The sequence below is a fragment of the Nuphar pumila genome, chromosome 6 (genome assembly GCF_984573655.1).
Source record: "Nuphar pumila chromosome 6, dmNupPumi1.hap1.1, whole genome shotgun sequence".
Taxonomy (NCBI): domain Eukaryota; kingdom Viridiplantae; phylum Streptophyta; class Magnoliopsida; order Nymphaeales; family Nymphaeaceae; genus Nuphar; species Nuphar pumila.
Window position 1 is genome coordinate 10125844 of NC_143254.1, and position 65481 is coordinate 10191324.

A 65481-nucleotide genomic window follows, 5' to 3' on the forward strand; every position below is an offset into this window, starting at 1 on the left:
TATTCCCAGACATAGATCAACCTGGTTCTCTGTCCTCATGTTTCAGTGATACAGATCCAAGCTGCAGATGGGTTAAATGTCTAAAGTGTAGCCAATTAGAAGCTTTTGGCACCAAGAGATCAGTCAGCAGGGATATTCCTTCTAAAGATAAAAGGATTAAGCTATTTAACAAGGTGCTCAACTGCAGTAGATCCCCTTCAAGCTCCCAGCTCATTTCGAGTGCATGCATGCAGAAGCAGGAGCAGCAGTTGGTTGACGCAGTGACCTTGCCAGGACAGAGTAAATCAGCTGTCGACCTTCACGAGGAAAATAGGGGCCTCTTATCTAATCCTTGGATCCAGAGGTTGCGTCCTCTAGAAGGTGAAGTCATGCAAATGAGCTCTGCAGAAGTTACCTGTGAGCCAGAATGCTCGAAGATGTTCTTAGAAATGCAGGGTAAAGATTTCCCCAGCCCCAGGGCAATGGCCTTGAAGGGAAAGGTGTTATGCAATTTCAGGCCATGTGGGTTCAGGAAGACAAGATCTTTAGTTGTTTGGAAAACTGTGGGGTAGTGAGAAGAATGTTTTGCGGAGTCAGGTTAATGTTTTAATTAAAATTGTGTCAAATTCAGGATAACTGTTGAAAATGATTATTACCTGGAGTTTTGTAAAGTTTTCTTTTTTAGGTTTGAGGTGTTGGAGCTAAATATTACAAGATAACTGTAAGGGAGAATTGTTTAGAGACCGATTTAAAGAAAAGAAGTGAGAAAATGAAAATTTGAAGGGCTTCATATGGAGTTATGCACTTGAGTTTAGAACTAGTTTGCGCTAACAGTTCCAGATTTCGTCTTTCTCATTTCTTATTCATGATGGGTATCATGAACCATGTTTGAGTTTTTTAAACTTTTGTCATATCTTCTTTTATTTCAGGAGTTTCTAACATTTTAATTGTGTGGTGTTTGTCAGCCTTTTTTTCCTTTTTCCTTTATAACTTTGGTTCTTCTCAGGAAACTTAACTTATAGATCAATCTTTACCGCTTGCTGCCTTGTTCTTTTTGCTTCTTCAGTTACTCTTACCTAATTATCTTCAATATTGACCATAAAGTGACGTTTCTTTGAGTTTATCCATATCTCTTCCTTCAATAGAATATAACACCTATCTCGTTAGCATTCTGTTGATGTAACTACACATCATGGTGAATCACATAAAAATTTGTGCTATTTCTCTATTTGTTTCTTTTCATTTTCTAGGTTCAAACACAAGAATAGAGGGCCCAACTTGGTCTTTACAATTATAAAATACAAAGAGAACTTCAATTTCTGGATTTTGAACAGAGATTTTTTTTGGTGATGCAAAGTTTTAGACGAGAGAATTCACTAGATAGGAAACATGGGTTTTTCTTTTTAGATAAACAATGATAATTTTGCTAATAATCATGATAAGTTGCAATATGAGCTGAGTGTGTGTAATTTACCATTGGATTTTTAGGTTAATGCTGTATTGTACATGTAGAGATCATTGGTTCATTTTTATTGCTTATTAAACAAACATCTGCTAGTCCTTTAGAAACATCTAGCTAGTAACCTGGAATTGGAGATGTCACCGAAAAAGATGGCCAGAGCTTCAAATTGTTGCATTGTCTAGAAGCAAGTTGCATGGTTTGAGAAGACAAATTTTCTCAAGTCCCAAGCTGGCCAACTTATCATGCCAGAAAGAAGCAGAACCATTAATTAGTCACATTGATTTGTACTATGAAACAGGCTTAATGCAGCGGCTATTAATATAAAGAAATATGTACATGGTACAAAATATCATAGTACCTCAGACAATTTATTCCCTAGGCATTCCTATAACACACTAGAATTTCCTACTATTCAACGAGAAACTACAAATTTACATGTAAAAAGCCATCCTCTCCACCGGTTATTCTGAAAAAGCAATCTAGAGATACAGCTTGCAGCAGTGAAACATGCCAGACTTGTTTGATACAGGGATTAGGCTTTTATCTCAGGATCCTTGAAGCAAGAAGAGCACTGGCTTCTTTTTATACTTTGATACTGTGCAGGAAATTCTCGTCCAACTTCATCATGTTTCACTTTTTCCATTATCTAGAGCAATCTGTATCAACTGAAGGATCATGCTTTCCATTACCTTCAAATTACAGTCCCATCCAGGATTGTCGAATTCTTCAGTATTACCGTGATTCCAGAACGAATATAAAATCCTTCAGAAGGTCTGTCTGCTTCTTGAACGTTCTAAGTGACAAGAAATCCAAATCAACAATGTCAGAATCATAAAATCATGAATTAAACTTAAATTAGGCTCCCTAATTTGCTAGGGAGACTGAAGCCACAACCATTTCAGCTGGGTGACCTTTAGTCTTTATAAAGATTGGCTGAATTCTGCTGCCACAGAGCATCTCACTCTTGAAAGAACTCAAGACAAGTATAGGCTTCATTGACAGCTGAAACCAGCTTTTTGACCAAATTTAGCTTGCTTCAATACTATGAGCAACTAAAAAGTAGTTACAAGTATCAGTCAGTAACTGTTGACATTCAGTAAGCATTGCCAAAGCCTACAAAGTGCTCTTGCTACCATTAACAAGCAATTACAAAGGCAATTCGGTCAGTAATTGCTTACATCTTTGTTCACAATGACAGCATTCTTCCCAATCTTAGCATTCTTGTCAATGATGCAGTTCCTACAAGAAAATACAGAAGATGATAATGCTAACAGAAACATGGCATGATTAAATAATTTAATGCAATATGAAACATTGACAATTTAATTTCACCTGATCTTGGTGTTTTTTCCTACACCGATGGGAACCTTTCCCTCTGCGAGGAGAGATGCAATCTCAGCCTCAGTTTGGTAATAATCAGCACCCATCATCATGGTATCCTAAATGTTGAAAAATTGAAGGCATTACTGATGAATATAATATAACATGCCTCATTGACAAATTTACATTATATGGATGAACAAGAAGCTTGAAAGCATTTCACGCCATGTAACATAGACACAGGTGTGATGTTGGGATTGGACGCAGATGCATATCAAGGCTGAGGAAGCTAGATAGGGGATACGACTCTCTCTCTCTCTCTCTGAGAGAGATGAACTGATGACAAACAGAGAGTGTCCAGGTCTCGAGCAGTAATGTATGTACAAGAGACTAAAGTCAGCAAAACACTACTTGTTCATTAAAAAATATTTGCTCGAGTATTCAAATAAAAAAAAATCATGAATACATAATCTCAGACTAATTTAATAAGACATCAAAATAAATTCATAAAGTTAAAAATACAAAGAAGTGTTTGTAGATGTATGTAAATGTCCACAAGTATTAGTCACTCCATGAGCTAAACACTGATGGAAGTATCTTTGGAGTGTCAATGTCAGAGTTGGTGTTGCCAGGTGTGTGACAAATATGGTTGGGTACAAGTGCTAAGGTAACATAGATCTCATGTAGTCAAGAAATGCAGTTATAGAAATGAAGATTAGAGTCTCACCTGCAGCTCCACACCATATTCTAGACGTGAACGTACACCTACAATGGAGTTCTGAACACTGCATTCTCGTAGGAAACACCCATGTGAAATTATTGCATCCACAACCTGTATATGATTTGTTAACACAAGACTTGCTGCATGAGATGCAAAATCGGTTGTTTCGTCAGAATCTTGAATCATACTGTGGTCATACCCGGATTTTTTCGATTTTTGTTGGAGGTAGATACCGTGGTGAGGTGAAGAATGGTGTATTTGGATCGTAGAAACTAAATTTGGGAGACTGCAGCAGATTAACATGAAAAAATTTACTGACTGTTCCAGAGTGAACTAGTTGAGCTAATAAGGGTATTAAAGTAGGTTGCAGTTAGCAACATGACATACCTGTTCAGTGAGAGCCAAGTTGGCATGAAAAAAAGACTTGATTGTTCCAATATCTTCCCAGTAGTCATTAAATAAATATGCCTGCATAAAAGGGGCACATCAAATATCAGTTACAATTTAACCCAAGACAAGATAAGATCTAGTGTGATGTGATCTGTGAGCTTATTAAAACACTGAGTGCAAGAAACATGAGAAACCATAATAAAAAAAAAGAAACATGATAAACCTACCTGCACATTGTGCTCCTTGACAGCTGCAGGAATGATTTCTGATCCAAAGTCATTGGCTGTTGGATACCTCCATCTATTGAAAGGTGAAAGAAAAATAAGTACAACGGTTTTCATGGAGGCTTAGAACAGAGCAGGAAACTGATATTTTGGCATTATTCACAACCCCATTAGCAATCATCATTTTCCTTAAAATCTCAATTACCTCAGCAAACTTAGCAGAACAGATGTTCTAAATACATAAACCCCCATGGATGCAATGTATGGATATTTCTTAGCCTTCTGAGGAGTCAATCCTAAAAGCGTATTGTCCACTTGCTGCACATTCAAAGGTGATAGATACTTTTGCAATAAATAAACTGAATAGAATGAATGCAACCAAGATAGAAAAGAGGTTCTCCTCTTGCTAACACTGGGAAATTAAGAATGTAGAAAAAATGGGGTCTTTACCATTGCTTTTAAATCATCACCCTTGGGCTTCTCAGAGAAATGTATAACGCGACTTCTGTCATCTATCTTCATCAATCCATAATCAGATGCACGACTGCCATATAGCATAAACCAAAGCAGAAGTTGGTTGCAAAATATATAAGATCCTGTTTACTTTTCATATGCTGATACATTAACTAGTGTGCGTGTGTGTTTGCACACATGTGCATGCATCACATCTTCAGTACAGCTTATCCCATTACTAGTGTTAAGTCCAAATAAATGAAAATCTGATTTCCTGCATGGATTGGAAGAAATTGAAAAAGTTCCATTTATCATTGATTCAAGTAAATCACTTAAAACAATAAAAACCACTTCTGACCTATCATCCATCGGAACACATGAAACAGTTATGTCAGCACCTGTATCAACATGTCTCTGCATGCAAAATCAATAATTAATTCATAAATTTCCAAAATTTTCTCAGCAACGCTCCAGTATGATGTAACAACTAAATCTCAAAACTACCTGCACAAAGTCCATGTAATTCATTCTGTACAGATGATCACCAGACAGTATTAGAATATGTTCAACATTCTTATTCTTGACATCCTGCACAGATTAGAGAAATCATGTATTATAATAGTAAATCAAAGGGAATGATAATGATAGTCCTCTAATAGTTATCGAGAGAAATGTGGTACAATTTGGACAGGGTGCTAACCTCAAAAACCCATATAAATTGCCTTACAGCATCTGCAGTGCCTTGAAACCAATTCATCCCAGATTCACCTGAAGTCTGAGTGGCTGCCAACACCTACGGTCAAATAAAGCCAAATGATGTGAGGATAGAGGCTTTTGTGCCACAAAAAAATACAAGGTAAATTTTCTTAGGATCTCCTTTTATGTTCCTCTATGATCTTCAGCCTACACCTTGGAAGTGTAACATTTAACTTCACGTGATCATTTCAAGATTTTTAAATATTAACAATGTCAAGTAGAAGCATGATACATTGGCAAACTTAATTATCTTACCTCAACAAATCCATCACCAAAGTTGACTCCATTCCCAACATTGTACGTACGAGCAAGATGGCGATTAAGAGATTGAGAATTAAACTGAGTCATGATGAATATCTTGTTTATTCCACTGTTAATGCAATTGCTCATTGGAACATCAATGAGCCTGTAGCATCCTCCAATGGGTACCTGATCATAAGTCCAAGCATAATTAGCTCCTCTGAAGCTTTTCAACTGTAAAATGTGAAATCAATTGCTCAAGCATGCATGCCATCACAAGTTTAGAACTATATATATATATATGTATATATATATATGTATATATATATATGTATATATATATATATATGTATATATATATATGTATATATATATATACAGAATAAACTCAGAATATTTGACTGAAGTTTCCCCTCATCAAGTTTTAGTATAGGTTATATACTTGGAATAACCATAGTTACAAATCTCACTTACGCTATTTTATCAGCAAGGAAAATTCTTGTGATAAATTTAGAAAATATTTCTTAGGGAAATATCAATAAAATCCCAAAACAAAAGAGTTAAATACATATAATAAAAGAAGAATATCAAAAACACAAAAAAATGAAAGCCATTAAAATCACAATAAAATCATGCTATGCTGAAAATATGGCATTTGAATTTATCTGGATCTGTTTGGGATTCTATCCTTTTCAAATTTATTGTGATAAAATCATGATAAATTCAAAATATTAGTGATATTTGTGGCATAGGTAAGCGCCAAAATAAAGATATATTATGATGTCTAACACATATATCAATATTAAAACTTAAATTGAAACTTCATTAATATGTCAAGGAAATGAAGTACAATTTTAGCCTACAGAGAGCATGATAGGTTGAAAGGGATACATGGCGCCTAGTAAGAAAGAGAAAAACCACATAACTCATATATCAGTATTAGTAAAACTTAGAATGAAACTTCATTAATATGTCAAGGAAATGAAGTACAATTTTAGCCTACAGAGAGCATGATAGGTTAAAAGGGGTGCATGACGTTTTTTTCTTTCTTTTTCCAACAGGTCAAACCATATCTCTTGTTGGTAATTATTCTCATGAATAATCATTAGGAAAAAAATAGAGAAAAGAAGGCCTTCTTAGGAACTAGTAGGATAGGCATGAAATTAATAGAAACAGAGCCAAAATTCTGTCTTGACCCAAGCTTGGCCCAACTCAGACCAAATCAACCAAGTCTGTCTCCCTGTATCCATTCAAACGGTTAATCTATTGAATATCCTTGATTCCTTTTCCCAATAGGCCATAGAATGTCTAAATGTCTTACAGTCTCTTTTCACAAACTTTCTGCTAACAAAGGATTACATTGAAGGGATGGAGATGAGGTGGTATTAATTTCCTGATACATCAGGAGGCCCAAAGGACAGGGATGAGCACATAAACAGAACAATGAATCTAAATTTGAAAAGCAAAAAATCACCAAATAAGTAGCACCTTATAAACAATACCGAGCATTAAAGTTTCTAGTATAATTGCAAGGAGAAACAGGGATGCAAGCATGCATACCGCTGGCTTAGCTCTTTGGCCGGTAAGTGGAAAAAGCAGAGTTCCAGCGCATCCACCTAATATTATTGCAGCGACACTTTTTGGATCTGCTTGTTGGGTTATAAAAACTGGTTCCCGGAAGGTCTGCATGCACAAGTTGAAGCTCAAGTGGGAGCAAGGAATAACATATTATACGGTATCACATATCACAAAAGCAAACAAGATCATGAATATATTCACTCATCTAAACTGGTGAATCCATAAGAACAAGCCCACTTTTCCATTGAAAGACATGACTGGACAAAAACCCATTTACAACTCATAGGCTTGTAAGATGGTGACAATAGTATATCGAAAGGAGGTCAATTTCATCATCAAAACGAAGCTGAAATCTTCATCAACTTGAAAAACCGTATTCAGTGAAAACATAGCTTACGGAAGAAGAGGCTCAATAGAGTGAACCTGGCAAAACTCTGTAGGTCATACTTGAATAACATTGAGATGAATCACAACTATTCTAGCTCTGTATCATAGAGAAAGGGTACCAACGCGTTATTTGCAAACTAAAGATGTTTACTCGAATAATTTACCATGACCAACTGCAAAGATGAAATTTTGGGTTGTAACACTTGTATTAAACTTGTGGATGAATGATCAGCCAACAAACCAACTCGAACGACGTCAAACTAAAATCATAAAACGTTGGAAGTTCACCATAACAAACTAGAAATATCAATGCTCACAGGACTAGTTCTTAAAGCTAACTTAAACCTTGTTTGATCAGTAACCCACAATAAACATCACCAATTGCCGAAGGAAAGGAAAATGTAAAACCACAAATATCACCACGACAAGAGAGGTAAGCAGTAGTGGAGCACTGAGTTGCCCAAGCAACTCAAATTGATAAACTTACAAAGTTCACAAACAAGTACTTTCTCTCCTTTGCATAACAATCATTCAGATGGAAAAACAGAACACTACTACCTACCGTAAAAATATAGTCACGAAGTTCATCAAAACCAAGTATAGAATACGAGAAGTAAAGAAATATACCAGTCAGCCATAAGAAATAGAATCACATAGTAATTACAGTACACTATCATCAACTGCCAAATATTGGGTCATAGGGGTTCTCAAAGAATCTGCTTACCGAGATATCCTTGTCGATATCAGAAAGTACAGAGCGTATGACACCAACACTCTTCCTTCCACCCGAACTTCTAGATTTCACCTTTCTCTCCAATTGGGTACCTAAAACTACCCTGCTCTTCAAGCACCCATCACCCCAAAACTTGGAATTCTCAACACAACCACTCCTTCTAATCATTGGACTTCGAGCACTCAAAACAACGTTAGCAGCATCCATGACTTGTTTTTTTCTAGTTTCCTCCGATACCAACTTTCTAAAACTAGTTAAAAATGCTTAAACAGGGAGGAACCCAATATGCAGAGACCTCCAAGGAGAGGTGTCGAGAGAGTATAATCTGAAATAGGGAAGAGAAGGAAAGCAGAAAGAAAAATAACTCGAATAGGGCGGTATTCTTGTGAATGAGGGAACTTGATTGAAATCATGTGCTTTTAAACTGCGGAAAGTGGGCTCCACAGCTCAAGGCCATGTGGGATGTGAGCCAGGAGGTTTCCTTATTTATATCAACTACAGCTATGCGGGAGATCTTTTTCTACGCTCTCCTTCACTGAGGACCGTTGAGACCTCTGATGAAAAACTACAATGTTTTTAATTGAGAAGGCATAGTTATGGGAAATTGTGTCAACAGAGAGAGAGATCACATGGGAAAGGAAGGCCTATAATGTAGCCACAGTTGTGAAAGAAAACAAATGCTTCCTCCTTTGGCTCCATCTTTGTTGGGGTGGCTGCGGGCTGCCTAACGTAGAGGCGTTTCGGAGATTTTTTTATCCCCACTACCTGCTTTTCACCGTAGTCACAAATCTGGCAAAGGAAACCTCTCAATAAATAAAAAATGTTTTTTAATATATAAAATATTGTTATGTTCAAAATTTAAATATATATAAATATTTAAAAAATATTAGATTTTGCAAAGGTACCATAGAACACTTCATTAGCGATTACTTTCAATCACTGTGGAAAGAGGGTATTACAAACAGTGCGATTTTTCCTTCAAATTTTGGAAAATGAATACTTTATCATAGATGCAGTTAATTTCGTAATGGACGTTTCATATCATTCTGTAATAAGTACTTTGTTGGTTTGTGTAAAAAAAATCCTTGATCTTAGAGGGATGTGTCAACAATCTTGCTTTTAGAGGCAAAGTTGTCATATGCAGCAATTGCGAGTCAAAATTGAGCTTACGTGTCGGCAATATTGAGCCAAAGAAATTTGGCAAATATCACCACAAATATTTGGAATTAAATTGATGGTTTTGCTACATGTTTTAGCCAAGAGAGCCTAATACTAGCCTACAAGGGTTTCACTCATATGGCAGGGCCGACTTGCGAATGTTATCAAGTTTACCGGATGTCATGAGGTTGAAACTCATGGGTGGCATCTCTTACCACAAGGTTGAAGTTACTTGTACTCCATGGACCTCAAGGGTTTTACTTTTACCAACCATAGACTAGCTAATGTTATCAAGTTGATGGGATGTCTTGAGGTTGAAAATCATGAGTGGCATCTTTTACCATAAGGTTAAAGCTACTTGTACTCTCTGGTGAGCAAGGGAAACCTCAAGGGTTTTACTTTTACCAACCAGATACTAGCCAATGTTATCAAGTTGATGGGATGTCGCGAGGTTGAAACTAGTGGGTGGCATCTTTTACCACAAGGTTGAAGCTACTTGTACTCTCTGGTGATCAAGGGGAACCTCAAGGGTTTTACTTTTACCAACCAGAGACTAGCCAATGTTATCAAGTTGATGGGATGTTGCGAGGTTGAAACTCATGGGTGGCATCTCTTACCACAAGTTTGATGCTACTTGTACTCCATGGTGACCAAGGGGGACCTCAAGGGTTTTACTTTTAACAACCAAAGACTAGTCAATGTTATCAAGTTGATTGGATGTCACGAGGTTGAAACTCATGGGTGGCATGTCCTACCACAAGTTTGATGCTACTTGTACTCCATGGTGACCAAGGGGGACCTCAAGGGTTTTACTTTTACCAACCAGAGACTAGCCAATGTTATCAAGTTGATTGGATGTCACAAGGTTGAAACTCATGGGTGGCATCTCTTACCACAAGTTTGATGCTACTTGTACTCCATGGTGACCAAGGAGGACCTCAAGGGTTTTACTTTTACCAAACAGAGACTAGCCGATGTGTGGTTGGTGATGGTTCTTTTTTCTTCTTGGACTATAAAAAAACCAAGAGTCCAAAATTAATAATACTTAAGAAAATTAAAATGTTAGAAAGACAGAAGCTCGTAGAATTATAAAGACAACCAGTATTAATTGATAAGGCTACAAAAAGAAGACTGATTAAACTGATGGTTGATGGTATCACACTTAATTATAGAAAAAATTCCATTTATAGGCCAATATTTTGAACTTAATTTAAAAAATGGGCTTCACTTTTCTGAAGTACCTGACAGAGCTTCTGTTTTCTTAGAAACTGCCAAAGAAAGGCCTACTTTTAACATTATTATTATATGTTAACTCAGGTTAAATCATAAGTCCATTTGCAATAATACCCTTCATTCTCAAATGATTAAAACATTTACTCCCTTTTCTTTCTTGTGTGGGTGGATGAGTATTTTTCAATTTCAAAGGAGAATACAGAAAACCCAAAAAAAACATTTTTTTTCAACATGATATATGTCAACTTGACGACCCTATTTGACAATTTTCAGAAAATCTATACACACTATCAGGAATTTTAGAAAAGTGAGTCCTATTTTTTGGCATTAGGGGCAAATTTCATTAATTATATGATTGAGTAATGTGTGCCCACCTAGCCCATTTTAAAAACTAAGACTTTAGAAAAACATGATCCAAGGTCAGTTTCTATTAAACTTAATATCTAGATCACATCTCAAGGGTTAGATGTGCAAACAAAAATAAAAATTTTACATGTTTTCACTAGGGGTTCCTTACCCACGAGAGCAGCAAACCTCTCTCTCTCTCTCTCTCTCTCTCTCTCTCTCTCTCTCTCTCTCTCTCTCTATCTATATATATATATATATATATATATATATATATATATATATATATATATATATATATAACCTGCCCTTGAGACCACATTCCACTGAATTCATGTGGCTTTCATACGCAATGCAGATGTGTAGCTGGTTTGAATATCGATTTCCAAATTCCCAAGGCCCACCAACTTGCATCGTACAAGGGAGTGATAGCTGTCCAGACAAGTCCTTTTAGAGCCACTCATCAGCAGGATTAACAACAAATAAAGATGAAAACTGCTACACTGCAAGGAAAAATCCATTTTCAAGCCATTTGAATTGTAAGAAATCACAAGTTTGTGTTCAACATAAAAAAAAAACAAAAAACAAAATTTGCAACTTAGACTATCATAGCTTTTTCATTGCAATTTGCTTCTCTAAATTACTTACTGGACTTTCCGTGCCTTGAAACACAAATTCACAAAGCAATATTTTATTTCAAACACAAATTCACAAAAAACTTAAATGGTGCCAAACAATAAAAAAATGTGCCACAATATTTTATTTCAATTGGCCTTGATCAAAGATCACAACTCATGGTTTCACTACAGCAGTAAGTAGGAGCCAAACTTATTTACTAGGCTCAAATCCCATGGGCGTCATCACCCCCTGCATAAGAAGCTTGGCGACTCCCTGGAGTCAATGGGTAAGCCCTCAGAGTTTTACGCCGACACGGACAGAGACTGTTAGTACGGCAGACCGAGTCAGTGCAGCTAGATCTCTGCACCTGGGGCGATTTCTCAGAGTAAAAAATAGCCTTGTTTACTAGGCCAAATCCAAATGGTATAGTGCTCCTTACAATTTCACATTTGTCATGCCATTAATTAGCCAAGAAAATCATGTTGAATTTGGTTCCATTCCCCCCCCCCCCCCCCCCCCCTCCAATTCAATGTTGAATTGGTTACCTTCTAATTAATTAATATGACTCCACAACACAAGAAATAAAAAGGATAAATAAAAGAGCAAAAATAATGAAAAAAAAACACACGGTGGCGTTCGATTAGCTTTGCAAGCTAGGAGAAAGCAGCCAAACCCGGACCCGAAGCCAACGAGTTCATTGCTGGTCTGAGTTCCGTCTGCTAGATGAAAACGGACGGCCGAGATTCCACGGGAGTCGTTGGAAGGTTGCGATTGGTCCATCCCAAAACGAACTCATGGCCGATCACGTGATGTCACGTGTTCATCACGTCCCTACCGTTCTAATCGCTTTCGGCGAGGATCTTCCTTTGCGGGGTCCATGGGTCGGGACCCACTTACGTTAGCCAATCGAATGACGTCATGGAGCCACGTCATACGAACTGAGGATCAAGAGCGAACACGGACAGGCTTGCTCGAGCAGTCCGCGTCGGAACACGTGGCAGGTTTTTATTGGACTAGCGCAGCTAACGGCTGTAATTCAAAAATGAAAACGGCCAAGGGGGGTTTGATTAGGAGACAATAATACAGAAACGAGTCTCTGTCCTTGCGCTTAAACAGACCCTAGTCTTTGTCTTGTTTTGTTCTGCACAGAAGCAGGTTTTGGATCATGCTTTTACATGTAAATTCCAAATCAACGGCTCATGATGATCCAAAATTCATGACTCAAAATTCAAAAATTATATTTTTTCCTAAAAAATAAATTCAAAATGCCATCATAGCAATCGAACCATGCTGAAAATGCTATGAGGTGAGACCAAGTGGATTCAGCTTATGATTTTTTAACTAGATTGTACATTCAATAGTCAGTAGCAAATATATATCCTTCTTTAAATTTATTCTTTGGAAAGTAAAAAAAAAAAGTATTTTATGTAGACCTACATTTGAAACAAGACCTTGACATGTCCAAGTAGTGCATATCTTTTACTAATTTTTATTTTAGCTTATATCTTCAAATATCAATTTATTTATGTTTAACTGAGATTTAAAGATCTAGCAAGTACAGCGGACAGAGCCAGTGCGGCTAGGTCTCTAACCCTGGGGGCAGTTTCTCTGTGTATCAACAAAAAAATTGTCACTGTGGTTGGTGCAAGATCGGGTGATAAATGCGAAGTCACCTATCCTTCATCTTTTGCCACCATCTGCATTTATTCTGTTTATAGGTGCCATTCATTGTACATATTGGGGAGCCCAAAACCTGTTTTCTACTAAAGAAACAATGCAGATCATGTCTATAAAGTTAGGTCTAAAAAAAAGGAGAAACATTAATGGTGATCAGAAAGATAGTTTTTTATACTAAATTAAATGTACAAACGTCTACACCAAATTTATAACCTTTAAAAAATCAATGTATATATTTCATATTCTTAATGAATGAGAGAGAACTTTTATTAGTAACCAATGTAGAGAGAGAGAGATTATATATAATTATACATGTTTAAGAATTATAAAGAAACAAACAATAAGAAGGCAAATATTTAACGCTATACAGCTTTATAGGAAGCAGCTTTATCTTTTTACAGTCTTCTCCAAGGGTTATATATGGATTTATATTCTGCTCAAATTTACTTGCAATCTACTTTCAATCTCACGATGCAAGTTGAGCCCAGTACATATTGTTCATATTCATACAATATGAATCAATCAATTCAGATCGATACTGGCAACATTGGTTTTCAGTGTAAACTGGGAGCAGCAGAATTCACTGTGATGTAACTGGATCCTCATTGGGAGGCAGCCTCATAGGAAGAGCACCACAATGATCAAAATAATACTCAAGGATGTGTTCTGTACTGCACAGAGAAGGTGCCACCTTTTGTAGGGGGAAAGCTTCCATATGCATGCTATTCAGAAACTCGTGCCTCAATGACATCAGGCAAATATATGAAAGCAGATGGATCCATTTCTTTGGTCCAAATCCAACTGGAAGTTATACCGAGTTTTTTACTGTTCCATAAAAAGGTAAAATAGGCCTGCCAGTAGCAACTAGCAGCTGAGCCTAGTCTACAGCAATGTTGTCATTATCATTGTGAATCAGCCTGAATCGACCAATTCGTATGGTATTGGTCAGAAATCAATATGAAACCAAGCTGATTTGCTTAACTTTAAATATTTTTAAAAAGTAAGTTAAAATATTTTTGTAATATTTTTTTGATATATATTTTTTTTTGAAAGGCAAGCTGGGGTTAGGCAGACCCCCACCAGCTCCTACCAAACAAGTTGGCAAATGTCATCTTCTGGTAAAAAATTGGTCATTTCAGTTGAGAATCAGAATCGTCTGATTCCCTGAATCGTTTTGAAAATCGATTCAGTGCCGATGCTGATTCTGACAACATTGGTCTAAAGCCTTTGCCGCGCTTACTATAACACAACCTGCCCCACGAACTGGACTGCCGCAAGGACTTCCTTTCCAATACAAAGTCTTCTTGGTTTTACAAAACTGGGTTAAAACTCTAGGTTTGCAAAAACTCAATTTTATCTAAACCCAGTTCGTGCGACACCCAAACGGGTAATGAATCCCAGTTTTGAAAATTAAATCAAGTTAACATTCAAAACCTGGTTTTTAATCAGGTTTTGTGTCTTCTCAAATGCACCCTTAGAGTTTTCTACAGAGTTTAGGTTAAGATGTGAAATGATATTTACTTAAACCCTAAACTGTTGTAGCTGAGTCCATGATGTGACAGTCATCCACTATAAGGTTCAAAAGGATGGGGTGCAACAAACAACTTGTGTTTCTCGTTTAAAAATCTACTCTGAAACGAGCTGAATGAGCCCAGCTTGAGGTTTTCAAGCTTGGCTTATCCTTGCAGCAAGTTGCCCCGAGTTCAAGCTCACAACTGGCTCGAGCCAAAAACTCCCAAATTGTACAAGAAAAGTTGTGTTGTTTCAGAGTTGCGAGTAATAGGATTTGAACTGTAAACCTTTTGAGCCAACTTCGAACAGGCTTGTTTACAAAAAATACATTTTTTCAAAGCTAGAAACAATACAATCAACCTGAGCCATGAGTGGCTTGTCTTGTTTCCCAGCCCTAAGTGAGACCACAGCCATCCCAAACTAAAGAAAACAACAATCGACATTGATCATTAAAACAGATATCCATAGTGTCCACACCAATTTCTAAAACCCATGGTTGATGATCAAATGTACGGTTCACGGAACCCCGTAGAGCAAATTGAAATGGCAATGTGACTTGCAACTGAACCAGTACCACACAAATCACAGCCATCGTCAACAACGAGACTAAGGCCATGAGATTGTTGGGATGGAATCGGATAAGCCACTCAAAGTACATGGAGGCTTTTAAGGTGAAGATCATATGGCATCTTGGGAAAACATACAAAACTTTGAAGGGACATGCCTCCAGCACAATCCAGTATTCATTCAAGAACGAACTAATTCAAGTACAGAAACAATTGGTGGTCTTTTGCAGTCGAAAGTGCCACATTGGGGCATAGATGGACCCTACTCGCAGAGAGAGTAAAGTCTGCTATGCAGCAGTCTTATACATAATGTGGATGGGAAAAGGGTCAGGCAGCAAGAGGTGTGTGCAGGATCACCATAAGAAAATCAACATCTTTATCCTCAAAACTGGCATAAGCTGGGATATTGCCTTGTGCCATAACAAGCATCACAGATTCTCCCAAATTTTAAAGAAAGGCGGGTGCAACCAAACAGCTCACAAATGTGCCACCATGAGAACTTATACGCTAAGTTTGTAAAAAATACTGATATGGTGACTGCAGATAGAATTAAATAATTAGAACAGCATCCTGTGTTGCCACATGTACAACATGGGATCTTTTGAGAATAAAGAAAAAAGATGGGAGATTTGGAGGGAAAAATCATTGCAGCACAACAAGACGTGACCTGGTAACTAACCAGAGAGGATAAATAATTTTCCTATTTGAAACAAACGCAGAATGAAAAGCAGGGATAGTGTGGCGACACTGCAATATACCAAACAACGGAATTGCAGAAAAAAATAAGCTAGTTGGCAGGAAACACATAAAGCAAAAAGCTACACTTATCATCGGCCAACATGTTCATTGCCTATGAAGCATCTCTTCAAACAAGAGAGGCGAATCCGTCCACCAAAAGCATGCCAGGAAAGGAATAGTTTTTAGATGATTTCAGAATAGGACAAAAACTGCATTTCAGAACATGTCATTAGAAAAAACAATCTACGATAGCAACACTTGCAGAAAGACTAGGCATTTGTTGCTCTGGTGTAAATTTGCTGGCTTGAATGAGAAGAAACCATTCTGATCGAACCTCTGGCCATGAGATCCTTGATTGCCCTTCGAGCAAGAGAACCATTGATCTGCAGATACACAGTAGAACGGGTCAATCTCTCTTAAATCTTATCGGACACCAAAAGAAAACAGGGAGTTCTGTATAAAAATTTTCTTATACTCCCCTCCTGGAGAACCAGCTAGAATTGCCTCTACCTTCAATACCAAACCATAAAAGATTTACAAAATATTAAAATGTGGTTTCAAAGATGCTCTCCGTGTTGAAGATGAATGACAATTCAAAGTAATGTAGATGGCGGAAGCCAAAACATCTTAAAGTTTAGAATCCAAATGCATGCTCCCTCAATGTTTTCTGAAGCATTTAGTCTAATCCCTAGCCTTCTTTCAGTTCAGAACAATCATCTCAAAGTTTTAATTCCAATTTTCATTAGTTTTGTGTTTCTACCTACCACAATGACAGACCTATTTGTTACTCATTGCCATTACATTCCTCAAAATATAGTTACTATGGCCTCGAATGATCATAACTCAGAATTATGACACACATGGTACCTGCACATAATCGTAGTTCAAAACTTCAAATGATCCAAGAACACTCGGGTTTCCTCTGGCACCTAGCAACATGCAACATCACAGCCCTGGGCACAAAGCTTTGCCTGTTTCTTTACCTTTTTCCTATCCATAGACCACATTCTCTCTTGTTTCTCCTACCCATGGAACATGCCTTGGTTGTGCATACATCCAAAACCTTTAATGTTTATCAGTACCAAAATTGAACAGAAAGCTTCCCCCTTGCTAAACTCAGTATCTTGGAGCTACGAACAGCAGCACAAATGATGATGGTTGAAATAGCCCTGGGCAGATTCATCTCCAACATATTAATCCCTTTGTTGGGGTTAAGGGAGTAGTTCATTATTTCTTTTGAGAATGTTTTAAGAAAATATCTACATCACCTTGCCATAAAGAAATTTAGCAACCCAATTTCACATTACTGACAATATTTCTTATTATCCATGTGTTCTATGCTTTTAAAAAAAATGAAAACAAAAACTTTAGAAGGTTCAGTAGTCACTTGATAATGTTGATGAACTCGCCATCTAAATTATACCCAAAAGCAAGTCAAGAACCATTCTGGAGACTATATTTTCTTGCTAGTTACCAGTCATTGAAAAGGAAAGTCAGGTCAAGCCACCAGAAAAGTATAAAGCTTGGATCAGGGATCTTAATTGCAGGCAATACCAATGTTGTTCGTATTGTAGTGTATTGTACGATATTGTTATTTTTTAGAAAAACGATACGATACACATTCGTATCGCGATACAAGTGTATCTGTATCCGTATCGTATGATACAAGCATGTATCGTACAATATCATACGATACAAAGTGTTTCGTACGATACAACTTTCGACGCACTTTAAAAAGGCCTGAATCATAATTTTTTTGGGGAGGGTTTTAAAAACCTCTTCAGGGCCGATTCCCACATTTGTGTAGAGGACATTAGAGAGGTATCAACACACCCTAAGAGCCGTGAGAGCAATTTGAGGGCTGATCCATGCGTAAAGAAGAGGATTTTTGTGATTTCATCAAGAGCACATTTTCACCCTTTTTTCACTTAAGTGGGTTAAGGTAAAAAAAAACCATAATATTTGCTTCTTATTGAGTTTTCTTAGAGGAAGATGGCATCAAATGATCCAGCATGACAATGGGGCACTCGAGTAGAAAACTGATTTTATGGTTGCATTGTGTGCATTTCATCATTGTTTCGTCGTGTGTTATGATTTTTTAGAATTTTTGCTATTTTTTATTTTTTTAAATTTTTTTATTTTTTTTTTCAAAATTTATGACTTTTTATGATATCATAAGATACGATACATATCTTATTTTGGGCCCGACCGATATGGGTTGCGATACGATACTTACAACCTTGGACAATACCACATTTTGGAAGTTCAACTGTTTGGTGAATTTGATGGGCAACAAACAAAAGTGTATACCAATGTTTTTCTTAACAAATAAGAATTTTGGCGAATGAAACATATGCAGCTTCAATTACTTTTAATAATTTATTCTCAACCATGCCCTTCATGATGCAGGGAAACAGATCCGAGAACATGAAGCAATGTAAAAAGACAACATTGATCTGGAAAGAAAGAGCACTGAGGGGCAACATAGCCTTCATGAGCCAATGAATGCAATATGATGCTACAATGTTTTATACTTTTTGAATTTTAAAATATAAAAATAAAATCAATGAATTTATTTGGTTTTTTAGGCAGCACCTAGTGCTTTTGACTACATAACATTGCAACAATACCAAAGAGATGGCAATGATGATGGTGATGACAGATCTGACAAGGGCCCATTTTTTCCTTATCATGTCATAAATGCAACATTATCAAAGAACATACATTTCAAGATAATAGAGATTTTCAACAGGAAAATACTCTAGCTTGTTTCTTGATAGCAAACATGCTAAGAATCACCTCTCTATTTATAGTCAATAAATTGGAATCAAGTCATTGTCATTTGTATAGGTTCCAGAAGGCTTCTTTGGTCTGTTTAATATATGTTTCAAACGTAATCCAGCTAGCTCATGGGGGATGCCATTGCTTTCTCACGGTTGGGGCAAGTAAGGCTGGGTGGTCATGTCCTCAACCTGCAATTTTACCTTGCAGAGAGGCGACCCATTAAACGACCCAGTTCTCGGTGAAGGTTCCTTCGCCATCAACAGAACAACAACAACGCCTTCATCCCAAACAATTGGGGTCGGCGATATTAACCAAAAAGAAAATCATTCTGGGTCCTCCACATGAATCCTTCTCCTCCAATCATTTTTATCCAATGTCATGTCCTCGGTGAGGTTCAAAGCATTCATATCCTTTCTTATCATCTCCATCCAAGTCTTCTTAGGCCTACCCCGATCTCTTTTAGCTAATGTATTCTTTCATTTCTCCATCCTTCTAACCGGAGCATCATTAGGCCTTCGCCGAATATGCCCAAACCATCGTAAACGATTCTCACTCATCTTATTTTCAATGGATGCAACGCCTACCTTTTTACGTATTTCCTCATTCCGAATCTTATCTATCTCTCTCTCTCTCTCTCTCTCTCTATATATATATATATATACACACGGTGGTTTTGTACCATGATACCATATGGTGGTACACATTCTTGTTTGCATAGATCTAGCCACCAAATGGCAGATCTAACTGTATAAATGTGTTAAGCATGGTTTATTTACTATGTTAGAAGGTTTCATCATGTTTAATACCCCACAAGATTCATTTTTGAAATGGTGAAAATCAATGGCTCATAATTGATGAAAATAAGGGTGGTTTAGAAATGGTATAAAACATCATATTTGAGTAAACTTTAACTGATGAAAATAGTAAATAGAACATGTTAAACACCATCCAAAGGTTAGATTTTGCCTTTGAAGTTTAGATCTATGTAAATCAAGTGTGTACCACCATAAGTTATGGAGGTACAGTACCACCATAAGAGCAGCCATATATATATATATATATATATATATATATATATATATATATATATATATATATATATATGTTTCAAATGGAAACAAATAATGTAAGACCTGGTTTACATGAGACTTGAGAGTTTTGAAAATTTTGTTTTCCTAAACATGGTTTTGAAAAGTAACTTCCCAAAAGGAATAGTAGATAGATGATTGAATTGGTGTTTAGATGACATCTGCATTAAAACCGTGTATCGGAATTTTCCTGGTCTCATAAAACCTGGTCTTGGGTGTCAGTCAAACAAGCCCAAAACCTGGTTTCATGTGGGAAACTGGTTTTGCAACCCAGTTTGGGCAGTTTCCCAAATGGAAAGTAAAAGGTTGACACTCCTCAATAAGGCCTTATTGTTACAAACTTTTTTTTTTGTTGCATTTGAACTAATCAACACATGTTGACTAGTCAACACATGTTGACTAGTCAACATAGGGAACCGTTGGGGTCCCAAGGACCCCCTATGGCCTCCTTCATTTGTGTATAAATATAGGGCAAAGCCCCACTACATATGTATGCTTCTTGCATGTGTTGAGATCAATAAAAATATTTATTTTCTTATCTTTTGTTATTGTCTCCCTCAATCCCTTTATGGGTGTTTGTGTGTGAACCTATTTGTGGTTCTTTGTGTGTTCATTTTGATATTCTGGTGAAACTCTTTTGAGTGTCCACTTTTGGTGATTTAGTGAACATCTTCGGAGGAACTCATTTCCTTATATGGTATCAGAGCTTGGTGATCAAGCTGAAATTGTTTTTGGTACATTAGAAAGTGTGCCACTCCAAATTTGATAGTGTTGAAGCTCTCTTGCAATTTCTATTCAAAGTACTCGTAATTGGTGTCATTTGCTTGGTGGTAGAGTGTTCGTGACTTTCACCTTTACTCTCGTTCTTTTCTCTCCGCTTTCTCTATTCTTTTCTTTTGTCTTATCCTTGTAAAAATGGATGACAATGAAAATATCACCATAAAACTCAATAAGCTCAATGGGAAAAAGGTTGTGGGGATTAGTGGAAGGGACCGATCTAAAACCCAAACTAATCCTTACGAAGTGTTGACCACTTATAGAGGTTGAGAAAAAGGTGAGAAAGAAGTACCTCTTACGGAGGTTGAAAAAAATAAGGCAATGACCACTTATGAGAAAAAGTGAAAGGAATAAAGAATAGGAAATGACAAGATTATATCTTGGCTCATTAGTAGCGTCGACATTAAGAAGTGTTCAAGTCTTGTTAAATTCGAACATGCAAATAACACATAAGATTAGAATCTATTCTCTTAAAGATATTGCACATGTGTGCAACTTGCAAGATAAGATACAAAATATGGTTAAAGGATACAAAAGCATTAGAGAATACTATAATGGTTTGTCCGAACTATGAGAAGAGTTGGCTCTTCTTGAACCAAAGTGACATTGTCCAGAAGACATATAACCCCGTCAAAATCAAATAGATGTAGAACATTTTTACCAATTTATTAATGGATTGAGATCGAAGTTTGAATCCACCAAATCCGCTCTTTTTCATCGAGAAAAAGTTCCTTCGATAGAAGACACGATAGAAGAATAACGTATGGAAGAAAATAGGCTTAAAAAGCGAATCTGTAAGAGTGACGATGACTCGGTTCTAGCTGTATCTAGACTGAGAAACTATATTCGTACCTACAAACCCCCCCACACTATGGAAGGCCAAATGATAAGCAAAACAATGATTATGAAAGAAAGAAAATTATTTGCTAATTATTTGCTACTATTGTCGTGAACCGGGATATGTAAAAACATATTGTCCTAAATTAAAGAAACCTTATGAGAAGAAGGTCACCTCTGTTGGACCTCCACAAGAATCAAGTGAACCATCTATTGGAAACATGACATTAACACAATTAGTGGAGACTCTTCAACCTCTATTCAAAAGAGAATCCTCACCTACTAAAGTCACGGTCTCTTCCTTCGGCCTCTTCGATCCCGGTAAATCTCTTTGGCTTCTTGACTCAAGTGCCTCTTTTCATATGATACCAAATAGTGATATGTTATCCGAATGTCATAACTCAAGTGGGTCAAATGTTTTCATTGCTGATGGAACATCTCTTGAGATAAAAGGAAAAGAAAATTTTGAAAATATTTTTCAAAACTCAAAAAGATTTTGTATTCCAAAAATTAGATATATTCATAAACTAAACTTAAATCTTTTATCTGTTTCTCAATTATCTGAGATCGCCAATCGAGTGCAAGATCATCAGTTATGAAAGCTGATGGGGAAAGACCATAGAGATCATTTTTCTCTCGTAGTTGTCGAGTGCAGGATCACTAGTCAAGGAAGTTGATTGGGAAAGGGTATAGAGAGAAGGAGGCTTATACTACATGGATTTTTTATAAATACCTAATAATACATTTTGTTGCAATGTTCATAAATTGGATTTAGATCTATGGCATAATAGACTTGGCTATCCTAGTATATCCTAGATTCAGTTTTTTCCAAAGATGATTTTTTTTTTTGTAATTTTAAAAATTTTACATATGAAAATTGTATTCTTGATAAAATAAAGAGATCACCATTTCAAGAAAGAACCTTTGTTTCATATCTACTACTTGAGTTAATACATTTGGATGTGTGAGGGCTTGCACCTATTATATCAAAGGGTGATTTTATGTATTATGTAATTTTTGTAGATGATTTTACGAGATACACTTGGATTTATTTCCTTAAACACAAGTCTTGAAGTTTTTTCACATTTTTAAATATTTCACAATTTAGTCAAAAATCAATTCAAGAATTATATTTTCATCTTTAACAATGATTCAAGGAGAGAGGTTTTATCAAAAGAATTTAAAGATTACCTAGACCTATACAGTATCACACATCAAAAATCTTGTCCTTACACCCTTATAAAATGGTTTAGCTGGAAGGAAGTATAGGGATATTATAGAAACAAGGACTTTACTGATTTTTGGGTTGAAACCATATTAATTATGGTTTATTTTATTACCAAAATGTCATATTCTTCTTTAAAAAACATATCTTCTATTGAAAAACTTTTCAAACAAATCCCAGATTACTCTAGATTGAGAGTTTTTTTATGTAAGTATTTTGTTTTTACTGACAAAAAATGACAAACTCTCTCCTCATGCTATTCCTTGTTAGTGATTGTGATATTGATGAAGATCAAGAAGTTAAAAGTGATGTGATAAGTGAATAACAATCTTATAAAGATCAAGATTGTATCCAATATTCCAGGCGTGGTAATTTAGAACATCTATGTGCTCTTGAAAAGTATACCAATAATGAAAAACAGGCAGAGATACAAACCATAAGATCATCTAGAGTATAAAAAATCCCTGAAAATTTTGTATCCTAAGAATCATTTTCACCTAAGTATCAAGCCTACATTGCATTAATACATGCTTATATAGAACCTTCCAACTATGTTGAAGTAAATGAACATCCTGAGTAGATAAAAGTATGAGAGTGAAATTAGATGTTTTAGAAAAGGCGAATACTTGGACTGCTTAAGACATTCCCCTATAAAAGAAACCTATAAGTTGTCGATGTGTATATAAGGTTAAAACCAAAAGTGATGAAACTCTTAAAAGGTACAAAACCAGATTGCCGAGGGATATCCTCAAGAGTATAAAATAGATTATGACAAAACCTTTGCTCCAGTTGCTAGAATGACCACAGTTATGAGCTTAATAGCTCCTGTCTCTGTGAAAAGAGGCCTATATATCAAATGGATGTTAAAAGTGATTTTCTCAATGAAAGTTTTGCTGAAGAAGTTTATATGGAAACACCGCCCGACATAGTTATCTCTAAAAAAAAAGCTCTTCGCTTATGCAAGGCTTTGTATAGTTTTAAACAAGCACCAAAGACTTGGTATGACAGGTTTAGTCAAGTTATGCTTAATATTGAATTTCAATATTGTCCGACTGATACAACTTTGTTTGTTAAGATTTCTTATGCAGGTATTATTATCCTTCTCTTCTACGTGGACGATATGATTATCACTGTAAGTGATAAATAGAGAGTTGAACACATTAAGAGACTTCTTAAAACACATTTTGAAATGACTGATTTGGGTTTTTTTAAAAAAAATCTTAGTATAGAAGTTGCGTATTCTTCTAGAGGTTATCTGCTAACTCAATTTAAATTTGCTTTAGATATTGTTGACAGGTCTAGTATCTCAGATGATAAGAAGGTTGACACTCTTGAAGTTGTCAATATCAAAATGAATATTGATGATAAAGAACCACTTGAAAATTCAACACCATTCAGACAACTTGTCGGAGCATTGTCATATCTTTCAATTACGAGACCTGACATTGCGCATGTAATTCACACAAGTCAGTTTCAGCATGCTCCTACCACTGTTCATATGGGAGCAGTTTTGCGTATTATTAGATATATTAAAACTTCTATTTTTTAAAGAATTTTCTTGTATGCTTCTTCATCTTTAGATTTAATTGCTTATACTGATGCTGGCTGAGAAAGTGATCCAAATAACTGACACTCAACCACTGGTTGACTAAAAAAATTGTTGGTTGTCATGGGTGTTTAGAGTAAATGAGCATGACGACCATGCTGTGACAACAAAAGTTTCATCTACATTGCCAACAATCGAACATTCCACGAACGAATCAAACACATTGAGATGGATTATCACTATGTACAAGAGGAATTTCTATGTTACTTCAACGGATTTCTTCACCAAACCTCTCACTGCTCCTAGATTTTACTTTCTCTTGGACAAACTTTTGGTTATCCAACCGTAAGTTTGAGAGGGAGTGTTAAAAAATGTAAATGTATATATATATGTATATATATATAAAACTAGGAATAGTCTCTTTAGGTTTTTTCTTTTTTTTTTGTTGCATTTGAACTAGTCAACACATGTTGACTAGTCAACATAGGGAACCATTGGGGTCCCAACGACTCCCTATGGCCTCCTTCACTTGTATATAAATATGGGGCAAAGCCCCACTACATATGTATACTTCTTGCATGTGTTGAGATCAATAAAAATATTTATTTTTTATCTTTTGTTCTTGTCCCCCTTTGTGGGTGTTTGTGAGTGAACCTATTTGTGGTTCTTCGTGTGTTCATTTTGGTATTTTGGTGGAACTCTTTTGAGTATCCACTTTTGGTGATTTAGTAAACATCTTCGGAGGAACTCATTTCCTTACACTTATCAACAAAATGGTGGCATCTTAACCTTTGAGGATAGGCCATGGGTAGGGATGGCAGTGGACCGGGGGAATGCGGGGCCCCGCCCCGCCTCGCCCCGTTTGGACTGGGGATGAAGGGTATGAAAAGGGGATGGAGGCGGGGACGAAGGTTAAAATCCATCCCCGTCCGGGGGTGGAGGCGGGGATGGACGTGCACTTTTCTCAGCCCCGCCCCGTTCCCGCCACGATCCCTGCCTCATCCCCGCCCCAACCCCGCCCCAACCACTTTTCCCCGCAATATCCCCGCCCCGCCCCGCCTCATCCCCGTTTGAACCGGGGATGGAGGACATGAAACGGGGATGAAGGCGGGGGTGGAGGATAAAATCCATCCCCGCCGGGGATGGAGGCGGGGGTGGAGGATAAAATCTTGAGGTGGGGCGGGGTGGAGACCTTGTCCCCCGCCCCGCCCCACTGCCATCCCTAGCCATGGGCAGGCTATTGAAGAAAAAATATGAAAACAGCAACAAGTCATGGAACTGGAGTATAACCAATGAATGGAAAAGGGGATAGAATCTTTAGAAGGATAGGTTGTTGGTTTTCCAAGATTTTAAGATGAAAATTGACATAAAGTTAGGAAAAGGAAATAAAATGGAATTTAGGGGTGATTACAAATATGTATGCAATCCAATGATGTGTTCTTTCTCAATCTGCATAATATCACAAAGATAAACATGTTCTAGTCCAAGACTATTGAAGTTGAGTCAGTTGACTGAGGAATGGAGTGTGCAATTTTGAAGATGCTTCAAGGATAACAAAGAAAACGAATGGCAGAGCATGCTAGCAGCTTGGAGACAAAAATGAGGAAGATAATCTCATATGGCCAATGAGATAGGCCAAGTAAGTTTTCTACTGCATCCTTCTATCAATCTCTCATAGAACCAGGAGTTAAAGCTTTCCACGAAATGACAATATGGAGCTTCAGTCTGTGGCCAAGGGACAAAGTCACAGGTTGACTGGTCGCACTAGATAAAATTAGCATGCAAGGCTACCTCAAGAAGAAAGGAATCCAGTTCACGAGCTATAGCTATTTCTGCAAATTAGATGAAGAAACAATGAAACATAAACTATGGTTCTGCCCTTATTTCTAAATCTGCTTGGCATGACATAAAGTTACTCTTTCCATGGGTGAGCTGCATCCAGGATATATTATTGACGCCTGCATCAATCTGAAGGAGCTTGAATTGGTAATTAGTGTGGAAGTGGTGGTTGTTTTTAGCGTGGTGGCTCACGTGGCTAGAAACAAATGGAAATTTTGTTTAATGTGCCATATTATCAAAAGCAATGTCCATGTATGTGCCACTAAAAAATGGCGCTACAAGTATTTATCTTGGATTGGTTCTCCTGGGATTGGGCCTGTTTACATGTATAATAGTCTTGTAACAAGTTAATGGGATAATGACACCTTGTCACAGACCTTCATCCCTTTCAAAAAAAAAAGTCGAAAAATATGAAAATACAGAAGAAAAAAATAGTAAAAAGAATATGAAAAGAATGCATCAAAATGAGAACAAATTTTAAGATTATACGACATTACTTCCCTTTTCAGAAAGTAGGACAGAAATGAACGAGGATGAGGGATTCGTCGAAGCAGAGCTTTTTGTGTCTATAGTGGACTTATTAAACACTATGATGTTGCTCAGTATCCTCGATAAATTTTACACAGCATATCTACAGAACTTGTTTGAACATCTACCTCAAATTCAAATGACCATTAAAACACAATGCAATGATTGATGGTGTACGATGTAGCCTATGAAGGTGACATAAAAAACGCTTCATATGCAAGCCAAACTCATGATATGAGCCAAGTTCTATCCCCAATACTAACTCGGCTGACATCAAAACTTTTATACACTATCTTGATAACCATAAAACTTTCTGCATGATGCAACCACCCAATGGAATTAAAAACAATAATTGAAGAAGACATGGGTTGATGGATTTTTTACCCTCAGCCTGTCCGACAAGATGGAAGGAGTGATCAATTTATACTTGGGCACTTCAGTAAGCAGCTTATCATAGCTAGCCTGGTCAAATAACACCATGTTGTTGACCTTCTCCTTTTGTTTCCCCTTGCTCCATTTCTGCATTCACAACCCAAAACCATGAAAAGCTCATACAACCACAACCAACAATCCTACCAACAACAACAATAACAATAATTCAAATAAAGTAGCAGATAACCGGAATCCAATTGTCCTCCATAATAAATGGCTAAAAAAAATTTAACACAAGATATAATTCAAACACCTTAACACTGCACCCAAAAAAACTGGCGAAATCATCATCACCCAAAATCAGAAAACATTCAAATACCCAAATTGGAAAAAAGTGGGTACCTTCTTTTTCTGCTTGCCTCCACCTCCAGACTTAGCTGGCTTTGACGCCGGAGGAGCAGCCTTCTCCTTCTTCGGTGCCATCGAACTGGAACTTCGTCACCTCACAGAATCTGTTGAAGGAAGAAAGAAAAGGCGCCCCCTCACTCCCCACCAAAAACAAGAAAGAGAGTCGGAGAAGGGATAGGGTGTCTCTTTTTCACAAGGGTTTCTGTTTGTGGCCCAGCACGTGCCAGTGCCACTGACACGGGTGGCAATCTATGGTTCGGGTTGGGGTGGTCCACATCCACATTTACTTGAGAGTGGATCGGGTCATGGGTAGCCCTGGACTGGCTATCGTACCATCTCGCGCATGGTTGAGCACTTTTTGGGAAGACCACCAGAGGTGTAACTGGGTCGGGTATACCTTACTCGACTTCCTGAACTGATTATATCTGATCTCTGATCCGACCTGATTTAAGTGTATTTATGGGTTTGGGTCGGGTCTAAATATAAACCCATAATAAAAATGAGTTGGGTTTTGAGTATTGCAAATGAAGACCCAAACCTGTTTGGACCCGACTTGCTTTTTATAACTAACTCTAATGGTTCTCCATATTGTAGAACCCAACCGACCCGATTATGTACCTGAACCTGTTTTATTATTGAACCGACCTAAATCCGAATTTGCTTCGTACCTAAACTGATCCGAACCCAAACCAATTATGTACCCAAACTCGTTTTATATTATGTTATATAACCAATTAATTATTTAAAGATGTTGATAAGCTTAAAACTAATATGCATTACCCTTTCAGTGATCAAATCTGTGTGATATCCTCAAGATGAACACCACCCAAATTTTTATAGTCAACAAATATGGTTTATTTAACTTTCAAGCGTTCTCTTTTGGTCGTCCCTTATTTTTTAACATGTTGTAAAGTTTTTTGTGTATAGTTTCGAGTCTTTTTTACCTAAATACCATGATTTATCAGTTTAGGGATTTGATTAGCAAAAAGAAGCTTTCAACAGTTTGAACCACTGTGCAGCGTTCCGATCCAATCACATAGTTCATGATTTTGTTAGTTGAGGATGTGCACTATCCAAGTCTTCTACCTTGCACTATACCTTTTGCTGTGTTTTCTTCATCTTCACACATTACATTAACAAAATTAAAAATGAAGATTAAGTAAAAAGAAGCAATCAAATTTATGCTATCCGTTGGTGAGACTGTATAACTGAAAGCAACCTTGTACTGCAGTTATTTGTGGCGTTTCGTTTTCCTCTGCAATGCAAGCACAAGGAACAGAAAGCTAGACCCAAAAGGAAGGAATAGAGAAAAATCATGAATATAAAAAGAAAACAAAAAAGCAGGGGGTTAGGGGTTGATTGGCTTCTTTGATTTCAATGGGTGCACATAAAAAAACTGTAGGTATATTACTGGGAAATTCTAGCGGTTCGACAATGGAAGAACGAAAGAATTTTTGAAAAAGAAAAAGACCAAGAAAAGAGATGAATATCCAAACCATACCTTAAAAATAATTTGGCAACAATTAAAAAAAAAAAGCAACACAATCGCTCTTCCTATAGACAACCACCACCAGAGCAACAACGACTAAGCCTATGACCGCTCCGATGGTGCAGAGGCGGGAGCAAAGTCAGGCGGCGACCATCTGCTCCGCTCCGAGCTTAGGAAGAAAGGATGAAAAAGCGGACGACCATCTGCTCCGCTCTGAGGGGAAAGGGCACATAGAGACAGAGATAGTGGTAGCTGCTTGATCGTTAACTGCTTAATAAAAACACACATTTGTTGGTCGTTGGATCTCATTTAGAGAGGGATTTTGTGTGAGAGAGAGACGACAGAGAGGGATTTTGAGAAAGGGAGACGAGAGGGTTGCAGAGAGGGAAAGAGAAGGCAGGAGATGAGAGAAAGAGCCGTTACTTAAAAGTGAAACTCAACAAAGCGAGCGTTGAGACCCACAAGCACAAACACAACAACATAAGAACACCAATAACAAAAAAGAAAAAAAAAAGAAAAACCCTAACACAAAACAGAAAACTCATGAGGACCACAAACATCTATATGAGGATCGGTTGGTGGCAGAAGCAGGTCTTTGAAATATATGCGTAAAAGGTTGAACGGGACATCCCCGAAAAGTAACATCATTTCTGGCCATCCATATGAACCACCTCACTATAAATAATTAAACTCTCCAAATAGTCCTCCACTTCTTTTTGCATCTAATTATAGAAGGGCCGAGGATAAGATCTAACGCAAAGCAACTCTCCCGCACAATAACTGATGGAGCCCTCCAAGTTTTAGAAAACAATTCTTGAAACACTTCACACGACCAAAAAAGATGTGTAGTTTCTTCAGCCTGTCGACAAAGCACACACCAGTTGAGAAACTGAAAACCCATCATCTTGATATTATTATGGGTTTGTATCCGGTTATGAAGAATCAACCTAGCCAATACCTTGGTCATCGGAGATGGTCCCTTCGCCCATAAAGCATTGTTGGGGATCCAGCCCTGACCTAGAGGTAAACGAGAGTGGTAGACCTTGTGGACTTGAAAAACTCCCACATTTGAGACTGCCCATTGAAGCCAAGATTCGTCTACCCCCACGTCTAAATCCCTGTCAAGAAACAAACGCAATGCCCTAAACCATATTTTCCTCAAATGCTATGTGTAAGGTCTATGAGCCCCCCAACGAACAGCAAGCGAATCGATTAGACCATATTTTAACCGAAGGAAGTTTGTGCATGCATCCTGTGACGTATGAGCCAACCAACACTGCTTCACAGCCAATGCCACACTCCTTTTACGCAAAGCAAAAATTCCTAAGCCAGCCATAGTCCTTGGCATAACGATGGAGTCCCATCCCACCAAGTGCCTCTTATAAGGTCCATTTACACCGATCCACATAAACCTTGACAGGACGTACTTAAGTTGGTGTTCAACATTGACAGGCATGACATAGACCGACATGAAAAATTCAGGAATTGTTGACAAAACATGATTGATCAAAGTAATTCTGCCAGCAAGAGACAAATATCTTGCACACCAAGACTGGAGCTTAAGACACACCTTGTCAACAACTAGTGCCCATAATGTTTTAGAGGTTGGCTTGACTTGTAGGGGGAGGCCCAAGTACTTGATCGGCAACGGCCCTAAAGCGCAGTTGAAATTTTTTTCCACCGTGTTTTGACTGGTCGGATCGCCATTCAGAAGCGTGATCGAATACTTATTTTCATTTAGCTTTAGCCCAGACAAAACTGCAAAAAACATAAGAATAAGCCTAACGTGAAGCATATGTTGCAGTGAAGCCCTTCCAAAAACTAGCATATTGTCTGCATATTGTATTATATGACAAGAAAAACCTTGGATATCCAACGATTATAGGGAGCCCCTTGTCTGTGCACGTTTAAGAATCACCACAAGTCCTGCCACTGTATTAAACAAAAGCGGAGATAGCGGACATCCCTGCCGTAGGCCGCACCGCAAAGAAAATTGCTCACCCTTTACCCTGTTAATGGACACCATGGCTTGTGCATTGGTAATAAGCTCTGACATTCATCTGGAAAAATGGCTATTGAATCCCATGTGATTCACCAATTGCGACAGAAAAGGCCAGTACACAGAATCATATGCTTTATTAAAATCAAGCTTCAACACGGAATAAGGAATACGACTTGTGTGCATTGAGTGAATGACCTCTGAAGCCGAAATATATGCTTGTTGAACTCTTCTATTAGGAATAAAAGTAAACTGAAAAGCAGAAAAAAGATTAGACACCACCAATTTGAGTCTTGATGCTAAGACCTTTGCGACTATACGATACAAGGCTCTCATTATAAAAATGAGACGAAAGCGCATAATATCTATGGCGGCGCTTTCTTTAGGAATAAAAGAGATTAATCCGACATGACACTGCCTTGGCAGTCTAGAGTTACGATGAAACTCATCAAGCACTGTACACAAATCACTCTTTACTACTCTCCAAAATACTTTGAAAAAATCTACAGGGAAACCATCTACTCCTAGTGCCTTCCAACCCGACAAATCTTTAAATGCGTTCATGATTTCTGCTTCTGAAAACCTACGTTGCAAGGTTAAGACCTGATCTGGTTGAAGAGAAAGAAGTAAGTCATGCCTAATATTACCCACTGTATTTGGCGGAATAGAATAAAGCTTCTCGAAATAGTCGGAGACCGTTGGCACAAGATTCTGCCCTTCCCACAACACCCCGTCAATTATGATCAATTGAAAGATACTTCATCTAAACTTATCAGAAGTAAATGAATGGAAAAAACAAGTATTTTCATCCCCTGCCGCCAACCATTTTATCTGAGCACGCTGCTTCCACTTCAACTCCTCTTTTAGCCTCCAACGTTTCAATAACATTGTCCGATCAGCAAGTTTGCTTTGCAACCCCTGCAGTTGCGCGTCCGACAACCCTTCGATGAAAGATAATAGGTTGAATAGTGATGAGATCTTTGCCTCTCATTCAGCCATCTCATTAAACTTACTCAGAGACTGTCTTTACAACCAAAGTTTAATATCCTTAGCTAGGCGCGAAAGCTTCTTTTGATATCGGATAGCAGCCTTGTTTTCATGAACCCTCAAACCCCACGAGCCCTCAACAACTAAATGAAACTCTTGTTCAGTTAACCACCACTGCTCGATGAACTGATCTAAAAAATGATAGGAGAGAGAGAGAGAGAGAGGCAAAGAGGCATACCTACGAGGGTGTCAGCGGTGTCCGGCGATGTCTCAACGCTGGTGAGAAACGAGAGGGAGATCAAGGAGAGAGGAAATCGAAAAGGTCCCTCATGAATTTGGGTTGAGGAGGGTCATTAGATAGCTTCATTACTGGTCATTCATTCTAAATGAGATTCAACGGCCAGATAATGTATATTTTTGTTAAGCAGGTAACAATGAAACAACTCTCTCTCTCTCTCTCTCTCTCTCTACAGAGAGCGTAGGTGCTTGAAAATTAGGTACTTGTGATAGGTGCTTAACGGTTCAGGCTTTTTTATTTTATTTTTAAATTTTGACCGTACAAATGTGTTCTATGTAGTTCATTTTATCGGGATCAACTATTGATGTGTTCAATTTCCACACACACGGCTTGGTTTTATAAGATTCGAAAAATCAACTTTTAAAATCTTCTTAAATTTTAGAGGCCCCAAATATCATTTTTTTCATCTAAAATACATGATCCAGGTGTTGATTCCGATCATGTTCTGACACATTTATAGGGTCGGAACTGAAAAAAAATACTGAAAGAGTAAAAAAGCTTAAACTTATCGCAAGCACCTAATGTTCCAGCACTTACACTCTACTCTCTCGGTATATAAAGTGAGGAATAGTGCTTAATGAAATATGCTTAATAGGTTAGGTTTTTTTATCTTATTTTTCAATTCTGACCGTACAGATATGATCTATGTACTTGATTTTATAGGGATCAGCTCTTGAAGTGTTCGATTCTGATACATGGGTTGGTTTTTTTAAGGTTCAAAAAATCAACAGTCCAAAATCTTTGTAAAATTTTCAAGCTCCAAATATCATTTTTCATAAAAAACATATGATCCATGTGTGGACTTCTTGTAAATGGACTATGCTGAACACATTCACCGGGTAGAAACTGCGAAAAAAAAACATCAGACAAGTAGAAAAACCCATTAAGCATATTTCATTAAACACCTACCCAATTCTCTCTCTCTCTCTCTCTCTCTATATATATATATATATATATATATATATATATAGTGGTAGGTGCTTCATCCATTACTTGATAATAAACTCGATCTTGTTGAGCATCCATCATCTGTGTAATGGACGCTCAGCATTTTTTTGTGCAAAAATGACATTTATCGGTGCTTTTGAAGTGCCACTAAAAACAAAAATAAAAATACCAGGTGCATCCCTGGATGACCTTTAGTGGGTGTTTTGGGCGCCACTAAAAGTCTCAACAGAAATGGGACCTTTAGCCACGCTTCAAAATTACCCTAAAGGTTTTTTTTTTTGCCCGCTTTTGCATCTTTTTTACTTTTTTTTTGCGCTGACTATCCATCACGCCCACGATGGATGGATGGTCAGGATCAAGTTTCATCAAGGATGTAATGGATCAAGCAGCTACGCATTTCTCTCTCTATCTATATATACATGCACACCCCACACTCAAGTTTTTTCAGTATCATGTCGCACCCTTCGCACTTAAACCCATACTTATGTGACAGGTTTTATCCCTGTCATGTCCAATGAGTTATAGAAATTGGCAAGGAGGACACTCTTGATTTACAAATAGAAACTAGTGATGTTGCAGAAACTCAAAAAAAACAATACGGTTCCCCTTGGATCGATCACAGAGTTCTTTCAAAGGTTTTTCTATGTTGGCCACTTCTCTATGACACTATGAGAAAGGATTTTTAGAAGTTCGTTTGATTCCCCCTCCCCCACCACATACGTTGCACTCATGCGACACAACCTGCCCTATATCACACACCACGACACACTAAAATCGTCTTATGCAATGTACCGACACACGCAAGCACAGACAGACGCTTGCGCATGCAGGCGCTATGTCAGATGCGCACACAGGTACAGAAGAGAATGCGCACGGAGGCACTGAGGAGGTTGTACACGCAGGCTCTAAGGCATGAAACACGCACGCAAGCACCAGAAAGAGAACGTGTGCACAGGCATGGGGAAGTGGAACGCGCGTGCATGCGCGGGAAAGGGAGCGCACGATGACGTTAAGGCAATGACGTGTGCAGGGACATGCACGTTTTATGCGCGGACGGTAGAGGTGCATAGGCTTATGCGTGAGTGGCAGAGGCATGCAGGCAACAGAGGCGCGTAGGTACAACGACACACTCTGACGCACGCTCGTGGCGGTGGTCATGCAACGTTTACGAAGCAGCCAAGGCTGGCTCTAAGGCATGGAACACGCACGCAAGCACGAGAAAGAGAACGTGTGCACAGGCATGGGGAAGTGGAACGCGCGTGCATGCGCGGGAAAGGGAGCGCACGATGACGTTAAGGCAATGACGTGTGCAGGGACATGCACGTTTTATGCGCGGACGGTAGAGGTGAATATGCTTATGCGTGAATGGCAGAGGCATGCAGACAACAGAGGCGCGTAGGTACAACGACAAACTCTGACGCACGCTCGTGGCGGTGGCCAAGCAACGTTTATGAAGCAGCCAAGGCTTGCACACAAGCGCAGGGGCTATTGTCTGCTAAGGTGCGTCAGATTGAAGAGTGGTTCAGCTGCATCTGGCAAACCATAGGATAACAGTATTATGTTGCTCAAATAAGCTCAATCAGAATAGGTTTGCTTATGCACTTAACTCAGGCAAGCTATTCAGTGCAGTAAGCGAGAGGGTCAGCAATCATCGGAGGTTTTGAAAGATCGTGCAATGCACTCAGTCTCCAGGTCGTAGGCTTGATCGTCCAACTCTTGTCGAGTGTGGTAGCAGAGTAGACTGTTACTGCAGAGTCACCTACTGCAGTTAAACATAATTAAGGAAGCAATTGAGTCTAACAAAGTAATTGCACTCATCTTGTAATATCACTCATTTTAGTACTTAGTCGTTCTAAAATTTTGACAAAAAATTGGCTAAGTCTAGGAGAAAAATTGTTTGAGTCTCGATTTTTAGATTAATGCCTTTGAGTCTGGGCTTCACCCAGGTTCTATCGACAAGGTCGAAGCGAGCCAAACGAAGCGTCAGAAAAAGTTTTATTTTTAACCTTTCACTATAAGAAAAATGCAGATTAACGACGGACGTTTTCTGTCGCTAACGTGTTTAGCGATGGATTAGCGACATACATGATCCGTCACTAAATAAAACCTGATTTTGTTTTACGAAGGAATGTATTCCGTCACTAAAATTTAACGATGAATACGTAACCATCGCTAATGTATGTCACCTATTTAGTGAGGGATTACCGATGGATTAAATTATGTCGCAAAATATCAATTGATTTAAATTGACGATGGATATTAGCGACGGATAATATCCATCACAAATTTTCAAAAAAATTTAAACAAAATTGAAATATAAATATCGAAAAAAAAATCTCATTATATAATTTATATAACCTATGTATAAAAAATAAAGTACACATAAAAAATACATATACAAAACAGGTGAAACAAATTTAATAAAAGTTATAAGTTAAACAAATTTAACAACTCAGTACAGTCCTTGCCAAGTTCTAATTAGTTACAAGTACGTGAAACAAATTAAACACATAAATCTAATCCTCGTCAAGATTCAGGGCATCATCCTCTTCATTGTCTCGATCCGCCCCTCCATCCATGCCTCCATCAACTCCTCTACGCTGATCATCTCCAGCATCCTACAAGAGAACTAAAACGTTAGTATTGATAAACAAAATATAATGAAATAAATTATATGCAACACACCTAATCTAATACAATCAAAGTAAATGACTGAATGACTCATTGACTAGCAATAAAGCGAAGGACAATAACAGAATTCAGATATATGTTCTAAGACTGACAAAAAAAATCATAGTGATTCAATCATGCAAATATGTGTTCTAAGGTTGTCAAAAAAATGTCAGAGATTCACGCATGCATATAATGTTTATAAGGTTGTCAAATAAATGTGTTATGTATCATATCATGGAATTCTAGGGGAATCAACCGTTGCATGATAACAAGACAGTCATGGCTCTTCAACCCATATAATTGTCCCTCGTCTATCTTCACAGCCCACCACAAGAAAAATGTCAATTAGCGACGGATAGTAGCGATGGAATTTTTCCGTCGCCAATTAGCGACGGCTTAGAGAGCGATACTAATCCGTCGCGAAGTTTCGTGATATTCACAGATGTAGCGACGGAAAATATTCCAATGCTAAGCCATCACTACGTTGCGACGGCTTAGCAAGAGACCATTTTTGTCGCAACAACACGCTGCGGTTAGCGACGAATTGGGCGATGACATTTTTCCGTCGCTACGTAGCGACGAACATATTCCGTTGCTAAGGAGTTGTATATATTTATGCCGGCTTAGCGACAGAATTATTCTATCGCCCAATCCGTCGCTAATTTTCATGTAAATCTGATCAGAAACACTTTTTCTTCTTTTCATGTTTCCTCTCTCCCGCCCTCCCTACGTCGCCCGACGCCTTCCTCCGCCTCCCGTCGTTCTGCCTGAGCCGTCGCCTCATCGACCAACACAATCCCCAGCCCGTCGCCCCACCGACCGACGCACTCACGGGCCCATCGCTACGCTGACCGACGCCCCAGCCCGCTGCCCGTTGCTCACCGGTCCGCCGCCCGTCGCTTCCCGTCCATCGCAGGTAAAGTTTTTTTCCCGACAAAGGGGGGGGGCGCCTTCCCCTTCTATTTTTTTCGGCAGGGGTAGTAGGGGGTCCGCATTTTGTTTTTTCCGGCAGGGGGCCGACCCCCTGCCGGCGATGCAACACTTTTCGGGGTTTTTGGTATTTAATTGATAGACAATGTGATTTCCAGGTTCTATTTTTGTACCCAATAAGTTATAGATCTCTTTTTGGGGTTTTAGTTTAAATGCGTTAAAAAATAACTTGTTTGTTACATGGGTGTCGATTGGATTTGCCGTGGGAAGCATGCAAATGCGTGTTTTAGGTGTTTTTATTTTTCCATTCGACAATTAGAATGAGTAGTTGAATATAATGTTGCTTTTCAGATGTCTATCATCGTCATGCTTATGAGATTGCAGTTGTTTGGGATTTTGTGAAAAAGTATGGTTGCATTTCATTGTTATTGTGTTTGATTAGCATTTGTGTTCGATGGATATTAATCAGATTGATGTGAAAAGTTTGGAGATGGATGTCCTGACTGAAGTTTTTAATGTCTAAATGGGTGTTATTGTCAGTTGGGGAGTCTTCTTCAGCAAAGTTAATTGGCTTTTCTGGTTTTTGGTCGTGTGTGCTTGAGTTCATTTTGGTATTTGATTGTTGAGTGGGTCTCAGAGACCATGATCTTGTAATATTGATTTTTAAGTATTTGTGAGTGATTGCGTTAAGGATGATGAGGTTTTCTATTGACATACCATATAAAGTCCTTTGGAAACAAGAGGGCCCCCAACATTGCATTGCATTGCAGCCCTTCTCAATATTTTGCTTTCCTTTGTTTTTTTTTTTTTATGTTTGTGAGCCTACTAACACCACCACTTTCCAACTTAATTTTGATGATTCTGTATTCGACAAAAGTCATCTGACATGCCAGGTTAGATCCTATTCTAAAATGGAGAAAGCAAGTGTGGCAGTTGGATACTCATTTTTGTAGAAGTGCAGTTGAAATAAGCATATGAGATAGCATAGCTGAGAACTTTTTTGTAGCAAATTAAGTTATGAGCATTGGAAAAGTTTATGGTGTTTAAAGGTGTCGTTCTTTGTGAATGGGGAGAATTTCTACAAATCCTAGAGTGCTCTTGCTACCCAGTCATGTCTTTGTAGTCTGTTTATTTTTTTCTGGTCAGGTATATGAAAACATACAAGTGAATGATGATATTATTATGATGTATGCTTGGTTGCCCTAGGTACATGACTCATTATGTTGTTGCACTACCATTGATGAGTTGAGGTTTCAGATTGGTCTATTGTGTCCCTAGGGGTTTAGGTTGGATAATTTTATGCCTTCCTTTATTATTTGGTTTAATGTCATTCACTCTTGTTTTGATACGAAATTAAGTTTATGAGTTGTGCATTAAACAGTTTGAATGTATTGCATGACATTTTTTATTTGTTAGAATATGGTTCATGGAGGTTACAGTAGTCGTTCATCCAGTGGTAGCCAGGCTCAGCCTTCATCTTCACGGGCTCCTTTGATAGGTATATCATTTAACTAATTGAATACTTAATTAATTAAAATGTGCATTCTGAGAATTTCTAACGTATTTTTTTATAGATGATGTTTCGCCTGTACATGACCCACCTATACCAGTTGATCATACAAGTCAGAAGCCAACACAGGATACAGAGTCTTCTCAGAATGGCACAAGAAGACTCATTCGAATAGTGTATATCGATAATCGATCGTAAGTATTTCGCTTTCACATATTGCATATCTTATAAATATTATATATTGATATTTACTGTGTACCAATTCATGTGAAGCATGAGGTTCGAACCACAAGAAGTAGTACGCGATATTAGGAATTCACTACTTCAACATCTACCAGAACCGGTTGCTTAATGGAAAGAGTACCTAAATGAGGTGTTAGACAAATTGTGGTCCTCATTCACAGTATACAATTGTATCTCATAGTTAATGTGTTTCATATTTAATTTTTTTTAGTCATGTCTACTAACTTTCTGAAAATATTTGAAAGCTTCGAATCGCTTCGTAACTACGGTGGAGGAAAATGATGCAAGGAAGGTGTGGCAGAAGGTGGCTGCCAATCGATTTGCAGACATGCTGCACAATATGAAGACTTCAACAAAAAAAACATCTGGTGGAATAGATAATCCACTACAGTGGAAGGGTCATTGCCCTATTACTATCAGGAGAGATTATTGGGAGGGAATGTACTATAAGTGGGCGGGGGATGCATTTCGAAACCGCTCAGCGAAGGCCGCACAAAATCGAGCGAAAATACCCTAAGCCCATCTACACACAGGTGGATCTAGGACTTTTGGGAGCCACCAGAAGAAAATGGTAACTCATCAATATATATTGTCAATTTTATAAGTATTGTTGCAAACCAGTTAACTAAATCTTCTATCATTTCACTTAACAGAAAGCAGAAAAAGGAGGCATTGTGCCATACAATGATGTGTTTGTTGAAACACATAAACGTAAGACCACGGGAGAGTTCGTATCAGAGAAGGCGAGAACGACAATGGTATGTATTTATTGTATTAATAATCATTGTAATATACAAGTTATCATAAACATCATAATTATTAATTATTAATGCATACTGTAAACATCATTTTGTAAGAGGCATATGAGCAACATATGGTAGAGCGATATGGCGATGACTCTACTCAGCATCCATCATTTGATCATGCAGCATGAGTGACTGCAGCAGGTGAACCAAAAAAGGGTCGTGTGTTTGGGTTTTGGAGTAATATGAACACCTCACCAGTCGTTGCTTCCTCCAGTCATGGCTCACAGACTTCTCCCATCAACATCAGCTCCAAGCATCTTATTCTTGACGGTGATGATGTACGTCAGATCGTTAAGGACACAATGCGTGACTACTTTCATGAAACAATGTGTGACATTCTCTGAGATGAGTTTAATAATTTTTTGCAGGACAAGGGAACTTCGATTGCAGGTGCTTCTCAAGTATGAAAGTTTCATATGATGTATTGCATGTCGTTAGATTTCATATAACTTTGATTGCCTTAACTTAGGTGCATTGGATATAATTTATTTCAGTATATGAGCATGGTAGAATCACATATACAGTTTTTTGCCTACCTTAGAACACATATGAGCATGGTAGAATCACATATACAGTTTTTTTACTGCTTTATAACACATATGAGCATGATAGAATCACATATAAAGTTTTTTTACTGCCTTAGAACACATATGAGCATGATAGAATCACGTATGAAATTTTTTTACTGCTTTATAACACATATGAGCATGATAGAATCATGTATAAAGTTTTTTTTACTGCCTTAGAATACATATGAGCATGATAGAATCACATATAAAGTTTTTTTACTGCTTTATAACACATATGAGTATGATAGAATCACATATAAAGTTTTTTTACTACCTTAGAACACATATGAGCATAATAGAATCACATATAAAGTTTTTTTACTGCCTGCCTTAGAACACATATGAGCATGATAGAATCATGTATGAAGTTTTTTTACTGCTTTATAACACATGTGAGCATGATAGAATCATGTATGAAGTTTTTTTACTGCTTTATAACACATATGAGCATGATAAAATCATGTATAAAGTTTTTTTACTGCCTTAGAACACATATGAGCATAATAGAATCATGTATGAAGTTTTTTACTGCTTTATAACACATATGAGAATGATAGAATTATGTATAAAGTTTTTTTACTGCCTTAGAACACATATGAGCATGATATAATCACATATAAAGTTTTTTTACTGCCTTAGAACACATATGAGCATGATAGAATCACGTATGAAGTTTTTTTACTGCTTTATAACACAAATGAGCATGATAGAATCATGTATAAAGTTTTTTTTACTGCCTTAGAACACATATGAGCATGATAGAACCACATATAAAGTTTTTTTACTGCCTTAGAGCACATATGAGCATGATAGAATCACATATAAAGTTTTTTTACTGCCTTATAACACATATCAGCATGATAGAATCACATTTAAAGTTTTTTTACTGCCTTAGAACTCATAGGAGCATGGTAGAATCACATATACAACTTTTTGACGGTCTTAGAGCACATATGAGCATGATAGAATCACATATAATACTTTTTTACTGCCTTTGAACATATATGAGTACGATATAATCACATACAAAGTTTTTTTTTACTGCTTTATAACACTTATATGAGCATGATAGAATCATGTATAAAGTTTTTTTACTGCCTTAGAGCACATATAAGCATGATAGAATCACATATAGAGTATAATTTATTTCAGTATATTTTGTTTATCAATACTGACATTTCTTTTCTCATGTAGGTTGCTGGCGATAATCAGCGTAGTGAAGCTGAAGGAACATATCGAGATAACGAACAAGAAGACACACAAAATCTTGGCAATGATTAGATTTATGTGTTGAATTTGTTTTACTTTCTTTTTGTTTCAAAAATGTAATTGTTGAATTGTAAATAATTAGAACTTGAGAATTTTATAGTGGATTGATTAATTGTTTCAGTTTCCGTTTATATGTATTTTGATGTGTACTTTGTTTTGTATTCACAGGAAATATAAATTTCACAGGAAATATAAATTGTATCACGAGAAATTTTTTCTCGATATTAAATTTTTTAATATTTTTTTTTATTTTTTACGACAGATTAGCAACGGATATATCCGTCGCTATTTTCTATAGTCACTAAATTTAGCGACGGATATAAATCCATAGCTAATTCAAACCTCCATAGAGTAACGACGACCTTGCGACAGATTTTGGCATTCGTTAATCCATCGCAAGTTAGCGACAGAACGGGCGACATATATATTTCGTCGCTAATTAACGTCGAAAAATTCACAATGAAAGTTATCCATCGCTAATCCGTCACTAAATAGTTTAGTGACAAATTTCGGTCGTCGCTAATCCACAGATTTCTTATAGTGGACCGAGCAATGTTAGAGACGTATTCATCTGAAAATCTCAACTGTCTCAACCACTGGCATACCTGCTTTACTTGATTGGGTCCAAGCACGTACCTTGCCTTTGGTTTCAGTAGTTTGCCATTATACTCTTTGAGTTTCAATTCTAGTCTTTTACATATTACTTTTAAATTCATACAGGCCTTCAGATTATCCTTTGTTTTCTCTTTGACATTCATTACCGTATTGAACACATTATCAAACATATTTTTCTCCACATGTATCACATCCAAATTATGTCGTATCAATAAAGTCGGCCAATATGGTAGTTTTCAAAATATAGATTTCTTTGTCCAATTATTTTTCTTCTCAAATCCAAGGAAAAGCTTCGCACTACGGGCATCTGTCAGTCCATATGAAAAGTATCGCAATCGTCTTAAAATCTCTATGCCAAACAACCGTGTAGGTGGACCTTCTATTTCAGTTATGCCTACTTTGAACGCATTCTTTTGTCGTTGAAACAAATGGTCGCTGGGTAGAAATTGACGGTGATAATCAAACCAACACGATTTCCTTTCATGCGTCAATCTAAAAGATTTTGTATCCTTCATGCAGTATGGACATGCCAACCTCCCATGTGTGCTCCAACCAGATAACATACCATATGCAGAAAAGTCATTAATTGTTCATAGAACAACAACCTTCATATTAAATTTTTATTTTTTTTTGGGCATCGTACGTGAGAACACCGTCATCTCACAGTATTTTCAGTTCATCAATCAATGACCTTAAATATACATCAAGATTTTAGCCCGGAGACGTTGGAGCAGGGATCAATAGAGACAAGAAAAGATTTTGACGCTTTATACACAAGCTTGGAGGAAGGTTGTATGGGGTGACAAATACTAGCCAACACGAGTATGGGGTTGATCTACTCCCAAATGGATTAAATCCATCGGTACATAAATTGAGCCTAACATTTGTCCCTTTCATTGCGAAAGGTCTGATGCGTACGATCAAAGTGCTTTCAAGCTTCCGCATCAACAGGATGTGTGATATTGTCTTCATCATATCAAACTTTATTTGCATGTCATCTCATGTATGTAGCTGTCCTCGAAAACATATACAATCGTTGTAATCTATGGGTGAGAGAAAAGTAGCAGAGCGACTTGTATGACACTTCTTTTGACCTCGTGCTACCATTGCCCCTTGTCTTTGGCTTGAACTGAGGATGCTCACATGACAAACATGATCTGCTATTTTCTTGATCTTTGAAATACAACATGCAGTGATTTGGACAAGTATCTATCTTTTGATACCCCATACCTAAAGTATTGACCATAACCTTCGTACAATATAAATTTTATGGAAATTTCTCATCTTTGGGTAACATACTCTTCACAATAGAGCACAGACAGTCAAAACATGATTGACTCAAATTATACTTGGACTTCAAATTCATTAGTTGAAGAACTGCAGACACGATAGTGTGATTCTCGCAACCATTCCAAAGTAGCTCATCAACATCTCTAAATAAATCATAAAATCTACTAGTTGCTTCTTCCTCTACTCTAGTTGGTACATCACTAGTACCCATAGCAGAACCCAGTTCTGGTCCTGCGGCATCAAATATCAAATTCATATAGAGATTATTGTGCACCACATCCTTCCGTGGGTCAAAATTGTTCTAAAATTCTTCACCATAAAGCATCCAATTTTGATAATCACTCACAAAAACCCTTTCTGTATAGGTGATGTCTAACGCCATGAGATTGTTCTTACACATCGTGCAGGGGCACCTGATCTGACCTATGAGATCCACTATACTGACACTTGCCATTACAAATTCAATAAAACTGTCAACACGATTCATATATTCAAGCGATACCTCATTGTCAACTATCCTACGATACATTCATTCACGGTTTACAACCATTTTGTCCTATCATTTTACGGATATTATCCTAACCAGTTAAAAGAGAATCATAAGAATGTTATGATGAAGAAAATATCTAATTTATCATATATTCATGGTGCATGTAATGAATTGATATATCACACACACACACACACACACACACACACACATATATATATATATATGATGCCATTCAATCACAAGAACTATGATGCATGCATTGATAACTTAATATTTTCATGTGCAAAACCATTCACATGGAAGGCATAATCAAATTGAAAATAACTTCATGCAAGCATGAATACAGTCACATCAAACATTGCAATACATTCAAATCATTCATATCAAAACAATGTCAAACATGTACCTACAACAAATACACTCCAATATCCCGCTAACTACTATAATGACTAGCATGAAATCCGAACTCCCAAAATAAAAATACTTTTATTTTCATACATTAAAATCATACTCAACATGATCTTCGAACTCCATCAAAGTAGTCCTAGATATCCACAACTAAGTGAGTGTATGAATAAAAAAGTGTTGCATTCAAGAAATTAAATAACCTGTGATACACTTGCATCACTTACTCACCACCGGTATTTACCCGATTTGCATTATTTTTTCCTTTGTATTTTTTTTTATTTCTTTTTGCATTGCATTTTTAACCGCATGCGATGCTTAACACTAAGCATCGTGCAATTAGCTTAGTTACGTACCTGTAAAGTATAATTATACAAAACAATACAATACAAAATAATCTACTGGCGAGAGGGAGATCATAAGACAGGCAGACAAGGAGGAGGCTCAGCCCCTCCCTGACGAAAAAAGAATAGGGAGGGGGTCGAGCCCCTCCCTCGCATCCCGTAAGACAGGGAGACAGGGAGGAGGCTCGGCCCCTCCTTGGCAAAAAAAGAATAGGGAGGGGGCCGAGCCTCTTCCTCACATCCCATAAGACAGGGAGGGGGCTCGGCCCCTCCCTGGCGAAAAAAGAACAGGGAGGAGGCCAAGCCCCACCCTCGCATCTCGTAAGACAGGGAGACAGGGAGGGAGCTCGGCCCCTCCCTGGCGAAAAAAGAACAAGGAGGGGGCCGAGCCCCTCCCTCGCATCCCGTAAGATCGAGAGACAGGGAGGGGGCTCGACCCCTCCCTGGATAAAAAAGAAACGGAGGGAAAGAAAGGGGCTCGTCAATCGACAAAAAAGGAAAGAGAGAGAGGAGTCGGGGGTTACCAGAAAAGAGCCAGCATTGGTGTTGGCAGATGAGAGAGATCAGAGTCAGGAGAGGGAGACAAGGTGAGGTCGGAAGGGGGTTGCCTGACGGGGCTCGCTAGCCAAAAAAATGACGAGAGCGAAAGAGAGGAGAGTGGAGGTGAGAGGGGGACTGAGTCGAAGGGGGAGGTTGACGAGCGTCGGGCAACCAACGATGGGCGGCGGGCGACGGATGAAACATAAAGAGAAAGAAAGGGGCTCACATTAGGATTTTATGGGAGAAATTAGTGACGGTTTAGCGACAAAAAAAATTCCATTTCGAATCTGTCGCTAAGTAGCGACAGAAAATTTCTGTCGATGATCCGTCGCTAAGTTGCGACGGAGTTTGAGATAGATTTTTTTTGTCGTTAATTAGCAACAGATTCACGATGGAAATTTTTTTGTCGCTAATTTCGTAAATAATTTGAATGTTAGCAATGGATAGTTTTTTCTAGCTAATACGTCACAAATTTGTGATGAAAAAAATTCGTCGCTAATTAGATATTTTCTTATAATGTTTAAATTTGAGCAAAAATTTGAGCAAAATTCAGGTTATTTTTTGGAAAAAAATCAGAATTTGGTATCGTGTAATATATCGTTGGATGTGCTTCAGAATTCTGAGCATGATGATATTTTACTTTTCTGCATTCGAGTCCCGGTTGGCCCAAAAATTGTAAAATTTCAAAAAAGGAGCAGTTTGTCGAAATGGATCCGGGGTTGGATCGAATTGGATCCAAGGCCAAGGATCCGATTTTTTATGGGTTTGGGTTCTATTTACGTCTTACTTCAAATCTAGATTTAATCCAGGTCTTGATCCATTTTCATTTTGGGTATGGGTTTGGATCTTGAACCCGAATCTGAATCTAAATCCAAACCCAATGTCTTTACAACTTTAAATTCAATTTAAAGCCTTAAATTGGGGTTTATTATAGTTAAGAAGCCTCTAGGGTTAATTTTGTTATTTTTGGAAATTTTTAAACAATTTTAATTAATTAATAATAAATAAATAAATAAATAATTTTTTCAAATTTGTATTATTGGGCTGAGTCCTTATTCTTATTTAAGAGAGGTTAAGAGAGTTTCAGAAAGTTTGAAAAATAAGAAAAAGTTAACTTTCTTTTAAAAGTTTCAAAAAATTAGGAAACCAAAAGGGCAGAGAGAGTTTCTATCTAATGGAAACTCTCATAGAGAGAGGCCCGGAGAAGGGGGAACGTCACCCCCTCTCCCACCCTTTATTTAAAGTGAAAAATAAAGAGAACAAAGGAAGAAGGAAAAGAGAAAGAATGAGGGAAAGAAGAGGAGAGAGAAAGAGAGAGAGAAAGGAAAGAAAATGAAAGAGAGGAGGAAGAAGAAGAGGATCTTCTTCTCCAGCCCATTCAATCATCTCACCATTGTTTTCTTCGAGTTTGTCAAAGGTACGGGTTCTTTCTTTTGAATCTTATGAGAAATCGAATCCCGATTTAATTTTCTTGCATTATTTAGTGCAAATCCATGGAAAAAGTGGTGAATCTATGTGTTCACCCTAGATTACATGGATGAGGATCCTTAGATCCTCCTTTATATGGGTATTTTTGATTTTTTACACATAAAAAAAATTTGTTTATGGGGTTTTTATTCAAAATAGAATTTTGTTCATGATAGATGGATCTTTCATGGATCTGTTTTTGCTAGATATGAATATTTCAATGGTGGGTTCGATTTGGACTTTGTGAAAACTTGTTAATACGTGTTGCGATCGTGGTTCACACATGCATTTGAACCATGACTTTGTTAATGCATGCAAATACAGGTTCGTTTCTCTCATTTCAAATAGGAAGAGAGTGTCTCAATATGATTTAGGTGATATTTGGTTGGTAGGATCATAAATCCGATCCATTTCCCATGTTTAAAATGAGAAAGAAACCAACAAATGTGCAGTGAACATTTCTGTTTCAGTTCTGTACTTGAATCTTCATAAAATATCATATGTTTATGCAAGTGTATGGACACATATGCACAAGTACACATGAAAGTATTATATATGGATTTGCATCACATGTAGGAACACACGTATGGATATACATAATATGTACATACTTAAATCTGGACCAGTCTGTCCAGGGAGATGACGGCTAAATCAGGACCAATCTACTCATTCTCAGAGTGGTCAGAATACTGGGATAGACAACACAGATCTGTCCCACAGTTCTGTCGCCCATTTTGGACAGATATGTCCACTACTGTGGTGGACAGATCTGTACAGATCAGAAGTCTAAACCTTATGGAAAAAAAAGTAAATGTACGTATGTTAAAAATCTGTGGGACATAACACACAACCATCCAGTCCCGACCAGGACAGTCGGCTAGGACAGGATAGCCCTCTGTCCAGTCCCAGATGATTGTCCGATGTAGGGCTGGAAGGCTATCCTTGAGAAAGAAGAAGATTTTTTATATATGTTTACATATATAGTCATTTACATGTACATAATGATATTCATGTATAGGTTCACATGTACATGGATTTACGTGCATATATATATACAGATATATCTATATATATATATATATCTTGATATGCATGAGTATATCTTGATATACATATATATACAAATGTGAGAGCATGTGGCACTCCAACAGACTGTCGGCTAGGGCCAGCATGCTGTCAAACACAAGATTTAAGGAATGTGTAACCTAGACAGTTGGCTAGATAGGCAACCACTAGTCCAGGTTGACTGATTGTTTTATACGTAAATACAAAATTTTCATTTAACCGGTATAGTTTCATATGCGTATAAAGTTTATGATTGAATGCAGAATTTCACTTACCTGTAGATGCTCCTGTTAATACCAAATCTACGTAGCATCTTCACCTAACTTGTATAGTTTCACATAGATACATAGTTCACTTATAAATAAAGTTTACTGGACTTGGTAGTTTTTATTAATGGTTGACACATGAAGGCAGAATGGTACATGACATTTAAAACCCCACATAAGTGTGGAATTACACAAGAGAGCAAAAGTATTCACATAGTTGGCTGGGATTATGCTTCAACAAAGATATATTGCATAAATGCCTCATATGCATGTGTCTATTTGAATTAATTCGGGGACACATGTATGTAGTTGCATGGGTGTTGACATGCATTGTCATGAATACGTACATAAGGGAAAAAATGTAATGGATATGATTATGTGTGATGAATACACATATGAAATTGTTTTGAAAGTATGCATAAAATGGAAGCATGCAATGAATATAAAATTTGTGAAGTCATGCATATGCATATGCTTATCATTGTTCTATGCACATCTTTAATTGTTATGTATGAATGTGCATTGTAAAGGATTCAAAAGCAATGCATTGTGGTATGTTATTGATGATTTTTGCATCTGATGCATCGATGGTCTAAATGAATCATCGTGGGCCTGGTGGTCCTCGAACTTTGATTTGCTCTTTCTTTATGTATTTTAAATGCATCACAAGAAATCACATTTATTTTGATTTCCCTATATTGCATTGTTCTATGTATTTTCACGGGCGGAAGTTCCGTGATGGTTCTCGCAGGGGTAGATGGGAGCTTTTGCATGCTGAATTGCAAAAACTTAATAATGGGATTTTAATAAAAAAATAATGAATATGAACAATGTAATATATATTCTGGGATCTCCCATCGGAATAATGAGAATCTTAGAGATTCGATTTTTGGGAACTACAAAGATATAAAAACTACGTGTGTTTTACTTTGACCCCTGAACCTGATATTGAGGTTCTTTCTCCTGATAACAGTTTTAGAGAGAGTCCACCACTTTACCTGGGGATGGTGTATTCAACATAGTCATTATTTTGGTATACCAAGAAAGTAACACTTATAGGTATGGAGGGTCCCTGGTGTCCCGACATTATATGTGGAGGTCTAATGTTCCGAAGGCGATTCGGTCGACAACTAAGTTTTAAACCTAGTAATAAAATACAACTTGTGTGTTAAGCTACCTTGAGAATCCTACTTAACCTCAAGAAATTTTACCCGTTTGGTGTATTTGCGGACAATGATAATTAAAAAGAGGAACTTAAATTGTATGCATTTAATATGGCATGCATATGAAAAAGAAAACTTTAAGGAAAGATAATAAAGTGTTTATGCATTGCACATAAATCATGCATATTCCTGCTATGCATTAGATCATGCACATTGTACTTGTTCCCTTAATTATTACATGTTGGTGGATGCATGGTGTTTAAGTTCTAATGCATGATAAATGACCTGCTTACTTAAATTATGATCTTTGTTATTGATTGATTATCTTTCATGCTTAATAAATGCTCCTTATTTTATGAATGCTTAATTGAATTATATAATTGTCATAATTGTATTTATCTAAATTATTGCATGAAATCTTATCTATATTTTTTAGCTCACTTGTTTCATTAGAAGTACCTATGGTCAAAATTTTGGTTCTGACACCCTACTTCTATGTTTTTTCGCAGCCGCAAGTGATCAGTGAAGCAACTGGTTTTTGGGAGAGTTTCGAGTATCACACACTTGCTAGACAAATCACAGATGGACAACGTGACTCTTCTTTTATTTTCTGTTTTGTTTCATTTAGTTGTTACTGCACTCTGAATTTTCTTCATGCAATTGTCTTATGACCATAATTAATTATTCAATAAAAGTTTGGTTTGGTTTGGTATGAATAATAAGTGTAAGCTCTATTGTGGTTGGTTGTTTTATCCAATTGGAAGTGGAACTGTAAAGGCCCTAGGTTTCTGAGGATGTTTCCGCAATGGTTTTTTTTTTTTAAATTGCATTTTCAAGGTGTATGAGTTGAGGTCGTTACACATTTTGTATCAGAGCCACCACAAAATCTTACATTTTTATCATCTTATTAGCATTAAGTTTTTAATTTTGGGAAAAGAGCCCTGTCCTGAAGTGTCAGCAAGTCGTGTCTCGTACTCCATAGCAGTCTCATTCATCGGTAAGGCTATTTAATACTTTTATTTTAGCATGTAAATTTTATGTGCTTAATTGCATTCATAGTTTAATTTCCTTTTGGTGTGAATTAAAAATCTTGATTTGATGATATGAATGAAATTGTTCGGGATCAATCCTAAGGGGCTAGGATCGATCAGGGTTTAATTTTTTTAAACTTTTCATATTTTAAATGTATACTCACACCTATTTGATACGTTCTGATTTCGCGGACGAAATTCTTTTAAGGGGGTAGGGATGTAATATCGTGTATTTTAGTACTTAGTCATTCTAGAATTTTGACAAAAAATTGGCCAAGTCTGGGAGAAAAATCGTTTGAGGCTCGATATTTAGACTAATGCCTTTGAGTCTGGGAGAAAAACAAGCATATAGATCACATCTTTACGGTCGAAATTTTGAAAAAAAATATCATAAATTCAATAAAACATGTGGTGTGTAGGTTTGGCAGGGTTTTTAGTTGGTAGGTTTTCAAAATCCTTATTTTCAATTTGGTGGTTGTAGTAACTTGCGCTCATAAAAAGATTTAGGGAATAGATACCATGTATCATCATCAATATTGTCATTAGCTGCGAATGGGACTAGATTGGCCGGTTTGTATCATATCGGCAAAAAATCCATAGGAAATTGAACTGATTTGGCTTATTTTTTAAATAAATTTTTAAAACTAATTTAAAATATTTTTTATATTTTCCTTACATGTATCATCTGCTAGTTAAAAACTAACTGATTCAGTTTGATTCGGTTTAAAATAAACTGATTCCCTTAATAGATTTAAAAATCGATTCAAGGTCTGATATGAATCTGACGACATTGTTTTTTGGATAATCCAAGGAAAAATAAAAACCCATTATTGACCGCACCTTAACTTGCCTCGATTGGTAAAAACCCTTAAAGTCCCTTCTGCCCACCATCGAGTACACCCATATTCGACTTTGCAATAAATGCCACCCATGGGTTTTGAATTTGTGTGTCAACTTGGTGATATTCACAAGTCCCCCTACCAGACGAACGGAGCACTTGTGGGCTGATTCTGACAACGTTTATAATTGCATATTCTTCTTTTATTGGATAGCCTAAGGGAGAACCTATTGGGGGGTCTGACCCAGTTCCTGTGCTTCCAAAATCTTGACCGCTCACTCCAAGTCTTATTAGGTAGTCTTGGGTCAAGTCAAGTGGGATTCTTTTAAACCAAATTGTTATCTAGCCAGGTGGGTCAGGCTCCATTACTATTTTCCCATATATGAACCCGGGTTCATATACTACTTGGGCCAAATTAGGTCCAATCACACTATCAGTCCAAAACGAGACTATCTCGGGTCTTGTTGGAACCCAACCTGATGTCCACCCCTACCTACAATAGCTTGCTCTTCCTTCCACAAACCTAGCCACTATGCTAGATTTAACCTAACACTACATCACATTGTCATTTTAGATTTCAGTACAATTCGAGACTATCTTAAGATCCGATCCGGATTCATTTTTGATCTGGATCTAACCCTATCTGCTTAGATCCAGATCCATTACTCTTCTGAATCTAGAATATTCTAACTAGATCCAAAATTGTCTGACTGAATCCAGGATATTTTAACTAGATCCAGAATAGTCTGACTGGATCTATACACTGTTACTGGATCCAGAACTATTTGACTGGATCCAGAATATTTTGATCTAGACTCAGTTCTGATATGGATCCATGACTGATCCAATCAGATCCAGAACAGTCAGTCTGGATCTAGAACAAGTCTAGATCAAACTGGATCCAAATCGAGAACCCAGATCTAGTTAGATTGAACCGGTTTGGTCTGACTCGGGTTTATCTAAACTGGTTCGACTCAGACCCAATTTGGTCTAAACCGGGTTGGTTCAAACCGATCCAATTTGAGCCGGTTTAGCCAACAATTCTTTTTTTTTTTCATATGACCCGGTCTCGGGTTTGGTCTGGGCGCACCCAGACCGACTCGATCCGGTCTAGGTCGCACCCAGACCAATTCGATCCCACCACACCATTTTTTTTCAAAAGCAGACTCGATCTGGGCGTGACCCAGACCAACGGGTTCGATCCGGGTCGCACCCAGACCGACCCGGTTCGGTCCGGGTCGCACCCAGACCGACCCGGTTCGGTCCGGGTCACACCCAGACCGACCCGATCTGGATTAAAAAGAGCGAAAGGGGCTCTCAGGCGCAGAGGGGTTGGTCCCAGACGACCCTCAAATATGTTCCCATTTGGGCACGGGCTGGCCACCGGCGTCGGGGCCGGTCGACCCTCTCTCTCTCTCGGTCCCTCTGTCATTTTTTCTCTTTCTTTCTGTTTTCTGCAGCTTCGCCGGCAACCATGGTTTCTCCCCCCCCCCCCCCCCCCCCTTTGCTCAGAAAAGAAGAACGAAGAAGAAGATGAAGACAGAGGTGGAGGTATTTACCTCGTCCCCGGCGCCAGAATTCGGTAAGCTCTAAACCTCCCTTTTTTTTTCTTCCTTTCCTCCCATCTCCCTTTGTCGCTCTTTCTCTTGCTCGAGTGAGGGGGAGGGGCACACTGTGAGGGCTATTTATATCCCTCACGGTGGGGTGAGGATACAACCCCCCCACTCATCGCATATCGGGGAAGGGGGTTTCCCGATTTTTGGGGAACTGCCTTTCCCTCCCCCTTTTTTTTTGTGTTTATCCCCTCCGGCGACTTTGCCGGAGGGGGTTTACAAATATCATGTGACTACTACATATTGGCATTATCAAGAGATAGATAATGAGATAAGCATATTATTAGAGACAACTGCACAGTCTGTTAGGGTTGAATGAGATAGCTGGATGGTTAGGTCTGCTGGAGGGGTCTTGGGTTCGAATCCCATGAGGGTTAAACCCCAACTTGCCTGTCAAAAAACAAAAAGAAAAAGTCGCACACTTTATGTTAAGGCTATAAAGCAGGTAAAGTTCTGGTACTAGTGATAGTATTATACGAATCTAGTAAAAAATCAATGTTGCAGATATTATTTGCTGAACTAGACCCATCACTGTGTTTATGATGGAACTTTTTATTAGAAAACATGCTTTAGATTGAGCTGTTTGTACATATCATTCTTAATTTTTTTATCGTAAAATGTTTGGTTCATTTGAGCTACTGATTTTGATCTTATGAAAAGACCTATCCAAAACATGTTTATTGCTAAATAAACTATAATCATCAAACTCTAAACTCCATGAATATTGTTCATAATATTCTTCACTGGTAATCTGTGGTGGGGCCATAATCTTGGTTTTTTAATTTTTCCAAAGCAACACACATGGCTTGGTGACTCCAGTCATCAAAAGTAATTTGTGGACCCAATTTAGGTGACTAAGACGTTTACTAGAGTTGTGAATGATCAGAATCTTGAACGATATCATTTCCTTGAGATGCAAGCTATAGGAAGTTTTCTCCAAGGATACTGTGAATTGGGTTCTCACAGCTTTTGTTTGACAATTCTAAAAGGACAATAAAATAAAGGATGCACAAATAATGTTTCACATAGGTTTTCAACCAACAACTACCCTTGGAGTTGAAAACCCATAGATTCGATCCTGGGCCTTCAGCTTCACACAGGACCTCCCTGACCACAAGGGTAACCACTGAAGTGGTGAGATAATCATATTATTAAAGACGACTGCTTCCACAATATATATATATATATATATATATATATATATATATATATATAGGGTAAATATCTGGTACTGATGGTGATACCATATAATCCAGTAGAAAACAATATTGCAGGTATTGTAGAGTTAATTAGGTTTCATGGTGAGTTTATCCTGTACTTTTTAAATTAAAACACATGCTTGGGGTGGAATTATTAATTTGTACATAAAACCTGTTTTCTGTATCGAAAAAATCTGGTTCCTTGTAGGCTATTGATTTTAATTTTATTAAAAGAAATATCTACCCATGAAAATATGATAATCTAAAACATGTTTATTGCTACCCAACCACTGGGGATAGTAGATACTGTAGGTGGTATCAAATATACGCCAGAGCAAAATATTTGTTAACAATTTTCTCCGGACATAATGTGTTCGAGCCACAATCTCCGCACTTGGTCAATGTGAATGCTTTTGTCAGCACAAAATTTCTCTGTTGTAATCTATGGGCTTTCAACTCCCAGTGGAGTGGTTGGTTGAAAACCTATGCTCAAACATTGTTTGTGCATCCTTTATTTTATTGTCCTTTTAAAATTGTGAAACAAAAGCTGTGAGAACCCAATTCACCAAAATCTTCCACAAGAATTTTGGTTTGAGATACCAATTCAGGGCAACCCCAACCAAAACAGACAAAGACACTGCGTAGGATGGTATTTAGGGGTGTCAATGGGTCGGACTTCTGCCAAAATGGGTGGGACTAGACCCGGATCCAACTAGGACATGTCATTATTAGATCCGGATCTGGATCTGATCAGATCTTTCATAAGAAGAATCATACCCAGATCTGATAAAATAATATTTTTAAAGTTTTTTACATTGAATTATTGTGGATCTTAATCGAAATTCGGTTCAGATCCGGGTTTGGTATGAAATTTCATAAACCATACTCAGCCCGTTTAGTAATCGGACTTCATGGGTCTGACCCGAACAGTTAATTGGACCCCTTCCTTTGTTACCAAATTAACCCTCACCCTACGGGATCTGATACGGGTCAGGATTGAGTCATACCCGACCGGTTGACACCGTGTTTATTATTAAATGATTCTTTGACACGGTTTTAATTTGTAAACCAGTTCCAACGGTCGCCTGCCCCCCTGTAATATTTGAAAATTTTTCTTCGCAGGATCACTTTTTTTCTACAGCATAGATGTCCCACATCTGCCTTATATGGACAAGAACATGGGGCACTGCTGTCATGTGATACTTTTTTTTCACAATTGTTTTTACAAGTCGTACTCAATAATTCAAGGCTCTCTTCCTATATAGCCCATTCATCATTGGGTTCTAAACAGGCAAGAAGAAGCTCTGAAATTGAGAGAGAGAGAGGGCTGTTTCTCCAATTGATCCAAATGGATTTGACGAATATTCTTTCTTCTTCCTCCTCTTCCCCTTCCTCTTCCAAAACAAGAGCACTTCTTTCTGCTGCAGCCTCAATTGCAGCATATACCATGCTGATACGAACCATCACCAAAGAATTCATACCATTCGATCTCTACGGTTATGCCGCCTCCAAAGTTCGCAACATCTTCTCTTGCATTGCTCCAGAGCTTTGCATAATCATCAAGGAATATGATGGCATAGTTCACAACCAATTGTTCCAGGCTGCAGACGTTTATCTTGGCACAACCATGGCATCTGTAGTGAAAAGGCTTCGCGTTAGCAAGCAAGAGAAAGAGAGCTCATACACGATCAATGTCGAGAGGGACGAGGAGATCACTGATGTCTTTGAGGGTGTCAAGTTTAAATGGAAATTGATCTGCGAGGAAACGAACCAGTCCCACCCTCAACGTCATTCTCCCTCATCAGGGTCATCATGTGCTCGCTCATTCGAGCTGAGATTCCGCAGTAAGCACAAAGACATGGCTCTAGATTCCTACCTGCCATATGTTGTTGCACGCGCTGAGGCAGCAAAGCATGAGAGGAAGGCATTGAGACTCTACACTCTAGAGAACTGCCATGCTAAAGATATGTGGAGTTGGATCAACCTCGACCATCCTGCAACCTTTGAAACTTTGGCAATGGATGATGTGCTCAAGACGACAATCATGGATGATCTCCGCCGATTTGCACAACGGAAAGAGTACTACAGGAAAGTAGGAAAGGCATGGAAGAGAGGGTACGTATGGAGTTTGTGTGCCCTCTTACATGTCTGTTTTTTTTTATTTATAACCTGAAGAAACCACACTTGACACGAAGACCTGGTCGAGCTGGCTCGATCTTAAGATGCATCGGTTCCACTATCTAGGCAGGCCCCAACTTGCTAAGTACAAATATTTGGCTATATCATGCTTCATGTATTGTCATTAAGCTAGGTCTGTCAGTTTGTAAGGTATGAATGATCCAGACAGATGGGTCTACCATCATCAGAATCAGCATCATCAATTTTTGATAGGCAAGCTGGGGTTAGGCAAACCCCACAATATACCATTGGGTTTTGAATTTGCAACATCATAACACATGGTGACGTGCACTAACAGCTCCTACCAAACAAACCGAGCCTGTTGGTACAATCATCATTAATATTGTCATCACCATCATCATCGTTTGGATTTGTCTGAGGTAGTTAAAAACTTTGTATCTAAAAGTGAACCAATGGGGGCTCTGCTTGTCTAGCAGGAGCAGTTAGTGCACGTAGAATCCCAATTGTATCATGGTATAACTGGTAGGAGTCTGCCTAACCCCAGATTTCCTTTCAAAAAAAAAAGTAACGGTGAGCAATTATGTTATCGTATCAGGTACCTTCTATATGGTCCTCCTGGCACTGGTAAATCCAGCTTGGTTGCAGCAATGGCGAACTTTCTGAATTTTGACATCTATGACCTTGAACTCACTTCCATTCACTCAAATTCTGAGCTTCGCCGAACTCTTCTTCGCACAGCTAACCACTCTCTACTTGTCATTGAGGATGTCGATTGTGCTGCTTCACTCCATAATCGTGAAATTAGAGAAGATGAGATCGAAGAGTTTCCAAGGGGTAGTGGGTTGACACTCTCTGGCGTCCTCAACTTCATTGATGGTTTGTGGTCAAGTGCCGGAGATGAGCGCATAATTATCTTTACAACGAACTACAAAGAACGTCTAGATCCTGCTCTATTAAGACCGGGCCGAATGGACATGCACATACATATGGGCTACTGCAGATTCTCTGGCTTCAAAACCTTGGTCTCAAACTATCTGGGTATTCATTACCATCCCCTGTTTGATCAAGTGGCATGTTTAATAGATAAGGTGGAGATCACTCCGGCTGAGGTTGCCGAAACCTTGGTAAGGAACGAAGATCCCACTGTTGCAATTCAATGTGTTATTGATGCTATGGAGACGAAGATAAGAGAAGGGGGAGACGTGAAAGAAAAGGGTTGTCTCGACCCACTGTTGAATCGAGAGTAGCAGAAGTGATCAACAGGGTGAGCCACGAAGATACATAACTGTACCTCTAAAAATCATCAATGAATGCAATCAAATATAACATTCTTCTATATATACGTCTTAACTCTGAATGGACGGTAGACATCTGAATGGATTATTCTTAAAAGCTCGGAAGATCTCTCTACTTCTGAAAAGGGGTTTCTTGTCATCTTACCTGATAAACAAGATTCACATCTATGAGGGGCCAGATTGCTTCCATGACAGGGATTTTTCAGTTAGCTAGGTCTTCTCTAGCTGATCTTAATCTTACTTTAACCGATCACTTTACCTCCCTATATCTAGAAACAAACCCTCTAGAGAAAGGGAACCACCTCCCCGTTTCTCTCATATTAGTCTCTACCCAAATAAAAGATAAGATTCACTTTTGAAAAATGGTTTACAAGATAAAAACAAAGATTTTTACCAAAAACTGAGTTTTTACCAAAAGTTTTTAACACAAGTAAAACTCATGACTAGTGGGACGTGGGTCCCACAAACACAAGGCCTCACGTCAACATCTTCCACTTGGCCATGAGTATATCATGATTTTCATGGCTCCCACTATTCGATATTTGAAATCTTATTGTGGTATTGTCATGATATCCAAATTATCACCACATTCCGTTTATTACCATCCAAGGAATTCATCCATCCTTATGTTATAAGGATTCTTATAACTCAATATGTTGCTTACAATCATATAAATTAAGCAGTCCAATCAAGTTCCAGATAAATAATGAAGTAACTCACCATACGGTTTCATGGATGCCATCACTTAGTCAATGTATTTAACACGCAACCAAACCATGTTTCTTTACGAAGAAACAATGATTCCTCAAAAATTAATTGAAATTTTCATTATCCTTGCTATAGTTGGCACCAAAGTAGCTTTTATTTTAAATAAATCAAGCACAGTTCTTTTGTATTTGCCCTGGCTATTACATATGCTTTTAAACTACTTCGTTCATGTAATTTTAATAACAAAAATATGATGTGCCTAGTATGTCCTATACTTAAATAGATATAATCAAACTTTGAATATCACTTAATTACATTGTGACTATGCAAGGATAAAACTGTAAATCTACTCACTGTTCAAAATATCCCACCTCTTTTCCTTTCTTTAATGTTTTTTTCCTTCTTTTTGTTTTTTTGGCTAGCCGGCCATTTTCTGGCTGGCCGGCGGCCGGCGAGTGAGAATTTGTTGAATTGGTGTCTTCCTAGTCAGGTTGCACTAGCCCAGCGTGTGGTTGGCGAGAAAATGCCCTGGCCACTTTTTCTTTTTCTTTTCTTTATATTGTTTAACATTTTTAACTTTTTCTGTTCATTCCTTCTTAACATTTTTAACTTTTTTTATTGGACTCGTCCATCATTTTCGAGCTGGACACAGATGGCGAGGAAACGGTCTTGCTGGTGCCACCCGGTAAGAGAGGCACCAGTTCAGCCATTTCCTGGGTCATGGTTGGCAGAAAAATGGCTCGGTTACTTTTTTCTTAATGTTTTTTTATGTTATTTTGTTTTTACCAAAAATGGCTCAGTTATGTTTCTTTTTTACATGTTTTTTTATATTTTTCAACATTTTTATGTTCTTTTGATAAAAAAAAGATTGAAAATGGTTCACAATTATTATTTTAAATCTTTTTAAAATTTTGAAAACACAAAACCTGTTCTTGCTGTTTGCATCATCCAAACACCAACAAAACTTGGGTTGATGTTTCTCATAAACTTAGTTTTCCCTTAGCCATCCAAACGAGATCTAGATGATTATTTGAATCGGCTGTAAAACAAGTCATAATGTTGCCTCCTGTAACATTTGAAAAAAAAAAATTCCTTCATAGGATCGATCTACACTTTTTTTCTCATTCCTGGCTGATGGTTGGCCAAAAAAATGGCTCGGCTACTTTTTTTCTTAATGTTTTTTATTTATTTATTTTGTTTTTAAGAGATATGGCCCAACTACGTTTCTTTTTTACATATTTTTTATATTTTCTTATGTTCTTTTGATAAAAAAAAAAGATTGAAAAATAGAACGCAATTATTTTTTATTTTTTAATCTTTTTAATTTTTCAAAACACAAAACTTGTTTTGTGGTTTTGCGTCATGCAAACACCAACAAAACTTGTTTTGACGTTTTCTCGTAAACCTAGTTTTCCCTTAGTCATCCAAACAGGATCTAGATGATTATTTGACCTGGCTTTAATTTATAAAACACGTCATAAACTAGCTTGTTGCCACTTGTAACATTTGAGAAAAAACAATTCCTTCCCAAGATCTCCATTTTTTTTTCTCTTATGTAGTGGACCCCACACACGTACTATATGGACGTGAACATGTGTCACATCAGTTGTTGTTTTTTTTTTTTTTGACTTAGCTCTAAAAATTGAGGAGAAAAATGGTTCGATCATTTTTTTTTAACATTTTTTACCTTTTTGTTTTTTTGGCTAACCGGCCATTTTCCAACCATACATCAGCAGGGAATTTGCTGGACTAGCTAACTTTTTTCTTAATGTTTTTTATGTTATTGTATTTTTACCAAAAATGGTCTAGCTATGTTTCTTTTTTACAGGTTTTTTTATATATTTTTTAAACATTTTTTATTTTCTTTTGATTAAAACGGATTAAAAAGGGTTCACAATTATTTTTTATTTTTTAATCTTTTTTAAGTTTTGAACACAAGACCTGTTTTTGTGTTTTGTATCATCCAAACACCAACAAAACGTGGTTTGATGTTTCTTGTAAACCTAGTTTTTTCTTAGTCGTCCAAAGAGGACCTAGATGATTATTTGACCTGGCTTTAATTTGTAAAACAAGTCGTAAAGTTGCTTGTTGCCACCTGTAACATTTGAATTTTTTTTCCTTCTTAAGATCTTCACTTTTTCTCAAATGCATAGTGTAACCTACATCGATATTATGTGAACGTGAACATGTGACACAACCGTCAATCGGTTTTCTTATTTTCACTTAGCTCTTAAAAAATGAGGAGAAAATGGTCTGATTTTTTTTTCTTGTTTTTAGTTTTTTCTTTTCTTTTTTGCTGATTGACCATTTTCCAGCCATACATCAGCAGGGAATTGGCCGGACTAGGGGCTCCCTAGCCGGGTGGCACTAGTTTGGCCACTTTCTCGCCGGTGGCTGGTCGAAAAATTTTGCTCATTCATTTTTTTTTATTTTTTGAATGCTTGTTTATCTTTTTTGTTTTTTGACTAGTCGGCTAGTTTTCGGTAGACAACCAACCGCAAATTGGTTGGATTGGTGCATTTGCAGCAGGGTGGCACTAGCCTGGCTGGTGGCTCATTAGAAATCTGTTCTGCCATTTTTTACTTTCTTTGATGTTTTTAAATATTTCTTTCTTTCTTTTGCCTAGCCGGTCATTTTTTGGACCCCCACCAGGCGAGAATTTGTTGAATTGATGTCTTCCTGGTCAGGTTGCACTAGCCCCATGTGTGGTTGGCCAGAAAATAGCCTGACCACTTCTTCTTCTTTTTTTAATATTGCTTAACATTTTTAACTTTTTTTTATTGGACTCATCGGCCATTTTCCAGCCAGCCACTGGCGAGAAAATGGTCGATCTGGTGCCACCCTGTAAGGGAGGCACCAGTTCATCCATTTCCTAGCTGATGGTGGCAGAAAAAAAGGCTCGACTACTTTTTTTCTTAATGTTTTTTTATGTTAATTTTATTTTTTGCTAGAAATGGCCCAACTATGTTTCTTTTTTACATGTTTTTTATATCTTTTAATAATTTTATGTTCCTTTAATAAAAAAAATTGAAAATAGTTCACAATTATTTTCAAATTTTTAATCTTTTTTAAGTTTAAAAAACACAAAACCTGTTTTTGTGGTTTGCATCATCCAAACACCAATAAAAACTTGGTTTGACGCTTCTCATAAACATAGTTTTTCCTTGGTCATCCATACAACGACTAGGTGATTATTTGACCCGGATTTAATTTGTAAAATAAGTCCTAAAGTAGATTGCTGCCACTTATAACATTTGAAAAAAAAATTAACTTCATTCTTGCATGGGTTTTGTTTTTAACCTACATCCCCTCTTTGTTTCATGTCCTCCATCTCTGGTCCAAATGAGGCTAGGTGGGATAGGACTCTGTTTTTCCTTAGTCCACTGCTATCTTTAATGGTATTTTAGTTATTTTACTAAAGGAGATCGGAGCATAGTCGTGAGATTTATTCAAATCTCTCGTGAGAAAATTTTCGATCCTGCAAGATTTTCAAAATATCGTGAGATTTATAAAAAAAACATAAATACCATGATTTAAAAGCGATATTTATGTTTTAAATGTCTATTTATCATGAAAATTTTATGTATTTTTATTTTAAATTAATTTATATTAATATTTTTTTTATAAAAAAATAAATTTTATATTTTTAAATTTATTTTTCTATTGCCAAGATTTTGCCTAAAAAAATGCAAGATTTATGAAAAAAAATTAATTTCTAGTGAGTTATTGAAAAAAATGAGATATTGACGATAAAAACATTTGTCACTATGGATCGGAGATGAGGGCGGGGAAAAGCTTAAGTTCATCCCCACACGGGTTTTGATTTTAACTTCCATCCCCGTTTCCAAACGAGACGGGGCGGGGCCCCATTTCCCCCATCCCCCAATCCAACTTGGCATGGATCTTCACTTTTTTTCTCCGCGTAGTGGACCCACATCCGTATTATATAAACCAGAACATGGGTCACTGTGATCATTTGGTTTTCTTGTTTTCATTCAGCTCCGATAAACTCGAGAGAGAGAGAGAGAGAGAGAGAGAGAGAGAGAGAGAGAGAGAGAGAGTTGTTTCTCCAATCTCCAATCCTTCAAGTTATCCAAATGTATTTGATAACCATTCTTTCTTCTTTCTCTTCTTCCAAAACAAGATCACTTCTTTCTACTGCAACCTCAATAGCAGCGTATGTAGTGCTGATACGAACCATCGCCAGGGATTTCATACCATTTGATCCCTATGGTTACGCCGCCTCCAAAGTCCGGAACTTCTTCTCTCGCATTGCTCCAGAACTTTGCATAATCATCGAGGAATATGATGGCATGGTTCAGAACCAGTTGTTCAAGGCCGCGGAGGTTTACCTTGGCGCAACCATGGCCTCCGCGGTGCGAAGGCTTCGCGTTAGCAAGCAAGAGAAGGAGAGCTCGTACGTGATCAATGTCGAGAGAGACGAAGAGATCGCTGATGTTTTCGAGGGTGTCAAGTACAAATGGAGATTGATCTGCAAGGATGACAACCAGTCCCACCCTCAAGGTTTTTCTCCCTCATCACGGGCATCATGTGCTCGCTCCTTCGAGCTGAGCTTCCATAGTAAGCACAAAGACATGGCTCTAGGTTCATACCTTCCGTATGTGGTCGCGCGTGCGGAGGCAGCAAAACATGAGAGGAAGACATTGAGACTCTACACTCTAGAGAACTGCTACGCCGAAGATATGTGGCGTTGGATCAATCTCGACCACCCCTCGACGTTTGAGACGTTGGCGATGGATGATGTGCTCAAGGCAACGATCACGGGCGATCTCCGCCGATTTGTACAGCGGAAGGAGTACTATCAGAAAGTAGGCAAGGCATGGAAGAGGGGGTATGTAGTTTCTGCAATTCTCTCCCATATATCTTTGGATGCACGTCTCTGGTTTGTGTAGGTATATATTGTCACCAAGCTGGATCTGTCAATCATCTTTGCTTGTACCATGTTTGTGTAGCAATATATTGTTACCAAGGTAGCTCTGTCAATTGGCAAGGCATGAATGGATCCAGACAAATGTGTCTCCAACAAATCCTGGATCATTGTCAACATCATCTGTGTCTACCTACATCCAAATCTGAGTCCTAAGGAGGCAGTTCAAAACCCAAACCACAAAACAACTTTGTACGAAAAAAAAGCCCTGATAACTTCTTTTAGGCATGGGAAATGAGATGAGCCGATCATGGCTTGCCATATGTTCTGTTAGTGAAAAGCTCATCAGCAGGCCAAAACATGATAATGGGTGTTTGGCTCGGCTCATCTCCTATAGCTAGTTAAGCTTAGAGTTCAAATCCTGTAGCTTGCAACTTTGGAATAATACAGTTATTTCGTAAATGAGCCAATTTGAGCTTCAATCAATAGGTTTAGAGACTAAATTTTACTAGTAAAATGTATTTTATTTGCAAATGGGCCAGCTTGAGGTTGGCTCAGCTTGCCAAGAAAAAAACAGAAGAAAGAAAGAAAAAAGCCAAGCTTGAATCCTCTCTTCGGTTCATTCAGCTCGTTTACTATCCCTATTTCTTTTGCATACAAAGTTCTCAGGACTGTTTCATTCAGGGAAAAAAAAGGAAAATGTTTGTTCTCTGTACTGGGCCAGACTAGGACTGACCACACCCAGCATGCCTTGCTGTGTCACTCTTCATGGTCATCATATCATATCTTCATCATTGCCATCACCATCATCATCTTTTGGATTTGACTTCAGTTAGTTAAAAACTCTATATCAAAACTAATGGTATATCAATTATATATGTTGTCATACCAGGTACCTTCTATATGGCCCTCCTGGAACTGGTAAATCCAGCTTGATTGCAGCAATGGCCAACTTCCTGCATTTCGACATCTATGACCTTGAACTCACTTCCATTCATTCCAATTCTGAGCTTCGCCGTGTTCTTCTTCGCACAGCTAACCGCTCTATACTTGTCATTGAGGACGTCGATTCTGCTGCTTCACTCCATAATCGTGAAATTAGAGAAGATGGGATGGAAGAGTTTCGAAAGTATAGTGGGTTGACACTCTCTGGAGTCCTTAACTTCATTGATGGTTTGTGGTCGAGTGCCGGAGATGAACGGATAATTATCTTTACAACGAACTACAAGGAACAGTTGGACCCTGCTCTGTTAAGGCCGGGCCGAATGGACATGCACATACATATGGGCTATTGCAAGTTCACTGGCTTCAAAATCTTGGTCTCAAACTATCTCAGCATTCATTACCATCCACTGTTTGAACAAGTGACATCTTTGATAGATAAGGTGGAGATCACTCCGGCTGAGATCGCCGAAACCTTGGTAAGGAATGAAGATCCGACTGTCGCAATTCAATGTGTTATAGAAGCTATGGAGATGAAGATCATAGAAGAGAGAGACGTGAAAGAAAAGGATGAAGATCAAACTCTCACAGTATAATGTGTTACTGAAGGTGTGGAGATGAAGATGAGAGAAGGGGGAGATGTGAAAGAAAAGGATGAAAATCAAGCTCCTGTGTTGCATGAATAAGTTAGCATAATGTAGGATGATAAATCATACATAAGCTGATTTTTTTATTTGTTTAAGGCTCCTATATACAACATTTGGAACAGTCTCAAATTGTCGGCTTTGGAGGCATCTCCTGTATCCCTCTTACTAGTAGGGCTTTCACTCTTATAAATGCATCTGGGGTGTGTGGACTCATGGAATTGGGTGGATTTTTAGAATTCAATTTCACCAACATTCTTTCATTAAAAACTGGGGACATGAGAATTTTGATGAATTGTACTCCAATTCAATCCATTCAAGGAATCCAAATATGATCTTAGGGCAAAGTTGGAAACAAAAGGAAGAGCAAGTTGAACAACATTGGGAGAACAACATTCGGACCTAGCTCTTTGACAGGAAATAAATTTTGGAGGAATTGAATTTCCCTTTCACTGAATCCCATGAATGAATCCACCCAAACGCACCTGAGGAAGAAAAGGAAAAGCAAGTCAGACAACAGTAGGACCTAGTTCTGTTATTTGGTACTTTCTATTGATCTTATTGTAAAACAATTTTGCTTATAGTTTGGCTATCAAGGTGGACCCTGTGATTTTAGCTTGTTATAGTTTAAAAGTTTCTTAATTAGGAAGATTTTGGATTCTGTAAAGTCAATCTCAATAGTTTAGTCTAGAATTTTGGATTTCATTTTTTTGCAATTGTTATAGACTGGATGGAAAACCTAGCTTGCCGTTCGGTAGTCAGGCTGCAAACTCAATTTGTCATCCGGTCTTTCTAACAGAAATTCCTGCATTATTTGTTTTTAAGAGCCTGCAATTTTATGCTCCAGCATCAGAATCAGCTGGTTCCAGTTTCATTTCAAAGTTGATCGTATATTTCATTTTATCTTTTCCAACACATTTTTAGAGCAGAAGTTAAAATATTTTTTTTTTCTTGTGACAGAAAAGTTGGACAATAATTTGTGTTCTAAAGAGCATATCTCCACGCTCAGGTGTGAGAATCACATGATTCTAATTTCATCTAAATAGGTGGCGGATCTGGAAGGGAACTCGAACCATAAAACCCAACCTTTTTGAAATTCAATCATCTCATTGTATGAGCTTTCCTTTGAGCCCTTGCATGTTGAATAAAGAATGTATAGCCAATAATATAAAATTTGCAATATCAAAATTACCCCCATCTTAAGAATTCTAGATAGAGAACAAAATCCTATGGCTGTGCTGCCTGGATTAACTATAACTAAATTTAAGAGGGAGTAGAAGAGACCTCAAAAGAGAATCCTCTTGAGCTTAACTCTTATAAA

The 65481-nt window shown here is 37.7% G+C and overlaps 2 protein-coding genes and 2 pseudogenes across 2 annotated transcripts; 2 read left to right on the forward strand and 2 right to left on the reverse strand.

The window, feature by feature from the left end:
• Positions 1-1722: 1722 nt before the first annotated feature.
• On the reverse strand, positions 1723-8941 carry LOC149833912 (glucose-1-phosphate adenylyltransferase large subunit 1-like). Its single transcript, XM_090011098.1, has 15 exons — positions 8235-8941; positions 7106-7228; positions 5561-5734; positions 5250-5342; positions 5054-5137; positions 4908-4963; positions 4547-4640; positions 4302-4414; positions 4100-4172; positions 3870-3950; positions 3682-3768; positions 3489-3593; positions 2774-2880; positions 2620-2680; positions 1723-2234 (listed from the first exon to the last, which is right to left on the reverse strand). Exons 1-15 carry the CDS (start codon positions 8448-8450, stop codon positions 2133-2135), a joined length of 1569 nt encoding a protein of 522 aa, XP_089867224.1. The 5' UTR covers positions 8451-8941; the 3' UTR covers positions 1723-2132.
• A 7243-nt stretch (positions 8942-16184) lies between these two features.
• LOC149833913 (small ribosomal subunit protein eS25w-like) lies at positions 16185-27653 on the reverse strand. The gene is made up of 3 exons (XM_090011100.1): positions 27489-27653; positions 27099-27233; positions 16185-16473 (listed from the first exon to the last, which is right to left on the reverse strand). The coding sequence occupies exons 1-3, from the start codon at positions 27567-27569 to the stop codon at positions 16360-16362; spliced, it is 330 nt and encodes a 109-aa protein (XP_089867226.1). The 5' UTR covers positions 27570-27653; the 3' UTR covers positions 16185-16359.
• A 27239-nt stretch (positions 27654-54892) lies between these two features.
• Positions 54893-56952, forward strand: LOC149833914 (AAA-ATPase At3g50940 pseudogene; annotated as a pseudogene).
• A 4831-nt stretch (positions 56953-61783) lies between these two features.
• LOC149833915 (AAA-ATPase At3g50940 pseudogene) lies at positions 61784-64112 on the forward strand (annotated as a pseudogene).
• Positions 64113-65481: the final 1369 nt, after the last annotated feature.

What these genes read in the sequence shown, in the direction of transcription:
- LOC149833912 (XM_090011098.1), bottom strand. Translation starts at nt 8,450, where the DNA reads ATGGATGCTGCTAACGTTGTTTTGAGTGCTCGAAGTCCAATGATTAGA. An exon ending in TGTGTTCCGATGGATGATAG is followed by an intron (nt 4,641 to 4,907) that starts GTCAGAAGTGGT and finishes GCTATATGGCAG; the next exon opens with TCGTGCATCTGATTATGGAT. An exon ending in TCAAGGAGCACAATGTGCAG is followed by an intron (nt 3,951 to 4,099) that starts GTAGGTTTATCA and finishes CCTTTTATGCAG; the next exon opens with GCATATTTATTTAATGACTA.
- LOC149833913 (XM_090011100.1), bottom strand. Translation starts at nt 27,569, where the DNA reads ATGGCACCGAAGAAGGAGAAGGCTGCTCCTCCGGCGTCAAAGCCAGCT. An exon ending in GAGGCAAGCAGAAAAAGAAG is followed by an intron (nt 27,234 to 27,488) that starts GTACCCACTTTT and finishes TTGTGAATGCAG; the next exon opens with AAATGGAGCAAGGGGAAACA. An exon ending in TCTTGTCGGACAGGCTGAGG is followed by an intron (nt 16,474 to 27,098) that starts GTAAAAAATCCA and finishes GTGTATCTGCAG; the next exon opens with ATCAATGGTTCTCTTGCTCG.